This window comes from Clarias gariepinus, chromosome 18 (genome assembly GCF_024256425.1).
Source record: "Clarias gariepinus isolate MV-2021 ecotype Netherlands chromosome 18, CGAR_prim_01v2, whole genome shotgun sequence".
Classification (NCBI taxonomy): domain Eukaryota; kingdom Metazoa; phylum Chordata; class Actinopteri; order Siluriformes; family Clariidae; genus Clarias; species Clarias gariepinus.
Window position 1 is genome coordinate 2,870,736 of NC_071117.1, and position 72,089 is coordinate 2,942,824.

Below are 72,089 nucleotides of genomic sequence, written 5' to 3' on the forward strand. Positions count from 1 at the left end.
TATTTTATACACACAGTCACACAAAAGCATGAACAGCACATTCACCCGAAGCCTATCTCCAATTCAGCCTAAGCATGAACCGGAGCACATTCCACACGTCACACACACACACACCACACACAAACAGGGCCGAAGCCACTTACCCAAACACCCCTTCCCAACACGGTGAACACACCGACATTCCCGCAAGGCATGCTGGTCATCAGCCGCCGCCCCGCCCACGCCACAATATTCAGAAACCTGAGGTTACAGGATACAGGACTGTATCAGGGTGGAGAGACTGGAGTAATATTTGTGCTCTGTTTCTGCACACAGATCTAATCATAACTCTACTATCACAACTGATGATGCATGTCTGATTGACAGATCCATATTGTAGTTGTTGAGACAAAAACAGTAAGCCAGTAAGTAAGCCATTATATTATTATATAATATATAATAGTATATTATACAGTAGTGTAAGTATGAGGATTTGTGTTAGTATTATTAATGGCAGTTATCATTATTAATATTATAAGTATAGTAGTAGTAGTGATACAGTAGATAGGTAGATAACTACCCAGTAGTGTTAATATTCTGATATTTATCACTAACAAAGCAATATTGTATTTCTTTACAGAAAACAAAAAAGATCAACCCCCTTTATTTCAGTTTTTGAACACAGTACTTTTTCTCATTTCAACACAATAATGCAACACATTTATTTCTTAAAACATGACACCCTCAGGACGTCCACCACATCATCACGTCCTTTAATCCGCAGCACTAATCTCATACAATTCCTCTCTAACCTCTCCTCTGTGTGAGAGTCAACCTCAGTGTGCTGCGGTGTGTAGATCTTCTCCCAGAAGAGTAATCTTGTGCACGGATGAAATATGAATATGTCTGGCTCGCCTCATTAGTCGAAATCATTTCTCTAACGCCATCATTAATCAACACGCAGGAGTCAGGGTTTGGTTTGGCGATGAAGAAGAACAAATCTTTCATAAGGACAGAATGCTCATTCCAATCAAATGATCAGTTTCTCTTTCACAGGAGAGACGTGTGCCACGTGTGCCACGTGCAAACCAACTTTTAATTGGAAATGTATAAATGTATTCTGTGCTCAACTGAAGACTGCAGATCCCACAATGCCGCAGCACCGGCAGGATGTCTGTAGAATCCATTAGCTTGGACAGGGCATGACGTGTGGTGTCTGGCAGCGCTTTGCCATCCGACCTGTCTGTTTTGTTGATCCTGCTCACGTCACTACCTGATCGTTTCCAAAGAGGGAGGACGCGTTTCCCTTATCTGAGTTATGGCCCAGTGGTTTTTTGTTTCAACTTCCTTATGACTCCTTAGGAAGAAATGTATTATTCAGGTTGTGGACTTGATCATGGGGAAGAGAGTGTGCTATAGAATAACTGGCAGAAACAGTATTTTATAAAACTACGGCCTACCCACAATGCACTGCTTTTCTGGAGAAAAGAAAGCACTGTTGTCTCTGTGGTGTTGCTGAAGAGGATTTATACGGGGGGCAACTTAACTGCCCCAGCCAGGCTTACTGCTGTCCACTGTGATAGGCGGACAAACAGAGGCCATGTCTCCTTCATTAAGATTCACACACAGGCCACGCCTTCTTCACTGAGCTTTATCCACAGAGGCCACGCCTCCTTTACAGAGATTTACACACAATGACCACGTCTCCTTTACTAAGACACTACGAGATGCCGCATGCAGTAATTCATGAGTGGAGCTCTAGACTTAGATAGAACATCATGGTAGTCTAACATGACATCTCAACCAAAATGCTGAAGTTAAAACCAGTTCGGTCACTTCTGTTATTATTTATTACAACCATGTCCCTGTAAAGATAGGGTGAAGATAGATTTCTGGTTTCAACTTCTCATCTTCCAAGATCAGGAAAGTCACCTCGTTTCACAGAAACGTGACTTACAACCCTGCACAAGCTCCCATGAACACCTACAAAACCCACAGCCATTTTGTTTCTAGACCACACTTTTCCTCTTTATACACCACAGAGCACCTATAGCACACAGCCGCTTACCTGTAACCATAGCAACAACCACAGCTTTGGAAAAAGTAGAAGATAATATACACATAATTGTCAAAGAATAAACCTCTCTCTTTATATACTACTAAAAAAAGGGGACTGCTTTTCAAACATGCATCTTTTTGGGATTTTCTTGCACTATTAAATTAAACCAAACACACACAATTTGTCTTTTTTTGTGCTGTAAATTACATCCCCCTTTTGCCTTTTTTCTGAGGGTGCACAACCTTTTGCATTTGACTGTAATACACCAAATAACTCTAAATAAAGAATAAATCCTCTGTGTTTATATAGCTGCATGATTTCAGGAAAAGGTTGAACTGAGACATTAGTAGGATATAAATTCCATGGTTGTGTAATAATAAAGTTAATCATTAAGAAACTGACTCAGAGTTTAAAGGAAAAAAAGGTGTGTGTGTGTTGCCTATACATGTATAGCAGCTCTAAATCAAACAATATGACTATCAGACAAAAGCCAGATGTGATGTGACACACACACACACACACACACACACATTATCTAATTTACACGTGTCTGCTTCATAGCAGGGGTTTAATGGACAGTTTTATGACCCAGGGCTTCTCTCCTGGTGCTGCTGTTAGCTGTGTGTTCTCAAGTTCAAGTTGGCTTGATTGTCACTTCAACCAAATACAGTTAGTACACAGTGAAACGAAACAACGTTCCTCCAGGATAAAGGTGCTACATGCAACATCAATTTACAACATAAATTAACAGAGAAGTTAAACTAGCTAACTAAGAGGCCTAGTTAGCTGGCTAGCAGAGACAGGACAGAGAGACCTAACATAAATTCCAACAAAAATTAACAAAAACTAACTAACTAAGGAAGACTATCTGCAGGTTTTACAGACAACAAAGTGCACGTGCAAATGTGCAAACGAGCATCAACAAAGTGACAGTGCGACAACCACGACATAACAGAACATAAAATATGGTGTTGAGGTAGTGGGTAAACATAAACATTCCTTAACACAGCAGCAAGAATTAAGGAATTAGTGCAAAAAGTAGTCCAGTAATGATCATTGTGCAAAAGTGATAAACAGTGAAGCATTTACAGGTTGGTGTGTACGATAGTTTGGTGGTGAAGGTCAGTGTGTCTGCGCTTGTGTTGATTAGTCAGTCCAGGCTCAATGTTTTGGTGTAGTTGAGTTAAGCTGAGTGATAATGTTTGTGTACGTTTGTGTATGTTTGTGTGTGTTTATCAGTTCAGTCCGTTTTTGTTGAGGAGACGGATGGCTTGTGGAAAAAAGATGTTGCACAGTCTGGATGTGTGTGCCCGAATGCTTCGGTACCTTTTTCCAGATGCCAGGAGTGTGAAGTGTGTGTGAGAGGGGTGTGTCCGATCAGCCACAATGCTGGTGGCTTTGCGGATGCAGCATGTGGTGTAGATGTCTTCAATAGAGGGGAGAGAGACCCCGATGATCTTCTCCGCTGTCCTCACTATTCGCTGTAGGGTTTTGCGGTCCGATATGGCACAATACCCAAACCAGGCAGTAATGCAGACACTCAGGATTATCTCGATAGTTCCTCTATAGAAGGTGGTCAGGATCGGTGGTGGAAGCTGGGCCTTCCCCAGTCTTCTCAGAAAGAAGAGACACTGTTGGGCTTTCTTGTGTAGGGAGCTGGTGTTGAGGGACCAGCTGAGGTCATTCTCCAGATGGACACCCAGGAATTTGGTTTTTGTGTTTTCGACAATCTCCACAGAGGAGCCGTTGATGCTCAGCGGAGAGTGGTCGCCTCGTGTCCTCCTGAAGTCAACAACCATCTCCTTTGTCTTGTCAACATTCAGAGACAGGTTTTTCTCATACTCAATGTACCAACTAATACAATGGTCTTAATGTACCAACTAATACAGATTAGTGAAACCAGATATTACACAGATCTCACACACACACACGCTCGGTAGCTTGGTGGTTAAGCTGTTGGACTATTTCCTTTACTCTCAACCCTGTAAGAAACTTTCACTGAGATGATAGACGCCTCTCCAGGCAGGGGGTCTCCATCATCACCTGGTGTGTCTAATGGCACGTAGACACACACTAACGCTCTGCAGCAATTGAAAAGACATTATTTAAAGACATAAGTAGTGTTTTTTTAAAGCAAAGCATACCACAACCGAGTGGTAGACATGACTCAATCATAACTTTTCCTTCAATAAGATATAGTGACGTAATGTATTTGCTCTACCAAAAACATTGACTCGAATATTAAAGATTAAACAAACTCCCCAAAACCCTAAAAACTCTTCTGGAAAAAGGCCTTCTTTTTTTCTCAGGGGTCTAAACCTTTTTTTACTGAGCAACTGTGGAGGAACAAAAAACATAAAACCTAAAATCCTTGATGTTAAACCTGTTTCTTTATAAATAAAATGAAATGAAATCCAATCCAAGCGCTGAGCTGAACTTAAGGTTAATGTTCCACTTTGAGGCCCAACAACAGTCATATTAAAGATGAAAGGAAAGTTTAACTGACGGCAAGATACTCATTTTTGGCACTTACTCTTAGCAACTCAATCACAAATTTACAAAACCGTCCTCACAGTGTTGTTTTACTCCTTATAAGCAACAATAATGTAATGGCTAAAGGTGATATATATTATATATATATAGGGCTGGACGATATGAAAAAAAATTTATATCACGATATATTTCTTAATTTTGGTTGATACGATATAATTCCGATATCGATATGGACAAAATTAAAAAGCCTCATGGAAAAACTGCAGAGGACACACAATGGATGTCTGCAAACTGAAGTCTATAATACCTCCAGGCACCTCTTATTAAAATTATATATTTTTTTCTTTAATAAAAACAGTACAAAAAAATAAGGTTAACTTTTTATTTGTATTTAGCATTTACAAACAAGAAATATGAAATAAACTATCAAATAAATAAAACTCTCAGAAGTGTGTGTGTGTGTGTGTGTGTGTGTGTGTGCGAAGCGCCTTTACAGCCCCCCTCCCACCCCCAAGTCCTTTCGGGTAAAGGCGAGTGTGTCTCTGTGTGTGTGCGAAGCGTGCGCACACACTTTTTGGCTTCGCACACACAGACACACACACTCTGCCTTACACACAAACTCCGCTCTGTCGCGAAACACAAGAGGAGAGAAAAAATGGATCTTTACCCCCTATGAGACCTGCTTTTGCCTTATACGCGCGCTGTGCAAACATGCAAACAAACACAAAATTAAATATGTTTCACACACACACACACACACACACACACATGGTCACAGTGTTATAGTAAACAGTACACGCGTGCATGGATGTTGATTATACCAGTAAGAGACGAGCACTAAGACCCAGCAGGGGTGACGATTTGAGAGAAAAACCGTTGGCTCATATATTCAAATGTATATCGAAATATCGAAAATGTGTTTAAAAATCATATCACCGCTATATATATATATAGACCTCTAAGATTGAGAGTTACCCAGAGCATGCCTCCTTCGCTGACACTGTGGTAGTAGTAGCACATGGATAAGACATTGCTGTACTGATCGGAAGGTTGCGAGTTTAATTTCCAGCATCTGTCTTTAGCAAGTCCCTAAACCTGTCTGGATCAGGTGATAAAACAAGATTAATAGTTAAGGATGTGCAATAAATAATATAAATGTAGATTTCTGGGTAGAAAGGCCATGCTCTTATTCAGGTAATGTTTCACTCTGTAGAAAACAAACAACCAAATCTAGACAGTGTGGCGACAGGCTCTTCAGTGCAGGCGCAATGGTGGAGTGCACCCAACAAGGGGACGGGCCTCCAGAACTCACCTGGGCCGGAGGCTCATCACCAACTGCCCCACTCAGTGTCCGCAAGCCCTTTAAGGAGGCCTCCGTGACTTCCCTCAGTGATAAGACTTCAAACTAGACCTGTTTAGTGCTGAACAGGTGGCACGGGAGTGGACAGCGGAGCGGGCACGTGAGTGGACAGCGGAGCGGGCACGTGAGTGGACAGCAGGCGGCTTTGTCCTTAGGGCATGAGTCTCAGAAGCACTCGAGTCTCACCTGCTCTGCACACACCTGTGCGCCGCTGATGGATGAGGATCGACCCACAGATATAGAGCCAGTGATTTGGTTGCACACAGTGTATTCACAAAGTACTATATTTAAAAAAAAAAAAAAAAAAAAGGATAAACAGTAAAATTACTGGCAGCAACGATTTCCAGACAAAATTCGTAAAATTAAGGTAAAATACTCTAGTTATGTTTATTATGTGCAAAAACATTAAATTTACAAAAAAAAATTTATTTAATCTTTTACAGAGAAAGAACTTTATTTAACAGATTTTTCCTAAATTTATATGATTAAACACCTTCATTAATCAACAGCACTAGAGGTTTAGCAGGTAAAAAATGCATTTCCGTTTTTCAAACAGTTTCCTGCTGCTGTGTGTTCAGTGTTTAATCATGTTACTGTAAATTCACTCACATACAGTAAGGGATAAAACACTCCCAGAGCCAGGTGTCTAAACACTCCCAGAACCCGGACACTGCAGCTCGTTTCTGCTGTTTAAACCTGCTTTGGTCCGCGTTTCCTCCTTAAAGTGTCGGAGTGAAACAAACAGACTCGCGGGTCAGTGTGTGAGGTGGACCCGGTACACACGCGCTAATTATTTAAACACGATAGTTTTATATCCTCACCACAGTGACGGTTGGCTGCGCATTCGGCGGGAAAAATTCAAATATTGCGGCACAACCGCGGAAACCCGGACATGCACGCGCACGGTGTTAAATCTCTCCTTCCACACCGGAGTTTAAGTGTCTGTATTAAACACACTTTAGCTGAGCGGTTCGGTGGTTGGAACAAACAAGCTAAATCACACTGAACCCCAGGACTGGCCTGTTGCTAGCTATCGTTAGCTCTGGAGCTCGGCTGTGACAGGATTCAGAACAGTAACTCACACCCTATAAAGTTGTGTGTGCAGGCAGACAGAGTCATTATTACAGTAACTTGTGTTAGCTGTTTACTCACCAGGATTTGTAAGGAATGTTCCAGAATGTTCCAGGTGCTTCATGTCCATTCTCACATCCTCACAGCCTTCTTGTCTCTGATGTTACACCAGACTTCCCATGAGCACTTGCACAGGGCAATTTACTCAATTATTTAATTATTGTTAAAAATAAAGAATATTGAGTTGGAATAATTTATAATTGTAGTTCTTGAAACTAATCAGTACAATTACTCCATTAACAGATATTTTGACTGAAATGGATAATATATATTAAGTTCATGTTAAAAAAAATATAATTCAGTTAATCAAATGCTGATTTCTATTTGTGAAATAAACTTGAAATATGGTGTAAATTAAGACAAAAATAATAGTTGTTTTTTAGGCATTTATTTTGATTTGTCTAACTCAAACAATCATGTATGTGACTTTTAGAGATTAAGGTAACATAACCTGTTTATTGTGAAATTTCCAAGGACACAGAATCATTTCTTAAGAGTATTGTTCTATTTTATCTTTAAAAGAGTGTGAGTCAAACTGTATGTGATCATAAATAATAGAGGAAATAAAAAGTGTGTGTGTGTGTGTGTGTTAGTTTTGGGACTGAGCAGTGAGAAATCTGTGAAGATGTTCAGTCATCCAGGTGAGGTTATGTGGAAGTCGAGTCATCCAGGTAAAACTAAGAAAGTTCAGTTTACATCACTTCCAGTAAGAACAACAGCTATTGGCGCCGCCTCCTCTCTCTCTCTCTCTCTCTCTCTCTCTCTTTCTCTTTCTCTCTCCCTCCCTCTGTGAACCCTGCCACACTGTAGGACTCACTGTAGACATATCACACACACATGCCTTGGCTTGAAGAGAAAAAGGCAGGGGAATGACCGACACAAGCAGACGAGTGGGAATTATCATGACTGGAAGATAAAGAGATTATTTTAAAAGAGAGACAAACCTTCTAAAAAAGAAGGAAAAAAGAAGAGGACTCTATGAAAAAAGGACTGCAGGGGGGAGGTGTAGCTGTGGAACTGACCGAGGAGCTTATTGAATAGATAAGCTCAAGAAAAGAGAAAGAGAAGTATTGGAAAAAAAATGGAGGAGGTTTTACAGTCTGCAGTCTGGAAATAAGGACTTCAGATAAACCAGAGGAGAAAAGGAGCTTCTGGAATCGTTTGATATGGAATTTAAATGTGTGTCCTTGGTTTCATGTGAGTAAAGAATACTATACTGTAGTACTGAATAAAATAATGATATGTGTGTGTGTGTGTGTGTGTGTTTGAGAGAGAGAGAGAGAGAAAGTGTGTATTTATAGTTTTACATGGAATTTGTTAATTTCACAAGCCATCACTATGGGGATTATGTTAGATAAGATTATATTACGCAGTTCTTTCAGTGTTTTATTAATGCAATAATATTAATAATAATAGTAATAATAATAATAATAATAAATTGTTTGTGTCTTATATAGGACAAGTTAAATTCAAAAAGTGTTTAACAATGAAAGTAAAATAAAGTTAATTTTAGTAAAATTAAGTATTCTAGTTTAAGAGGCAGAGAGAAGAACTCTAACATTTAGTGAATCTGATTGGTAAAATTATTATGCAGTATTGCTAAGATGACTACCGAGGCGCGATATGCCCATTGTCATATCGTCCTATCGTCAGCCTGTAAGATCGCCGATACACGATAGTAGTCAAAGCCCAGGGATTCTGCATGCTGTCGCGTTGTATTCAGAGAGTAGTACATATTTTTGTGGTTATTTTTTTCATTTTATGTCTGTTGTTTTATCGATAAATCTGCTCATATCTGCGCACGCGTTTATCAGCCTTTTGATCAAAAAGTTGCACGCGCAACTCACTTTCACTTTGCACAAGGCAGTGTTTATTGTTTAGTGTATATTTAAAGGCGCATAAACACAATAAAACAATAGTTTTCGGCTAACATTATACCTCATTGTAGTTTTTTTGCACACACGCGCGGGTGCGTTACAATAATAATAAGGAAAAATCACAATAATAAATTCGGAGCAGTACTACTAATAATAATTATACTGAATGAAGAAAGCGCCGTCGAAGAAGTATCATCATTGAAGGAGAGAAGAAAATGAAGAATTAATACTTATCAGTATTTACAGTTTGAGCTCGACATGTTTATGAGCTCTGTCGCTTGCTGTCAATGGGTGACTAGGAGAGAGAACACATTTTCGGCTTCAGTAGACACACAATACTTCAGACTGAAACACGACTGCCCCATACAGGTAATGAAGGGCATTTTCACAGCTTGCACATAAACCACATAATCCCAGCATTCTGTAGTTCCACCTCTTACTTTGAGAGGAAAAGAAGACATTGTAGTAATTTTGAACTATGTTACTGTGAATATAAGGACATACTGGATGTTTTGTTAAGCACATGTTAGGGATGCTATAGCTACAGTGAATAGAGGGTAGGATCAATAAATAGGCTGTTTCATTTGTACCCATAAATATTCACTTATTGTAAATATCTGAATGCTGTTAATATTAAGAGAATATAGCGTGATTGTTATGTAAGAAATAAAAGTTTACATCTTTACTTACAGTATGCTTGTTAGGAAGTGCTGATACTGGAGACTCATTAACTCGATCATTACATAAATAAAATCCCCTTACATAGTCATATATCTAATAATAATAATAATAATAATAATGTCAGTTTAATTACTTCTTAGCTTGTAATGTGGTTTTGTAACTTGTTGTAATGAAATATTATTTTTTAGCTGCATTTAGAATCTTTAAAGAAGAATGATTTTCCTTAAAATGGCTTCTCTGCTTTGTCTGATCCTCCTCCTCTTGATCACAGGTGAGCCTTATGTTAATATTCTAACAGTCACACACACTGGAGATGATAAAACATATTAAACCACCTGAATTCATTGAAATGTGGTATTTATACATGTATAAATATGTAGGTCTATAGAAAATGTGTCACTAGTAGCTCTGATGTTAGTTATTGAACAGTTTTGGATGCACCAGAATTGTGTTTATTTCTTGAACCCAGAGTTCCAGAGAGGAGAAGTAAAGCGCTAAGCTACTGTAACTCAGTGTTTTATGGGGCTCAGGATAATGACCTCTAATAACCTCTTTCATGTATTATGTTTCAGGAGCTCTTGGGAATGAATGGAGTGTGACATACAGCCAGGGACATCTCTGTGCTTTAAACAGATCTACAGTGTTTCTGAACGTCTCGTACACACACCCAACACGTCTTACAGTAATGGAGTCATTTTGGTTGATAGACCCAGTTAAGGATACACAAGAGACTGATTTGCGTAATGATTTAGGGTACTCAGGCAGAGTGGCGTATTTAGGAGATGGACAGAAACACGTCTTCCTCAGACTGAGTGACGTGAAGAAAACAGATGAGCACATGTACTGCTTCAGAATCAGAACAAATGAAGAAAAAGAAGCATGGCTTGCTTATCCTGGAGTTACTCTCACTGTTACAGGTAAATAATCTTATTTTCTACATATATCACTCGGCCAGAATCTCTCTTTAGATACAGGAGGGTCAGAGTTTTGTACCAGATTAATAAAGAGCTTATGAAGTACAGATGTTGATATTTATTAAAGTAAAAATAAACAAACACTAAGACCGGGATAACAAAACAGGAATCAGGATCAGGAGGAAAATAACTGGGGGACAAACAGTAATAAATCCAACAGTAAACCAGAACAGCAATAAAATTAAACAGATGCAAGACAAGGACAAAATGAACATGGACGTTTAAATAATAACACTACTTAGGGACACTAAACTGGGACACCTGTGAACACAAGCAAGAAGCATGAGACAAGTTAAAATAAAAGTCCAACAAACACAACAGCGTCCAAAGGGTGCAGTCTTAGTAGTCACCACTAGGAGGAACCCTAAAAGTAACCTGCTACTAAAACAAACCAAACATTGGGTGCCTGAGCCCCCAGAGTTGAAAAGGTTACTAGAACAAAATTGCTTAAAAAAGAAGAGGAGTTTTAAAACTAGACACATCATTTGCTTCAGTTTTCCTGATGTCTCTCTGTGTTTAAGATCTTCAGGTGATCGCTCCTGCAGAAGTGACAGAGGGACAATCAGCCCTTCTGATTTGTAAAACCACCTGCAGTCTGACTGATCCAACATTCATCTGGTACAAAAACAGCCGTGATTTAACCACAACCACCGTCAAAAGCAATGAAGTCCACCTGCAGTCGGTCAGCAGTGAGGATGCAGGCAGTTATAGCTGTGCTGTAAGAGGATATGAACATCTCCCCTCTCCTGCTCACACACTCAGAGTCAGATGTGAGATTTATTTACCTTCTTCTTATATATTTTACAGGAATAAATGTTAAAGTGCTGGTGTAAGTAAATAAAGCAAATACAACATAAGCTATAATCTTAAACTGCCTTCACTGTCTTTGTCATGGTAAGAGATGAAAACTTGTTTGATATAACAAGATCATTAAACGAATCATCAATAAAGACACAGGTAGCTTTAAGCATTAAGGCATAACAAATCTTTTCAGAATCATACACTACCGTTCAAAAGTTTTAGAACACTTGCAAATTTCTTTCTTTTTTTTTTGTTTAGTAAATTATTCTAATAGTTCTTGCAAGAACAGTATTGTCAAGTGCATTCGCAAAATCTGTCAAGCACCATAATAAAACATAATCACTCATAAAGGCCGTCCCAGGAGGGCGAGACCAAAACCTACATCTGCCGCAAACGAGAAGTTCATTTAGAGTTATCAGCCTAAAAAATGACCAATTACCAGCACCTTAGATTAGAGGCGTTATGAAGTCTTTACAGAGCAGATGTAGCAGAAACATCTCAATATCAACTGTTTAAAGGAGATTAATGCATTTTTTTGGACGCCTTCAGCATTCCTTTACAATGTAGAAAGAAATAAAAATTAAGAATCATCATGGAGTTAAAAAGTGTTATAAAACTTTTGAACGGTAGTGTATGTTGACCCTGTAAAGGGAATGATACAAGCAGATACAGACTTAATGACTTAAAGGAGTTCCAGAATTATCACAGTATAAACATTTTCTTGAAATCATACTGTATAGTTGAATGGCAAATAAGTGTGTTTTACATTTAAGAATCATGAACACACACTCACTGCTTATGGCTATTAATTGCTTTACTCACACTTATCATGGAATTCCCTAGATCCTCCTAAGAATGTCTTAGTGTCTATCAGTCCCTCTGGTGAGATATTGGAGGGCAGTTTAGTGACTCTGACCTGCAGTGGTGATGCTAACCCACCTGTGAAGAACTACACCTGGTTTGAGGAGATGATATCAGTAGGAAATGAAAAGACCTTCACCATCTCCAACATCAGCTCTGAGGACAGTGGAGAGTACAAGTGCAAGTGCAGTAATGAAGTCGGACATCAGGACTCTAGCAGTGTAACTCTGAATGTTTTGTGTAAGTTAATGTTGAAGATCTCGCCACAGCCAATAATGGATAAAAATGCCATTGATTTATTCTTAAGTCTTATCCTCATGTCTGTTTTAGATCCTCCAAAAAATATCTCGGTGTCCATTAGTCCCTCTGGTGAGATAGTGGAGAGCAGTTTAGTGACACTGACTTGCAGCAGTGATGCTAACCCACCTGTGGAGAACTACACCTGGTTTAAGGAGAATAAATCCTCAGCTGTAGGATCTGGACAGAGTTACAGAGCTCTACAGAGTGGACAGTACTACTGTGAGGCTCAGAATAAACACGGCTCTAAAAGATCAGCTGCAGTGTCTGTCACTTTAAATGGTGAGAGTAATAATGTAAATGTATAATTCAAAATTCATAAATATTAGATGTGATAAATATTTACCACTGATTCTTTATCACCTCATCGTCCACACAGGCTTCCACAATTTCAGCTTCCACATGTTCACAAAATACTGTAAATATAAGAATATTTGGTGCTTTGCCTTTTAGGACTTTTGGTAGAATGTCAATGTGTTTAGGAAAATATTATGTCCTATATTGCAGAGTTTTATGTCCCTCTGTTTATAGGGACATTTGGTACTACTCTGCAGCATGCACATTTGACTGAGTTAATGAGGATATGGTAGTATATATGAGAACATTTGGTACTAAATTGCAGTAAGCCTTCCATTTTGTGTGATTACATGATGATCTTTCTATGCCCCTTTGTTTATGAGGACATTTGGTACTAGGTCACTGTTTTTATGAGGACATTTGGTACTAGGTCACTGCGTTTATGAGGACATTTGGTACTAGGTCACTGCATTTATAAGGACATTTGGTACGAGGTCACTGCGCTTATGAGAACATTTGGTACTATGTCACTGCATTTATGAGGACATTTGGTACTAGGTCACTGCATTTATGAGGACATTTGGTACTAGGTCACTGCGTTTATGAGGACATCTGGCCTTTAAAAACGAACGTTTTGAGAAAAGGGATCCCGCGACTTGCGGCGACTGCACGCGGCAAGCTGTGAAAATGCCCTTCATTACGGGCAGTCGTGTTTCAGTCTGAAGTATTGTGTGTCTACTGAAGCCGAAAATGTGTTATGACTCTTAGGCACCCATTGACAGCAAGCGACAGAGCTCATAAACGTGTTAAGCTCAAAATTATATGTATTTATTCTTCATTTTCTTCTCTCCTTCAATGATGGTACTTCTTTGACTGCGTTTTCTCCATTCAGAATTATTATTTTTAGTAGTAGTAGTCTTCTTTGTCTTTCGGCTGTTCCCTTTCAGGGGTCGCCACAGCGAATCATCTGCCTCCATCTAACCCTATCCTCTGCATCCTCTTCTCTCACACCAACTAACTTCATGTCCTCTCTCACTGCATCCATAAATCTCCTCTTTGGTCTTCCTCTAGACCTCCTGCCTGGCAGTTCCAACCTCAGCATCCTTCTGCCGATATATTCACAATCTCTCCTCTGAACATGTCCAAACCACCTCAATCTGGCCTCTCTGACTTTATCTCCAAAACATCTAACGTGGGTTGTCCCTCTGATGAACTCATTCTTAATCCTATCCATCCTTGTCACTCCTAAAGAGAACCTCAACATCTTTAGCTCTGCTACCTCCAACTCTGCCTCCTGTCTTTTCTTCAGCGCCATTGTCTCTAAGCCGTAGAGCATTGCTGGTCTCACCACCGTCCTGTACACCTTTCCTTTCATTCTCGCTGATACTCTTTTATCGCACAACACACCTGACACTTTTCTCCACCCATTCCAACCTGCCTGTACCCGCCTCTTCACCTCCTTTCCACACTCTCCGTTGCTCTGGACCGTTGACCCCAAGTACTTAAAATCCTGCACCTTCTTTACCCCTGCTCCCTGTAGCCTCACCGATCCTCCTGGGTCCCTCTCATTTACACACATGTATTCCGTCTTGCTGCGGCTAACCTTCATTCCTCTGCTTTCCAGAGCATACCTCCACCTCTCCAAATTTTCCTCCTGTTCCTTGCTCTCGCTACAGAGCACAATGTCATCTGCAAACATCATAGTCCATGGGGACTCCTGTCTTACCTCATCTGTCATCCTGTCCATCACCAGAGCAAACAAAAAGGGGCTTAGAGCCGATCCTTGATGCAGACCCACCTCCACCTTAAACTCTTCTGTCACACCTAAAGCACATCTTACCACTGTCTTACAGCTCCCCCTCTCCCTCCTTACTGTCTAGCCTAGCATACAAGTCCTCATATGCTCTTTGTTTGGCCTTTGCAACCTCTACCTTCACCTTACTCTGCATCTCCCTATACTCCTGTCTACTCTCTTCAGTCCTCTCAGTGTCCCACTTTTTCTTAGCTAGCCTCTTTCCCTGTATACACTCCTGGACTTCCTCATTCCACCACCAAGTCTCCTTGTCCACTTTCCCCTTACCTGATGATACACCAAGTACCCTCCTACCTGTCTCCCTGATCACATTGGCTGTAGTTGTCCAGTCAACTGAAAACTCCTGACCACCCATAGCCTGTCTCAACTCCTCCCTAAAGACTTCACAACATTCTTCCTTTCTCAGCTTCCACCACTTTGTCCTCTGCTTTGCCTTTGTCCTCTTCGCCTTCCTCACCACAAGGGTTATTTTACACACCACCATTCTGTGTTGTCTGGCTACACTCTCCCCTACCAACACTTTGCAGTCACTGATCTCTTTCAGGTTACAACGTCGACACAAGATGTAGTCGACCTGAGTGCTTCTGCCTCCACTCTTATATGTCACCCTATGTTCCTGCCTCTTCTGGAAGAAAGTATTTACCACTGCCATTTCCATCCTTTTTGCAAAGTCCACCACCATCTGTCCTTCTACATTCCTGTCCTGAAGGCCAAACCTGCCCATCACATTTTTATCACCTCTGTTCCCTTCCCCAACATGTCCATTGAAGTCTGCACCAATCACCACTCTTTCACCTCTGGGGATGCTCTGCATCACTTCATCTAACTCACTCCAGAATTTCTCCTTCTTCTTTAACTCACATCCTACCTGTGGGGCATAACCACTAACAACATTTTAGTAGTAGTAGTAGTTCTCCGAATTTATTATGATTATGATTTTTATTATTATTATAGTAACGCACACGCGCGTGTGATTCGCCTGTCATGCGGAAGACCCGGGTTCGATTCCCAGCCAGTGCTCAAAGTTACGTGGAAAGCTGCAAAAATGCTTCAATTTCATTGGCTATCACTGAGTGTCAGCTATTCACGACTGGCCCCCCGGGGAACGCCTGGCCCCCCTGGCCCACAGCAGCCCACACCATAATACATTGGCTCATTAATGTAGAGATACATTTTTAACACCAGTTACTAGTATAAAAATATAACACAATACAGAAATCAATGCTATTTAAACATATTATTTAAAGTATCACTGAACATATATTGGGTCATATTAGTAAAACAAAGAAAAGAACATCAAGACAAACAACATATACATTTATAAAGACAATATTTTAAAAGGAATGGCAATAAAACTGAACAGGTAAGCTGAAATAAAATCAGTAGCAGCAGTAGCTTACACTAGTAAACTGTAACGGGGGCTTGTGTGGGTTTTAAGGAAGGTTTATAGGCAGAGGTGATCAGTTGGGAAAAGGTCTTTTAATAAAGGAAGACAGAACAAACACTCACATAAGGGTAAATAAGGGACAGCAACACAGGTTCCAAGTGAAACCAAAAGCTAAGCAAAACAGGATCTAAACAGTACAATAACTAAACTAAACAAGAGCTACGCTAAGGCAAGAAGTTAAACCAAGGCAAGGGGTTAAACTAAGACAAGGGGTTAAACAAGACTAAGTGCTAGACATGACTTGGAGACACACATGGCTAGCTGCTAACACATGGCTGTGTTAGCTAGGAGGCTAGGAGATAACCTAACAACCTAGGAACAAAACATGACAGTACATAAACAAAACTTAAACCAAGAACAACACAAACCAGGAGCTAGGGAAAGTGGCATGACACCAAGAACATGGAAGCATAACACCCACTTAATGTAACAGAAGTTAACACAACAGATGCCAGACAAAGGAAACTAAACTGAGAGACTATTTATAACTAATTAGCTTACCTCGGTTCAGGTGTGCTCCCATCGCCTGACCGAGGTGCACTCTGGGAAATTAAGTTCAAGGACAACCAAGGAAACACAGGAAACACAAAAGAAAACAAAATGGAGTCCGGGAGCATGGCGCTCTCTGGTGGCTAACTGTGACATTACCCCCCCTCCAAAGGCGCTACACTGGAGCGCCAAATGGTGGTCCAGGGCACCCTCCCCAAAGTCTGTTGTCGGTCCTCCCGACAGAGAGGCTGCAGCCCGAGTTCCCTGGGCAGGGTGGCAGGGGGGGCAGTGAAGCTGTGTCGTGGGCAGGTCTGGGCGGCGGAGGAAGAGCTGGATCGCCGGGCGGAGACGGAGGAAGAGCTGGATCGCCAGGCGGAAACGAAGGAAGAGCTGGATCGCCGGGCGGAGACGGAGGAAGAGCTGGATCGCCGGGCCGAGACAGAGGAAGAGCTGGATCGCCGGGCGGAGACGAAGGAAGAGCTGGATCGCCAGGCGGAGACAAAGGAATAGCTGGATCGCCGGGCGGAGACGGAGGAAGAGCTGGATCGCCGGGCCGAGACAGAGGAAGAGCTGGATCGCCGGGCGGAGACGAAGGAAGAGCTGGATCACCAGGCGGAGACAAAGGAATAGCTGGATCGCCGGGCGGAGACGGAGGAACAGCTGGATCGTTGCCGAATCCGGTCGGCAGAGCGAGGAGCACAGGATCTGGGTCCTCGCCGAGTTCTGGTTGGCGGAGCGAGGAACACGACGTCATTGAAGAAACAGGGCGGCAGAGCAAGAAGCACTGGAGCTGGGTCGTTGCCGAAGTCGGTCGGCAGAGCGAGGAGCACTGGCGCTGGGTCTTCGACGAATCCGGGTGGCGAAGCGAGGATCGCTGGAGCTGGGTCGTCGCCTAAACCGGGATGGTGGATGCAGTAGCACATCATCCTCGAGGTCAAGCGGCGTAGACGGCAGCACGACGTCGTCGAGCCCAATGAAGCAGGGCAGAGGCAGCAGCACGATGTCGTCGAGGCCGACAAAGCAGGGCAGAGGTGGCAGCACGATGTTGTCGAGGCCGACGAAGCAGGGCAGAGGCGGCAGCTCGACGTCGTTGACAAAGCAGTACTGGGAGGGCAGCTCGACGAGGCTGGGCTGAGACGGTAGTTCGACGTCATGGACGAGGCATGGGAGAGTCAGTCGCTCAAGGTAGCCCTCCGCTGGGCTCTCCTGAAGATTGGAGCCCTCCGCTGGGCTCTCCTGGAGATCGGAGCCCGATAAGGGACAGCAACACGGGGTCCAAGAGAAACCAAAAGCTAAGCAAAACAGGATCTAAACAGTACAATAACTAAACTAAACAAGAGCTACGCTAAGGCAAGGAGTTAAACTAAGGCAAGGAGTTAAACTAAGACAAGGGGTTAAACTAAGACAAGGGGTTAAACTAAGACATGGAGTTAATCCTTTTTTTTATGGCACTGCACATGTAGTCAGATTGTTCCACTGGGATTAAACTGTGCCAGGTGGAGTTATAGCACTTTCAAAATCATACTACACTGATATGAATAACGTTGAATGATGAATGCTTTTTATCACCGTTGTGACTCAATAATAGACAATGCACAGAATATTTTCTAACAGCATGTAAATGATACATTTTGGCAGTATTGTCTTGCATCTTTTGAAATACATAAATAAATAAAAAATCACAATACTGCGAAAATGTCTCATTTTGCTGTCAAACTGTTTATAAGCCTCCTGAGTCTCTGTGAGACTGGTGCTACTGGAAACTGAAAATATTGTAGTTTTATATGTTATTTGTCTTATTATTCTTTCCTTTGTTTTACAAATATAACTTTGTTTTATGTTTTTGTATTGTGTTATTTTTTTATTCTGGTAAGTAGTTTAAAAAACTTATCTCCACTTTATTGAGCCAGTGTATTATGATGTGGGATGTGGTGGGCTGCTGGATCCAGCCTCACTGTCCCTGACCTGTTATAGGCAGAATCTGTGCATTTGAAGCATTTCACAGCATTTACCTCTGAAGCGTTTTCTTATTTTCGCATAACCTTTTCTTCTTCCTCCTTTTCATTCATGGAAATTATTATTAATTTGCTCAGAAAATTTGCTGCATCGAGGAAGGATCAATATCTAAAAATTTTAAGATGCCCACGTATGTGGACAAAGAATACAAAAGTGTATAATCTTTAATAAATTTAGCCTAATACAATATTGTTTCCAATGCTGAAGCAAACATGATTTTGTTTAAGTCTATTCATTGAATACAACGTGACAGCGCACTCCGAGGTGAAGCGCATCCACACAGTTTACATTTACATTTACATTTAGGCATTTGGCAGACGATCTTATCCAGAGCGACTTACAAAAAGTGCTTTAAAAGTTTACATCATTGGATACATACCTACACTGGGTTAACTAGGTTAATAACTAAGTGCCATTAGTCCAACACAACTGGGAAGAGTTTTTTTTTTTTTTTTTGTGTGTGTGTGTGTGTGTGGGGGGGGGGGGGTTAATTCAAGTACTGGAGAAACAGAGAAACTGAGAAAGTCTCAGCTGTACGGACATCTAGAGGAAGTTCATTCCACCACCTAGGTGCCAGAACAGAAAAGAGCCTGGATGAATGTCGCCCTCGATCCCTGAGAGAGGGCGGAATGAGGCGAGCAGTGCTGAAGGATAGGAAGAAACGAGGTGCAGTGCGTGGTGTGATTAGAGCAGAGAGGTAAGTGGGTGCTGGGCCATTTTTAGCTTTGTAGGCAAGCATCAGCATCATTTGAATTTAATGCGGGCAGCTACAGGAAGCCAGTGCAAGGAGCGAAGGAGTGGTGTGGTGTGGGACAACTTGGGAAGGTTAAAAACGAGACGTGCTGCTGCATTCTGGATCAGTTGCAGAGGACGAATCGTGGACAGAGGCAGGCCTGTCAGAAGTGAGTTGCAGTAGTCCAGTCTTGAAATAACAAGGGACTAAACAAGCACCTGAGTAGCCTGTGAAGAAAGAAATGGGCGAATTCTTCTGATATTGTAAAGAAGAAATCTAGAAGAGCGAGTAAGGTTAGCGATGTGTGGGGAAAATGACAGATGATTGTCCACGGTTACCCCAAGATTGTGGGCAGTGGTTGAAGGAGTGATTTGGTTGTTGTCCAGGGATATCACAAGGTCTTGACATGGGGATGAGTCACAAGGGATAAACAACAGTTCTGTTTTACTGAGATTGAGCTTCAGCTGATGAGCAGCCATCCGGGTTGAGATGTCTGCCAGACATGCTGAGATCCGGGTGGAAACCTGAGTGTCAGAGGGAGGAAAGGAGAGAGTAAGTTGGGTGTCATCTGTATAACAATGGTATGAAAGTCCATGCGATGATATGACCTTACCAAGAGACCGGGTATAGAGGGAGAACAGAAGAGGACCAAGTACTGAGCCCTGTGTGGGGCAGATGTAGATCCCCTCCATGTTACCTTATATGACCTATCTTCTAGGTACAGTAAGAAGCAAACCATTGCTACGCTGTTCCACAAATTCCAAGGCTTGTAAAAATAGATAATAGAATCTTGTGGTTCAACGTGTCAAATGCAGCTGACAGGTCCAGGAGGATAAGGACAGATGATAGTTTAGCAGATCTAGCAGCATGGAGCTTCTCAGTGACTGACAGAAGGGCAGTCTCTGTAGAATGTGCCACTTTGAATCCAGATTGGTTGGGATCATTAAGGTTGTTCTGTGAGAGATAAAGAGACATTTGGTTATAAACAGTTCTTTCAAGAATTTTGGAAATAAAAGAGAGAAGTGATACCGGGCGATAATTGTTAACTTCTGATGGGTCCAGGCAGGGTTTCTTGAGGATGGGAATAACCCTTGCCTTCTTAAAAGCAGCAGGAACATGACCAGATGATATGGAATGGTTGATGATGGTTGTGGTGAAGGGAAGGAGGTCTTGTGAGATGGCCTGGAGCATTATGGAAGGGATTGGGTCTAATGAACAGGTGGTGGGGTTAGATGACAAGATGATCTGCTGAACCTCATCAGATGACAGGTTGGAGAATTCTGCTGAGGGAAGGTCCTGCGGTTCTGCCGTAGGAGTTTGGTTGGGAGCGAAGGACTGGCGGATTGCTGCAATCTTCCCATCGTAGAATGTGGCAAAATCGTCAGCAGTCTGGGAGGAAAGGGCAGGAGGAATCGCTGGGTTAAGTAGTAAGGGGGAAATGTAGTTTTTTTGTTGGTGATTAGTTTGTTGGGGGGTTTGGGGGAGTCTCACCCGGGGAGCAATTCAGTGTAAAACCGCCACTGCCTATTCTCCACCCCATCACGTACTTCCCGGACCTCGGACTAAACTCCGCACCTTGCTTTTATAGTGTGAAGCAAGCCCGAGATCATATTAACGTTAATTATCGCCAGCCGGAACGAATAGGCGGCTCCATCCCTTTGCCACCTATTCAGGGAGCCTACGGAGTGAGCGAGTAGCGATAGTAGATTTGGGCGCACACCCATCACAGGCGCACGCTGTGACAGATCATCATAAATTTCTTTAATAGTAAATAATGACCCCCGTTGCGCTGTACCACCACTGGCAAAACCTTATGAAATACAAGTTAAACATTAAACAAATTTACAAAACTTTATGCATGCGGTTAAGCGCTGATTCTACATAGAGTAGGAAAGTAAAGAGGAGCAGTGGCAGACTGGCCATCTGGAGCACTGGGAGTTTTCCCGGTGGGCCGCTGGCCAATGTGGGCCAGCCCAGTCAGTCCGCAAATATATATATATATATATATATATATATATATATATATATATTTTTTTTTTTTTTTAAATGACGGAAACCATAATATTGCATATTTTTTCCGACAAAGAGCGCGTGTTTATGTTACGCGGATGCGGATGTATATTTGTGAAAAAAGGAAAAAACAATAAGACAAACAACATATAAAACTACATATAAAGACAATATTTTCAGTGTCTAGCAGCACCAGTCTCACAGAGACCCAGGAGGCTTATAAACAGTTTGACAGCAAAATGAGACATTTTCGCAGTATTGTGATTGTAATTTTTTTTGAGTCACAAGGGTGCTAAAAACCATTCATCATCCAAAGTTCCCTTTCAAAGGCTACACTCGATGCTGCGTGAAAACGCTATGGAAACATCTTGTCATGTTGCCGGTTGTGAAGCATGTGTGTATCAAACACGCCAAATTTTGGCTTATATAACCTCGGTCGGGTGACGTCATCTGATGAGACGCACCTGCAGGTTATAAATAGGAGTGAACCGGAAACATTCCTCAGATCTTTTGTCTTCACTGACCTTGTTGTGTTTGCGTGTGTGTTTAAACCAGCAAAATAAGAAAGTGTTTAACTCACCGATATGGTAGAGTTTTAAACGAGATGTCCCTCCGTGTGTATAATCCATATCGGAGGGCGATCTCTACACTTTACTGCTTCGATTAAGTGCTACGCGCGCGCCTCGCATTCCGAGCCGCCGCGCATTCCTGGGGCTTAAACACGTGCATCCGGCAGAGCAGTGAGAGACGGATTTAAAACTCCTTTCTTTCGCGTTCTCATCGGATCGGGAAATCCCTCTGTCCGCTCGCAAGCGCGCGCCACGCTTCTTGTGAATGGGCAAGGATAAACATCCTCTCTTGCTTTCGCGGAGATGATAATAGCTCTAAGCACTTAAAAATAATATAAAAAAAAAAAAAAAAACATAGACGGCAGGTTCTGTCGGGTGGCCGGGGGCGGAGCCTCAACGACGCTCTCTCCCCTTTTCTTAGCAATCTCCACATAAGTTAACCCTTTCATGGAGTAAGCTGTATTCATCCCGTGTTTTCCTGCCATCAACTTATTTATTTATTTAAATATAATTGAGGTAGAAACGCGGAGTTATATGATGACACCCAGATAGAAGAGACGCTTCCAGGCTATCTCTCTTCTGGGACATCATCCTTCCTGAAAAGCTATTACTTCCTTTCAAGCTGTGTAGACTTTTTATCTTCCCTGGAGGGAAAAGCTTTTCAGACAGCAGGTCAGGTTGGTGCTCCATTGCACACCATGGCGGTTTTGCACGCCTACCAGACTGACCTGCTGAGAGACTTGAGTACTGGCGGGGCTCTGCAAGGTAAGGCGTATTGGATTTACGCTGGGCCACAGACTTGTCTCTTCGTGCAACAAAGCAGACGGCTCGTGCTATCGGCCGTTTTATGGCTGCTATGGTCTCCGCGGAGAGGCACTTGTGGTTGAATCTCAGGGGCATTAAGGAAAAGGATCGTGTATTCCTTCTCGATGCCCCATCTCGCCTCCCGGCCTACTTGGCGATGTCGTTAACTCGGTCGCCACTAGGTTCATGAGGCGGAGTTATATAACAAGCCTTTGGGAAATTCCTTCCCCGCCTTGCTCAAGAGTCGGGACTGTCGGCCACCCAGTCTCGACCGGGTCTGACTGTTGCAAGGCATGAAACACAAGAAGAGATCCGCCTCAAAAGAGGTCAGACTGGAATATTGTCTTCACAAAGAAGCCCTGAGGTTCAACAGGATCGTGGGGGGTGGCCCCCCAATGGGGAGAGGCACGCAGAATTCCTTTTAAAGAATGAAGTGTTCTCCCTGGCACCCCCAGGAGGTTGGTGTTCTTGCTCCGCCACCACTGGTGTTTCGGGCAACTCCAGTCTCCAATAAAATTGTTAGTTCTTCGGGTTTTTCCTGCCGTGTTTCAGGATGCCGAACATCTAACATCCCCCCCGTTTAACCAAGCCGCTGAGCTTTGCCCCTTTCTGAGAAACTGGCAGCGTGGAAGCTACTGCCAAGTATATCTCCTTGGGCACTAAGCACTGTACAGAGAAACTACAGGATTCAGTTCTCACATCACCCTCCGTGTTTCAATGGCGTGGTCTCCACCTCCACGAAACCGGAAAGTGCAAGAGGAACGGGGGGCTGAGTCCAATTTTTTAGATTTTGCGGGCCTTACCGCTATCTAAAAATAAATCAATGGAAATATTGCCACAACACAGGAGGTTCCTGAGGTTCGCTTTCGGGGGCGAAGCTTACCAGTATGGGGTCCTTCCATTTGGTCTAGCTTATTCACCCGCACATACACAAAATACATGGATGTATTTTTGGCTCTTACGACTCCAGAGCATCCGTATTGAATTACATGACTGGCCGGCCCAGTCTCAGTAGCTAGCGCTTCGACATCAGCATGTCGTTCTAGCTAATCTTTGTTTCCTAGGATTGAGATCCAATGCCATGAAAGCATGCTCTTTCCTGTTTAGAGGACAACATTTTTGGGTGTCACATGGAATTTGAGCGTAAGCGGGCACAGCTGTCTCCCGCTCGTGTCGAATCCATTCTCAACACCATCAAGGAAATCAAGCTAGACCAGAAAGTGACCATCACTTTCAGAGATCTTAGCTCTCATGGCAGCTGTATCCACGGTGACACCTTTGGACCTTCTGCACATGAGAGCATTTCAGTTGTGGCTAAGAACCAGGGGATTTTACTCTAGGGCCAATCCCCAATAAGGGCTACGCGCCAGGCGCTTCGTACCCTTCCTATGTGGTTCAGACCCCGGTTTCTGACTCTGGGTCCCACTCTAAGTTCGTCTTGTCGTCGCAGATGCTAACAACAGACGCTTCCCTCATGGGCTGGGGTGCGGTCTTAAATGACCGTCCAGCCCAAGGGAGCTGGAGAGGCCATCTTTTTGCGCGGCACTCAATTGCCTCAAAATCATGGCTCTATTTCAGGCCCTAAAGCACTTCCTCCAGCAGTTGAGACTACCATGTCCTAGTGCGGGTGGACAACACTATGGCAGTCTCGTATATCAATCGCCAGGGCGGTCTGTGCTCGCGCCGCTAAATAGCTAGCGCACCAGATTCCTGTCCCTCGGGTGATTTACACTCTTGGAAAATTTCATGTAGCGTAGGTGGACCTCTTTGCCTCGCAAGATCAGCAAATGTCCCCTTTACTACTCTCTGACTCTAAGTCAAGCTGGTCTTCCAGCTAGCGTAATTAAGACTATTCTAAGTGGTGTTACCTCTCTAAGAGGATCGGACAACTATTGCCCTCTCCTATGAGGCGCGTGGGCTCACTTCGCCTCTAGGAATCAGGGCTCATTCAACCAGGGGAATCGCCTCATCAATTGCATTAGCAAGAGGTATTCCCTTGCAGCAAGTATGTGACACGGAGGGTTGGTCCTCTCCACACACATTTGCCAACATGCATCCTATTGTTTTTAAGCCTTCTGTCCTCCGCCTTTACAGCTTCGGAGCAGGAGAGACATCACTTACTGTGTTCAGTACGTGCTCTTCAGATTTACATCCACCGCATTAGCCAGTGGCGTAAGTCAGAGCAGCTTTTACATGTTTGAAGCCGCAAGCTGCGTGAGAGATGCTATTGCCCTCTCCTATGAGGCGCGTGGGTTCACTTCGCCTCTAGGAATCAGGGTTCATTCAACCACGGGAATCGCCTCATCAATTGCACTAGCAAGAGGTATTCCTTTGCAGCAAGTCTGTGATGCGGAGAGTTGGTCCTCTCCGCACACATTTGCCAATATGCATCCTATTGTTTTAAAGCCTTCTGTCCTCCGCCTTTACAGCTTCGGAGCAGGAGAGACATCACTTACTGTGTCCAGTACGTGCTCTTCAGATTTACGTCCACCGCATTAACCAGTGGCGTAAGTCAGAGCAGCTTTTACATGTTTTGAAGCCGCAAGCTGCGTGAGGGATGCTATTGCCCTCTCCTATGAGGCGCGTGGGTTCACTTCGCCTCTAGGAATCAGGGTTCATTCAACCAGGGGAATCGCCTCATCAATTGCACTAGCAAGAGGTATTCCTTTGCAGCAAGTCTGTGATGCGGAGAGTTGGTCCTCTCCGCACACATTTGCCAATATGCATCCTATTGTTTTGAAGCCTTCTGTCCTCCGCCTTTACAGCTTCGGAGCAGGAGAGACTTCACTTACTGTGTCCAGTACGTGCTCTTCAGATTTACATCCACCGCATTAGCCAGTGGCGTAAGTCAGGGCAGTTTTTACATGTTTTGAAGCCGCAAGCTACGTGAGAGATGCTATTGCCCTCTCCTATGAGGCGCGTGGGTTCACTTCGCCTCTAGGAATCAGGGTTCATTCAACCAGGGGAATCGCCTCATTAATTGCACTAGCAAGAGGTATTCCTTTGCAGCAAGTCTGTAATGCGGAGGGTTGGTCCTCTCCGCACACATTTGCCAATATGCATCCTATTGTTCTGAAGCCTTCTGTCCTCCGCCTTTACAGCTTTGGAGCAGGAAAGACTTCACCTACTGTGTCCAGTACGTGCTCTTTAGATTTACGTCCACCGCATCAGCTAGTGGCATAAGTCAAAGCAGCTTTTACATGGTCTGGGGCCGCAACGGGGGGTGGCCCCCAGTACACTGGGCTATTGCCCTCTCCTATGAGGCGCGTGGGCTCACTTCGCCTCTAGGAATCAGGGCTCATTCAACCAGGGGGATCGCCTCATCTATTGCACTGGCAAGAAGTATTCCCCTGCAGCAAGTGTGTGACATGGAGGGTTGTCCTTTCCGCACACATTTGTTAGATTTTATAATCTGGATGATCATGCCACTCCGGGCTCACAGGCCCTTGAGTCAGCTTCCCAGATATAGTTCTGAGACCCTTTTGGCCTTGTGCGCACACGCTACACAACCTTGGGGTCCAGACACTTGCAGTGCGGCGGCGTTGGTATTCTCGTTCCCATAGCGTTTTCACGCAGCATCGAGTGTAGCCTTTGAAAGGGAACGTCTCGGGTTACTTTGCTGTAACCCTGTTCCCTGAAAAGGCGGGAACGAGATGCTGCGTCCCAATGCCGCACTGCCTACGTGACCGGACGTCCGTTCAGACAAATCAATCTGAGGAATGTTTCCGGTTCACTCCTATTTATAACCTGCAGGTGCGTCTCATCAGATGACGTCACCCGACCGAGGTTATATAAGCCAAAATTTGGCGTGTTTGATACACACATGCTTCACAACCGGCAACATGACAAGATGTTTCCATAGCGTTTTCACGCAGCATCTCGTTCCCGCCTTTTCAGGGAACAGGGTTACAGCAAAGTAACCCGAGACGTTATTCATATCAGTGTAAAGTTAGTGTGATTTTGAAAGTGCTATAACTCCACCTGGCACAGTTTCATCTCAGTGGAATAATCTGACTGCATGTGAAGCGCCATGAAAAAGTATTTGCCCCTTCCTAATTTTTTTCTTTGCATATTTGTCACACTTGTATAGGTGGAATTTCACCTAAACACTTTATGAGGAAAAGACAAATTGGCCTTTTTTGTGAGTTATCATGAACATTTTGCATTTCGGGGGTATCATCTTGATGTATTGTAAGACAAAAAAACAATTGTAAAACCAATGCAATTTATGCTATCATAAGGAAAATATTAATTTCTTCCATTCCAAGGATAAAAACGGTAACAATGTCAACTTTAGAATCTAGAATCCAGAAGATTAAATTTACACAAATTTAAAAAGAGGCCTGATAGTCTTTAGAAGAGCCTCAGATTCAAGAGGTTTTTAAAGTGTGGAGAGGTTACAGTTCCTCTGATTGTATAGGTGAGAACAGCTGATTCACACTTGGGGAGAGTGAATAATTTGCATTTGATTGTTGTCTGGCATTGTAAAGCTTACAGAGTTACACTGAAAGAACAATAGGATTAATAGGAATAGGAGGCACTAAAGAGGAGGATTTTAATTTTGACTATAAAAAAATTAACCTGCGTCTATTTTTAAGCGTGCCAGCTGCCACTTTTTAGTTAAAAGTTTTCAATACAAATCTTATAATGCCCACATGACATGACGGAATTAGGCACGGCTGGTGAGCTCTCCTTGCCAATGATCCCGGGCTTGCACCCTGCGCTATAAAATATGAGTACGACGGCCATCCGCGGACAGCAGCTCCTGTCCCTGGGCCACGTTCCATTTGCCCCGCTTGCATGCCGCCCTTCCGCTTGTTGTGCGCGCGTCTCACTCACACCGCATAGTAAAATCCACTGTAAACCAACAAACCAGAGTATTTTATAGCGCGGGTTGCAAGCCCGGGATCATTAGCAAGGAGAGCTTTTCTTCACCATTCGTGCCTAATTCAGCGGCCCCGCTTCTTCGCATATCTGAAGTGGAGGCCGCCTAACTAGTGAGTAAGGAGCGATATTGATTTGGGCGCACGCCGTGACAGGCTAAAAAAACTATTGTCCTCAAAAATGCAACAGATAAGGACTCAGATTAATGTGCAAAAACTATATAATAAAACTATATAACACTACATAGCCCTTATAAGACTCAACTTTTATTTAAGCGCACTCACAATAACGAAAAAACGTTGTGATTTTGTAAATGTTTGAAAGCAAATAAGGTGCGCTCTTCTGTATTGTTTTTGGTGAACTTGAGCGCGTCAGAAAATGAACACAAGCATTTTTTAAAATGGTTTTTAAAACGCGTTCATAATCATTAGTCTACTTCTGTCGGTGCGCCGAATCGAAGTCCTGAGCCCAAACCTCATTTAAATTAAATTAACAAATATTATAAGTAAAAAAAACAATAGCCCACGTTTAGAAACTTTTTTTTCGACATGAGTTGGCCCGGTGTTATGCGCAGAGCGCCGGGAGATTTCCTGAAGCTCCGAAATCGCTGGGGCATTTATTCTAAATAGATGCTATCTTTAATAACTGATAAAGGTTTTGAGCTGTATACACACACATTTTTGAGGAGTTAAAAATGACCTAATAAGTCAGAGCAGAAGTGAAAGTACTTTACAAAAGACAAACTGCTTTATTTCAGTCATGAATTCACAATCACATCACATTCCAGCTATTATTTCCAGCCGTGGTTAAATAATGGATGAAATAATTATTAAATGCTGGACACAAACAGCAAATATGATGATTATTATAAAATGCCAGAAGAACTTTTGTGTTCATTAAATAATATTTACTTAAAAAATAGTATTTATAAATATTATAAATATTATTATTATTAAAATAATATTTACTTAAAAAAAAATATATATATAATAAAAAAACATTTTAGGAAAAAATATATATATTGTTCATTCATGTCTTCTGATGATGTCGACACATTTTTACGTTTTAAATGAGATATGTTGGCATATTCACGAATCAGGACATTCGCATAGTTAAGACTATCAGATAGCCTACTATCAGGAAATTAAATTAATTTCAACACCATGTAAACCATGTCTTTTACTGTTTTGTCCCTGTTAAAAGATTACAAAAAATATATAAGAAACTTATTAGGAATTTTAAAGCACGAATTTGGGCATCTCATTTCATCATTATGAAAATAATATGAAGCACATATACACACATTTATCATGAAAGATCTGTTGTAAAGCAAAATAAAATTCATGTTTGCTTCAGCATTGGGAACAATATTGTTTTAGACTAAGTAATTATACACAGTTCTTCGTTGTACAGTACTTGGTCCGGCTTTTAGATAAAGTCCTTCCATGCGCCATCTGGCAGATATTCAGTGAAGCACAACACATTTAATGAAGTTCCCGAATGTTGCATACGGCAAGTCGCGGCACGCTGCACGCTAAATTGCGGCATCTCGCAGGAGAACACACGCAATCTTAATGGCCACATCTCTAGGTCACTGCGTTTGTGAGGACATTTGGTACTAGGTCACTGCGTTTATGAGGTCATTTGGTACTAGGTCACTGCGTTTATGAGGTCATTTGGTACTAGGTCACTCGTTTATGAGGTCATTTGGTACCAGGTCACTGCGTTTATGAGGACATTTGTTACAATGTCAATGTGTTTATAAGGAAATTTGGCACTATGAATCCTGAGTTTATGAGGACAATTAGCTTATTGTTGCTGTGTTTAGAAGACAAATATTTCTATGTCATTGCTCAGGAGCACATTAGGGACCTCATTATTCTTCTTAAGAGAAAATTTGTATCTTTGTTACTAAGTGTTGGAGGACGTTCTGTACTACGTCTCTTGAGTTTATTAGGATATTTGCTTTTTTGTTGCTGCGTTTATAAGGAAAAGCATTCTTACTGTATGTCACTCTGCTTATGAGCATTTTGGTACAACATTACTACGCTTATGAGGACTGGATTTGAGGACATTGTGTGAAATTTCAATGTTCACTTGTTTTTGCTTTTGACTGACCAACAGATACAGCAGTTTAAGTGTGTTTATATGTAACAAGGGCTGCATTGTTCACTCTAACCAATATTGTCTAGGACTCTTTTGGAATGTGTGTGTGTGTGTGTGTGTGTGTGTATAATCATCTTATTATGGGGATTGGCATCTGTTCCAGTATGCTGGAAAGTAAATACACATTGGGGACTAAAATGAAAGTCTAAAATGAAAGTCTACAGGAAGACAGTATTTTGGCTTATTAGACACAGGCTTTGGTCTTTGAGTAAAAGTCCCCACTGTGTTTACAAGAACACACAAGTGCTGCAGTGCAATAGTGTGTGTTTGAGACTAGGTTTTTATTTCACAATCAATTGCCAAATGTGGGTCATGTAATGAAAAGACACATTCAAGTGTGTGTGTTCACACACACACATCTTACTTCCTGTGCACTGTGGCCTCAGATGTGTTCCCTGCATGCTGAGGCTTGAGAGAGGTTGAGGGACTCAAATATTTGAATACGACTTGCCATTTTGCTGAGCAATAAATTGTGGATGTTGAAGTGAGATTTAAAAAATAAGGGCAGGGTTTTTCACGCACATGCATGCAACGCCCCAGAGCGCCATACACCTCACACGCACACTTACCCTGCATGGCTCAGGTTCTGTATACTATATTGGGAGAAAGAAAATGACAAAATCTGCAATTAGTTTAATCATACACAAAACACTGCATCACTTATATTCACGGCAACATTCAAGGGATAACACACTGATCAACGTATGACAGCTGTACAGTCAAACATAACGACCGACGTTAGGGATGAAACAAACAACAACAACAACAACAACAATAGAAATAATAATAAATAGAGAAAGCACAGTCAAGGGAGAATGATTATTGGGACAACCCAAATAAAAATTTAAAATAAAATGCAGAATTATTACATATTAATTATTAATAAATATGAAAAGTGATAATATTGAATAAAAAAAAGTTGTGCCCTCTGCAGGACAGGTGGACATGCATTTTAGAATAGAGTTTAAGGCAATAGTTTATTTATTTATTTTTAAATATGATCGTTTATAATATTAGTATTAGTATTTCAGTCGGACAGTAATTTGCAGACGGTCCGTAACTCGTGCAGTAGGCGAGGTGCTTTCACCGGACTTTGTTAGCGAATCTCTGGAGGCCGGAGCTCGAATATCCAACGTCACACCAACTTCAGCGCGGTGGGTTTCTAAATTAAATTTAAATGTAAATTATTGTGTCCTATTATATGATGTCGTCCTCGATAATGATTATAATAAATACATAAATCATTTTTCAAGTTAATTTATTTCACGCTCCAGCGATATACATTTACATTTACATTTAGGCATTTGGCAGACGCTCTTATCAGAGCGACTTACAAAAAGTGCTTTAATGTTTACATCATTGGATACATACTTACACTGGGTTAACTAGGTTAATAACTAATGATATAATGACTAATAATTTTTCATTCCCTTTTCCACTAAAGTAAAGATCCGTTGTTCACTAGTTCCCTACAGCGCTACAGTTCGCTACTCTGGAGAGTTTGTGTATGTATGTGCACGCATCTCATAGTTGTGTGTGCGCGCAATTTATACGTAGTTGTTTTATGCAGTTAGTAGTATATACTGTATGTGTGACGGTTTCATATAAGTGTAGGCAAGTGTTTCATGTGTGTGTGTGCATGAGTGAAGTTTGATTTAAGCCCTATACGGCTTAAATCAAACTTTAATCATAAGTTTTCTCTTGTTTCTCTGAGACACTTTCCTCCTTGATGTTCTCAACCCTCAGTCCTGCACAGACCAATCAAACACTGTTTCAAAGTTGAAATCGAGTGAATGTGCAAATGGTACCGCAGATAGTCGGCAATCATAAAAAAAAACTGTTTCACGGTATACGTTTTATAACAATAAATAGTTTAGGTAATAAAAATAATACTTTTTAAAATGTAATTTTTTTTTTACTTTGATTTTGCTTTATTCTGGTTTCTAAAATTAATAAATTAAAATAAAAAATTTAAGTTTAACTTGCGTTCTGCAATTCTAGCTTAAACAACTAACAATAATTAACCTCACTTGACATGTTTGCTCATAACAGCTTTTTGCCTAACAAACAAACACCTACAGTGTGTGTGTGTGTGTATTTGTGTACACATGTGAGTGTCTTTACTTTGTGAGTGCATGAACATGTGTGTGTGTAGGAGGTGTTTACCATGTGTACATGTATGTTTTGTGTGTAACTGTGAGTATGTGCTTACGCTTTCTGTGTACATATTGATGACTACGTGTTGGTGTGTTTGTGTGTGTGTGTTCACTGCAGATGTTAATAAGTGTGATTTAATGCCCCCTGTGTGTGGACCTCATGGTGTGTGCATCAACACAAATGGCAGTTTCGTCTGCTCATGTTCCACTGGTTTCCGTAACCAAGGCCAGAGCAACACCACTTGTGAAGGTGAGACAGTTAGGATCATCACTGACGAACAGCGCTAAAACTGTGAGGCCAAAGCTTTAAAAACTGAGATCCACTAAGACCCACACTCATCCCAAAGCTCTGTACAATAATGAACCAGACTCTGAACCTATAAACCTGTAGCAATTCTCTGAACACGTACAGTACACCTAGACTGAAACACTGTGCTTCACCTGGACACCTAGACCAAGGGTCTGCAACCAGAAATTAAAGAATTAGACCACAACCAGGACACTAAACACTGTGTCCCTCTGAATTTTAGCATTGGGACCATGTCATCTGAGTCCCATCTTGAGAGCCAGAGCCAAACTCTGAACACTGAGATCTATTTCCTGGACCAAGTCTCAAACTAAGAGGTTGAGCACTGATACCCTGACCCAGACTCTCAAGAGACAGACCATTACATGGGACATTTTAAATGACTCTAGACTCTGGTTTACACCCAGATTAAGATGTTAAGGACTGAGTACCAGATCGAGACCTAGATGAATAGTAAATACTGAACAATGAAACTATTAAATGCTGACCAATATTAAAGACCAAATTCTAGACTTTTAGAAGTCATGTCCTAACATAATACAAGACAGTCTTGTACTTCAATTGGTACTGAGATGCAGAAATAATCATAGCTTAAGATGCTGGGAAGAGGATATTTTTCCAAAAAAAAGACACAGGCTGACAGAGACCAATATAAAGACTGAATAATGAGTCCCAAGCCAAGAAGTCAAGAGCCACAATCTGAGAGCAAAGGTCTTAATCTGAGAATGGATTCTGGGGCAAGATCCTTAACAATTAACACCATGACTGAGCCACTGAGATCTGCACCAGAACATAACTCTGACTATAGAGAATAAAACCCTTTTTTTAGGATCTTGGTCTTAGACCAAGATCCTTAGCAATCAGCACCAAGACCAAACCACTGGAAACTGTCCCCAGAGTAACCCAGAGTCCCCAGTCCTCACAACTGCATGATCGCTATAATAATAATGCTTAATAAAAACAAGTGTGGATAATTTTTAATTGAACACTTTATCCATGCACCAATGCAGCAGTATGTCCTAACATAAATATCACCTTTGTGTCTTAGACATCGATGAATGCTATGGAGATCAACATGTTTGTGGTCAAGGCGGCAACTGTTCCAACAGTGAAGGGAGTTACTTATGCCAGTGCACGTCTGGTTACAGTAACTATGGAAACAATCAGGCTAAATGCACAGGTAAGAGAGTGAATGCCTCGTGAAGTAACATCCACAGCTGTATCTCAGTCTTTGTGTAACAAAACCATCTAATAAAGTATGTTATTGTGTTTGTAGAGTTGAAATGTTACAACACATCTAAAAATGTAAGTCTACTAATTTTACATTAATCAATATATAATAAGGAGGAACATTTAAAACATCATTGCAACATGTTGTCTGGTTACATGAGCAGGTAGGAACAGTGATGGATGGTTTGTTGGATCTGTTCACCACAAGTTGTGGGTCATTAAGTGGTTCATCGATGGAACGGCGCTCAGGAGAAACCTTACTTCAGGTACAATCTTGTACACACACTCAAACATAAATACAAACACCAGTAATGTTTATTTTAATCCTAGTAATTCACATTAGCTGTGTATATGATCTTAGTAGAGAACCCATCTATAGTGTGATTTTTTAGAAGTTCCATCACATTACATCACATGGACATCACATGGTCCAAACTTCTTCTGAGAGTATCACATGATCCAAACCTATCCACCAGCAGGAGATTTACTGCATGTGTGATGTCACTTTTTAGTGATCCAAACCTATGTGTGAAATCATCACATGGTCCAAACCTTTGAATTCTGTTATTCGAAAGCTGTGGTGTCCCATCACCAGGGGGCCCAAACTCACAAGTCATGTTAGTACTTTGCCAAACATAATTTGTGACATCTTTAGGATGTTCAAACCCACCTGTGATATTAGCGTTAGTCTATCCATTGTGTTACATTTCAGAGGGTCCAAAGTCACACCGGAAAGTAAGCTCTTGGTGAGAAGGTCCACAGTCTTGTGTGACATAATAAGAAGGTCCAAACTCTTTTGTGACATAATTAGATGGTCTAAACATTTGTTTGACATCATGATAATGTCCAAGCCCAGCTGTGATATCAATCAAGTCATTAAATGTTCAAAAACTGAATGTCAGTTTATCAGGTGGTCCAACCTCATCAAAAAGTCCAAACCTCCAGATGATGTAATTCGATGTCAAACTGAATACTAATGATACATTATTAAATTATCCAAAATAACAAGTTGGATTTTTTAAGTTGTGCTACAATATATAACATTTCTGTCAGGTATACACACACACACACACACACACACACTTTTGCATTCTTATGCACTAAATGTCAATGTGATCCTGGTGCATGTGTGTGTTTCCCCAGAACCTGCTGAATGTGACAGGTGGTGTGTTATCAGGTGGGAACCTGAACTCGAGCTCGACTCTGAGTGTGTTTTTTGGAGCAGTGGAGAACACGATGAGGCTCATCGCACCTCAGCTCAACAAAAACACAACCAGGATGGACAACGAGGACACTGGTATACACACACACACACACGCACACACACACACGCACACAGACAAACCGAAGTGTAAATCATGTGCTAATGTTGATTTTCAGAGGCGTGGCTTACAGTCAGAAAGGATCTGACTCCGCCCACTGGATCTGTCACACTGGTCACAGACAATGTGCAGCTTAACACGAGCTGGGAAACTGCAGTGGGTGCAAATTATCCAGGTATACACACACACACACACACACACACACACACACAAAGACACACAAAGACACACTATTTGGAACTAATTTATAATTATTTGTTAATTTGTTCAGGTTTTGCATATGTGGCGTTGGTCAGTTACAAAAGTCTAAACTCCACCAAAGTGTCGCCTCCAGTCAAAACGGGCGCTGAGACGTCGCACATAAACACCACCTACCTGCTCAACTCTGAAGTGGTGACAGCGCTCATCAGTAACACGGACACACACTCTCTGCCTGAGCCTGTCACTCTCACCTTCCGACACAAAAATGTAACACACTTTAACACAACATGCATGTGTGAGATAAAATGTTTTAAAACCACTTTATTAACATTTTCTGTACTGACTCCGCTGTAGGAGAGAGAAGTCTCCAAGGGCTTGAACTACAGCTGTGTGTATTGGGCTGGAGATGAAGGTGGAGGGACGTGGTCAGGAGACGGGTGTGTGAAGGCCGTGTTTAACTCCACTCACGCCGTGTGCAAGTGGGAACACCTGAGCAGCTTCGCTGTCCTTATGGCCCTGTATCCCATTGAGGTAGAGATTTATATGGATTCAGATCCAGAAAAGCTTACTAATGTATATTGTTACAACGACGTATTAACCTCTCTCTCTCTCTCTCTCTCTCTCTCTCTCTTTAGGACACGTTTGAGTTGGTATGGATCACTAGGGTTGGTCTCACCATCTCCATTATCTGTTTATTCTTTTGTATCCTGACATTCTTGCTCTGTCGCTCCATCCATGGAACCCGTACAACCATACACCTCCATCTGTGTGTGTGCCTCTTCATCGCCAACATCATCTTCCTCTTCTTCATAACCAGCACAGAGAACAAGGTTTGTGTGTGAGTGAATAAAGGAAAACATCTGTCCTTTCAAGAAGGTTTTAAAAATCACTTTGGTTTGTCTTTACCTTGTGAAGGTCGGTTGTGCATCGGTCGCAGCACTTCTTCACTTCTTCTACCTGGCTGCGTTCTGCTTCATGCTGCTGGAGGGAGTGCAGCTCTACCGCATGCTGGTTCTGGTTTTCCACATCACGCTCCATCCAATGTACCTGTACGCTGTGGGATATGGCATTCCTCTTGTCATTGTCGTCATCTCAGCCATCGCCTTCTTATCAGGCTACGGCACCGAGCGCCAGTAAGTGTGTGTGGGATTAAAAGGAGTATTTATGCCAGTAACTGGTGCACAGGGTAGGGCTGAATTCATGGCAGCCACAATCAAATAAATAGCAATGTAAAGCTTTAAGATCTAAGATCTATTTATTTATTTTTAATTTTATGTGTGTATATGTGTGTGCAGCTGCTGGCTCTCTCTCGAACAAGGCTTCATCTGGAGTTTCTTTGCACCAGTCTGCATCATCGTCCTCCTCAACAGCTTCTTCTTTGTAATAACAGTTTGGAAACTGGTCAGGAAATTCTCCAGCCTCAACCCGGATGTCTCTAAACTAAAACGCATTAGGTATATTAATCTGGGTGTATGTATGTGTGTATATGTGTGTTCACCAAATCAACACGATGATATAACTGTTACAATTTTCTCTCTCGCTCCCCTCCTTCTTTTGCTCTTCCTCACAGGGGGTTCGTCCTGACAGCTGTAGCTCAGCTGTGTGTGTTGGGAGGGATGTGGATTTTTGGTTGTTTCCTCTTCCAGGAGCAGGGCACTTTGGTGATGGCGTATCTCTTCACTCTGTTTAACAGCCTTCAGGGGGCGCTCATCTTCATCATGCACTGCTTAATGAGCAAACAGGTGAGGCACACCATTTACGGTTCCTTGTCTGTGACTAAATAATGCTACACCCACAGGACACCGACATATAAGTAAACCTTTATTGTCACTAACACTGACTGTAACCTTAACCTGCAACTCATTTACACTAACCTTCATCACAGTAACACCAACGTAACCATAGGCATGTCTTGCCTTAACCTCAGTAACATTACCTATAAACTCACAAAATGTCACCTTTACCTCTGTGTCCTCATTTTCTTAAAATTCTACCTCATTAACTTCAATTTGCGATCTAATCATAACCTAATTGACATTAACCTCAGTAGCGTCAATCTCAGAAACTCTAACCCCAACCCAAGTAAAACCTCAAAACCATAAATTCAACTTCTATAGGGTCAACCACAGTAACCTCATATTCAGTATTTAATCAAAACCTTAATAACCTCAACCTTACACCCTAAAAAATGCTGGGTTAAAAACAACCCAATCTGGGTTGTTTTTAACCCAGCTGCTGGGTAAATATTGGACTAACTACAGGCTGGGTTAATTTAACCCAGCAAAATGGGTTATTTTTTTAACCCAGCAAAATGGGTTAAATATTCAACCCAAATGCTGGGTCATATTTAACTATAATGCTGGGTTAATTCTACCACATAAATTGGTTAAATGTTCCACCCAGATGTTGGTTCATTTTAACTGGAATGTTGAGTTAATTCTACCTCACAAATAGGTTATTATTATTTTCATGTTTTACAGTGAATCTGTAAAAAAAAAAAAAAAAAAAAAAAAACTACGCACGTCTATTAAACAGTTAAATTATTTTGATATACTGGTTTATTACAAAAAAAAAACTTAAAAGTTTTGCAAACCATACATATATGCAATAAACAACATCCTATTAAATGTTCATAGAAAAAAACGTTTATTTTTCAAAAGCACAAGAACAGATAATCAACAGCGACATCATTACTATACTATTACTCACAAGGGCAGAATGGAGTAATAACACAAATAGGCTGAGGCAGCTTCTACAGAGCAGGATCTCTCTGTGACATTAGATATCTTTTCTGCAGAACAAAACTATCCAGCCCTGGTTCCGTTTTAACATACAAACACTGTCTATGACTTTTCAAGTAGGCCTCGCTATTTCATAGCAACATTACAAAAAGTCCTATACAGGAGCACACTGCTTTGGATAGTTAATGTCAAAAATATAAAATGCCTTGAAGCACACATCAACCGCCCCAAGTAGTGTGCATTGCTCCACAGCCTGTCCCACCAGAATGACGAATGCCTGACTCTCCCAACGTCAGGATATAGGGTACGGCCTTGACACTTCAGCCTGCTGGAGGTATTCCACCATGTTGGTGCCAACCTTAGAAATAAATCAAAGAAAGTAAAAAATTTGTTGAATAACAAAGATTAAACTGAATAAGACTATCAATTTAATATGTAATATATATATATATTTTTTTTTAGTCAGACTAGTTGATCTTGTGATCTGCATTAATTTTAAGCTAATTACCGAGGAAATGCATTGTCATATCTGGGGTCACAATCACTCAAATATTAATACTTCCATCTAGTAGTTATCTGTACAGCTGACTGATAGTTAATTTAGTCTGAGTCACAAGCAACTTTAGTTAAAGAGGGCTACCTGGTTATCTTACATGCAGCAGTCATATTTGCATACTACTTGCCAAAGGGGGAAAGGTGTAAAATATTGTTATAACTCGGGAGAAACGCGGGCGACTTTTGACCGCGGAGTAAATTACTAGCTGGTAAAAAACAGTAGGGTTAGCAGGTGTGTATATTTGTGAGAGGGTCAGTGTTTTGTAACACCCCAGCATTTTATTGTCTCAAACAGTGAGATTAATAAAGTTCTAATGTTTATGTGGTTGCTAACGCTAGCAACCTAACTAAATGCTAGTGTCATGCTAATACTATAGTTACAGTTTCTTCACCCTGTAAACATTCTACAGAGAAAGATAAAAAGCTCAGACATCTTATCCGTTTCCTTCACACACAGCTGGGGTTCTTTGGCTAACTATAGCAGCTACTGTCAGCTAAATTATCTTACCTCAGACCAGCCTGAAAGTTTAAGTGTAACCTTAACACGGTAACAGTAATAAATGTTATATATAGTAATAATATTTCAGTCATATGTGACTTAGGTGAGTGAACATGTGTATACAGACCTTGTATTTAACGTCATTTTCCCTTAAATGAACCGTCATCAGCGGTGTGGGAGCTCAAGAGAGACACGAAGCTCTGACTGACAGCCGCGGAATACACCGGTGAACCTTGGGGGAGGGGCCAATCAAACTTCAACCCAGCAGCTGGGTTACACAAAAACTACCCAACTCTCTGTAAATAACCCAGAAAAACAGAGAAAACCCAGCGCTTGGGTAGAAAAAACAACCCAGCGTTTTTTAGAGTGTAGAAACTCTGAACTCGAATTTAGTTATCTGACCCTCATCTTAATATCCTCAACCTTACAAGAAACTGTAACCACAACCTCAACAATGTCATCCTCAGAAGCTCTGGCCTCAATCTCAATAACCTCCAATTCAAGTTTGAGAAGAGGAATCCAAATCATTACATGTGATCTAAGTAAGCTTACCCTTAGCTCCCTCAACCTCAAAAGCCTCAACTTCAGTATCCTCAAATTCATTAATTTCAATCCCAATCTCAGCCTCAGAAACTCAAACCTCAATCTCAGGATCCTCAAATTCTCTAACGTTAAACATAACCTCACAATCTTCAACCTTATTTACTTAAGTAACCTCAACCTTATTAATTGAAACCTTATGCTCAAATCTTGACTTCAGTCACCCAAACTTTATCCTCCACCCCATTAACCAGTTATCTGTTGCTTCTTTCAGGTGAGAGAGGAATACAGGAAACTTTACGGCAGAGTGTGCAAGTCAGAAAAGAAGAAATATTCCGATGACAGCACCAATCAGTCCAGCAGCAGTCGGGTATGGGTCTGTTGTGTGCACCAAATTACAAAAACAGTTTTGCATTACACTTAGAATTAAAGGATTGTTCTCCATGGCCACATTAATGATATTTAAATTTGACCTTTTTTTCAGCGGCCTCTGAAGAGTATTCAAAGCACAGGAGAATCACAGATATGAAGCCGGACACAATTTCTAGTTTCATATGACCTTTTCACAACAGGAGGAAGATACATAAGAGCTATGGAACTATGGGAACTGACCTACAAATGCTTATTTCTTCCATTCAGCTAATAGGAACCTACCTACAGATAAGTGGAACAAATCCATAGAAGTGTATTCAGCGAACTACAATGGCTGTAAAAAGAGAGACTGTTTAGGTTTCTGTTTTGGCTAATTATGGAAAACATTCTTAACTTATGTCCATGGCTAATAAGAAAGACTTAAGCTGGTTTAAAATGTACTTTAGAGTCACAGAGAAAAATTCAACAGAGTCAAGCAGTTAAGTTCTTTACAAAAAAATCTATATTTTTTTAAAAATCAAGTAGAATATTTTGAAATGTATTTAACTTTTCATAACTTATGTTACTAGATAGCTATGATCCAAAAGTGTAGGGAAGACTCAAGCCTGTGCTTCTCCTCTCCATGTCCTGTTGGGAAGTTTTACATGTATAAGTAGTGTGATTATAAAATCTGCAATTTCCATTTTTAAAACTGTTTTGCTTAAAGATTTCCAATGTCAGGCCATTCTTCATCAGGATGGTCCAGTCATAAATGGTTCATAACATTTATCACAGGTGCAGTACGGTCTAACTGCAGTCAGTATAATGCAAGGCTAATCATCATGCATAAGATCCATTTAAATATTAAGCTAAATCAAACATATTACATTTTTACTTTAATGGATTCCATGGATTCATGGGTACTTAGACTCTGCTGAATTTACAAAGACACTGATTAATTTATTATAATTTCTTTTTTAATCAGAGAGCACTTTTATTCTTTTTTCATATTTGTACATTTTATGAATGTAAATGATTATAAAATATAAAATTCTTCATATCTTTTGAAACATATATCAATAAATATTTTTGTACATTGTTTTCCTGCTTTGTTGCGCCATGTTGTTCAGAATCCATCTTGCACTCTTAAATAAGCTTAGGTCGAGACAAGCCTGTGATTTGGTATTAATGCCTTCTTCAGTCTTAATAAAACACACTTTATAGCAATTTTCACTGTTCAGTGTTTGTTTTTCTCTTTAGGTTTTATGCATGCTAGTAAAAGTCGTAGCATTGTGAAGGGTGTGTTGGTGTGTATCATCCACTTGAGGAGGCTACATGTAAGTCGGTTGTGTCAGTGTAGTAAATAAATGACACGCAGGATGGGATACGTATAGTTTGTTTTCACTTTTATACCACAAGTACTGAAAAACTGTTTTTTTAAATGTTTTGTTTAATTCCTGTTTCTAAAAACTGTAACCACTCTGAATATATTTTCCATACCAGCACATTTCCAAGTGTTCTCCAATAACTTTTTTTTACAACTTTTATAAATTAAGAAACATACTTTTAAACATATTTACAGTTACAGTTAATCAGTTAGATGAAGTGGAGTTAGATAAAGTGATGCAAAGCATTCCCACAGGTAAGAGAGTGGTGACTGGTGCAGATTTTATTAGACATGTTCAGGATACACAGAAGGACAGATGGGTGGACATTGCAAAGAGTATGGAACTGGCAGTAGTTAATACTTTTTTCCAGAAGAGGCAGGAACATAGGGTGACATATAAGAACGGAGGCAGAAGCACTTAGGTGGACTACATCTTATGTCAACGTTGTAAACTGAGAAAGATCAATAACTGCAAAATATGGGTAGGAAACACAGGATGGTGGTGTGTAAAATGGCCATGGTGGAGAGAAAGGTAAAGAGGACAAAGGCAGAGTAGAGGACAAAGTAGTGAAAGTTGAAAAGGGAAGAATGTTGTATAGTTTTCATGGAGTATTGATACAGGCTCTTGGTGGTCAGGAGGTGTTTTCAGTTGACTGGACAACTACAGCTAAGGTGATGACATACCTGTGAAGGTATGGAAGTCTTTAGAAGAGGTGGCAGTAGAGTTTCTGACTAGTCTGTTTGAGGAATGAAGGTTAGCTGTAGCAAGACAGAATACATGTGTATGAATTAGAAGAACCCAAGTGGAATGGTGAGGCTACAGGTAGCAGAAGTAAAGAAGGTGCAGGACTTTAAGTACTTAAGGTCAACAGTCCAGAGCACTGGAGAGTGTGGAAAGGAGGTGAATAGGTGGGTACAGGCAGGTTGGAATGGGTGGAAAGAAATGTGTCAGTCTGTCACGTACTAACTCGGGATGAACAGAAGACTTAGCGATAGCTGTTAGCCCTTTGTAGCGTGGATGGTAAACCCAAATGCGTTCAGGTGTGCTATGTGATAAAAGAGTTTCTGTGAGTATGGAAAAAAAAAGGTGTTCAGGACAGTGGTAAGACCAGTAATGCTCTACGGCTTAGAGACAGTGGCACTAAAGAAAAGACAAGAGGCAGAGTTGGAGGTAGCAGGGATGAAGATGTTGAGATTCTCTTTGGGAGTGACAAGGATGGATAGGATTAGGAATTAGTTCATCAGATGGACAACCAATGTGAGATCTTTTGGAGATAAAGTCAGAGAGGACAGATTGAGGTGGTTTGGACATGTTCAGAGGAGAGATTGTGAATATACGGTAAAAGGATGCTGAGGCTGGAACTGCCAGGCAGGAGGTATAAAAGCGGACCAAAGAGAAGATTTATGGATGCAATGAGAGAGGACATGAAGTTAGTTGGTGTAAGAGAAAAGAATGCAGAGGATAGGGTTAGATGAAGGTGGATGATTTACTGTGGCAAATCCTGAAAACGAAACAGCCAAAGAACAAAGAAGACAGTTACAGTACAGTTGGTCTCTTATCAGCCTCTTATTAATTACCATATTAGTTAAATGTAGGCCAGTATTTTCTTTTTTAAAATAAATTATCAAATTAGGGAAGGGCTTTTATTTACTTATTTTGGAATTCAGAGTTACACATTACGCATTTTAAACAGCAGTATATCACTCTACACCGCTTCATAGCAGTTAGGTGAGATGGAGAGACACAAGGAGATGTCAAGATGGTGCCGGTGAGGTCGGCTGCCACGACTGCACGAGGTCACGACTTCTCCAACCTACTTTTCCTTGTTTTTATATTTTAAAGTAATTTCTCTTATCTTTAAACCGGCAAACTCATCACCATTAAGTACATTAAGTACGATAGAGACGCTCTTGTTTCCATTAGAATACATTGTACTCAAAATGCAATGTAATCAAAATGCAATGTACACAATGTTCCCGGCCCAGTGGGAAATGAGCTGGCGTCAGGAACAGGCTGAGAGCACAACGTCCAGTCACTGGAGAACAGGGTCGATGACCTCAGGGCCAGGGTAAAGTTTCAGAGAGACATTTGGGACTGCAACCTCCTCTGCTTCACAGAGACATGGCTGAACCCAGCGGTGCCGGACCACGCCATCCCGTCGGTCGAGTTCTTCTCGGTTCACCGCATGGACAAGACACGGGACTCGGGGAATTTAAGGGAAGGCGGTATGTGTTTAATGGTGAACAACAGCTGGTGCAACAGCATGAACATTGTTCCTCTTACACGCTCCTGCACACCAAACCTGGAACTACTGTCCATCATATGTCGTCCTTTTTATCTACCTCGGGAGTTCACATCAGTCATAGTCAGCGCCGTTTATATTCCACCACAAGCGGACACGAACACTGCCTTATGCGAGCGGCATTAGGCACTCACACAGCACCAGATACATGACCGGGATGCATCTGGGTTGCACTCATTAAGGCGGGGGACTTTAACTGTGCCAACTTCAAACGCGCAGCGCCGAATTTTATCAACACATCACCTGCCCCACCGGGGGCGAAAGTACACTGGATCATTGCTATACAACGGTCAAGAACGGCTACAAGGCACAATCTCGTCCACAGTTTGATAAATCTGACCATGCCGCCATCTTCCTCATGCCAAAATACAAACAAAGGCTGAAACAGGAAGTTCCGGTTCAGAGGGAGGTCGCACGCTGGACGGACTAATCGGTGGCCACGTTACAGGACGCACTTGATGAATCAGACTGGGACATGTCCCGAAACAGCCCCAATGACATCAGCGTGTTTACAGAAGCGGTTGTGGGATTCATCAGGAAACTAGAGGATAATACCGTGGAGAAAAAGACTGAGCCATACAATGAAGGAATTAGAACTGGTTGGGAATCAGAACGTTTCCCAACCAGATGCTGTGGGTGGATAAAACCATCTGCAACGCTCTGAGATCTTGCACCACTGCCTACAACATGGGACTTGTGTCCGGGAACATGGAATCGCCCAAGGCTGCATCGTATAACGTGCGGAAGGCGGTGAAGGAGGCAAAGCAGCGCTACGGGAAGAAACTAGAGTCACAGCTCCAACAGAGTGACTCTAGAAGCCTGTGGCAGGGACTAAGGACAATAACGGACTATAAAGCCAACATACGGTATGACAAACGCGGACGTGATTCTGGCAGATGAGCTAAACACTTTGTACGCTCGCTTTGAGGCTGCAGCAAAAAATGCTAGCGATGCTAATGCTAGCGATGCTAATGCTAGCAGTGCTAACGGCTACAGACAGGACGACACTGCCAGCACCGGAAGTGCGCTCATCATCAATGAGCATGACGTGAGGAAGGCCTTCATGAGAGTGAACATTAGGAAAGCAGCAGGACCAGACGGCATCTCAGGTCCTATCCTCAGAGCCTGCGCAGACCAGCTAGCACCTGTGTTCACAGAGATATTTAACATTCCTTTATCTCAGTCGGTGATCCCCACATGCTTCAATATCTCTTTATCTGAGTCAGTGATCCCCACATGCTTCAAAGAGTCCATCATTGTTCCTGTCCCGAAGAAACCTCATCCTGCTTTCCTTAACGATTATTGCCCTGTAGCCCACACCTCAGTAGTGATGAAGTGCTTTGTGCGGCTGGTCAATCATCTCTTTACTACCGGGCACACTGGACCTACTACATTTTGCATACCGCCCGAACCGTTCCACAGACGATGCAATCTCACATCCCCTTCACACATCACTTACTTACCTGGACACTCGGAAAGGGAATTATGTTAAAATGCTTTTCATCGACTACAGCTTTGCATTTAATACCATAATTCCCTCCACACTCGCCACCAAGCTGGAGCACCTGGGACTCAGCTCATCACTGTCTTAGTGGATCTCCAACTTCCTAACTGGCAGACCACAGGCAGTAAGGATGGGCAGACATGGCTCAGCCTCCCTCACTCTCAGCACTGGAGCCCCCCAGGGTTGTGTTCTGGGCCCCCTGCTGTACTCATTGTACACCTATGACTGCATAGCCACTACGAACTTCACTACCATCATTAAGTTTGCTGACGACACTGTCGTGGTGGGCCTGATCTCTTAGGGTTGTCTTCGGCAGTGGTAGACAGTGAAGTAAACATGTTGCGGTTAGTTTAGCTGTTTTATTTAATCAATCTTAACATATATAATTAGCAAATAAACTAGGGGCCAAAATTTGTTCTGCTGGACCCAGTTTATGGTAAAGTGAGACTCTTGTATATGTTCTAATGTTAGTTTCTATCTGCTGAGCCATTTGCAGGGCAACTGAATATACATTATTGTATATCTTACACAGAAAATTGTTTACACTGTTCAAACATACATATGTAACCTACATTAGGTATTTATTTTAAAAGATTTATATTGTGAAAAAAGGAAAATTTGGAAATTTGTGTTTCTTATTCCTTAATTTGCTATTTTGTAAAAATAATTAGTTTTATTCATTTATTTTATTAAATATATATAATAAATTTTATTATTTGGAAATGTCGCAATTTGTAGATTATTTTATAATTTTGTCTGACTGCTTACATAAACTCTAAAAATGATTCAGACATTATGATGAAACAGTTACTCAGTACTTGAGTAACTTTTCATCGAATACTTTCTCACTCTTACTTGAGTAATGTTTTGGATGACTACTTTTTACTTTTACTTGAGTAAATTTTTCGGCTACTCTACCCACCTCTGATTTGGACTTACTGTGTTTGAAGTATTTATTTATATAATAAATATTATATATTATATATTAATATTATATATTAATATTATAATATATATTATATAAAAAATACTGTTTGTAATTATGTTTGAAAATCGTGAGTTTCTTACTTTTAAAAGGTGTAAAAAAAAAAAAAAAGAAAGTGTTACAGAAGGATGGGGGTTACTTCTATATTCAGGCCAATACTTGAATCTAATAAGACAACAACAAAATGCAATTTGTCACATTATCTAAAAATCTTTCCAATATGTCAACTCCTCCAGTCTGAAGATGGTAGAAAACCTTAAAATTCTGACACTGTATACTCTTTCCATATGCTGTATGTTACAAAAACAATTTCTTCAAGGAAACTGTACAGGCTCCAGTGCTACATAAACCTGTGATACTGCTAGAGAAACTGACTGATAAAGAAAACTAATCAACACTTTCCAACCAATCAGAAACTAGAGTCTGACACCGTTGTGGGATGTGTTTTACTTGCTAGGCTACTGTGGTTATTTTAAACCTCTTTAACTAAAGTGTGCAGTCACAAACAGGTTAATAACTTACAGTTTAAACTTAAATATAACTATCATATTTGTAAGCCACTACCTTGGTCCATGTATCCATCTATTTCTGGTAAATTACAATTTGCATGATTTGAAATATCTTTAATATTTTCCAACCCCATTTAGTAACAGAACTATTGGTGTCTTCATGATTTACTGAACGTTAGTAAGAAAGAGTGTAGGGTAGGGATGTGCTATGGTTTTAGTCTGTAAAGCCGTCTCCCACTCTCCTGAACTGGACACATGGCGGTAAAAAAAAAAAAAAAAAGAAAAAAAAAATCCCAAGTTGTGATGCTCACCTCAGCCACTCCCATAGTCCAGTAGGTGCTGTGTGTCACCTCAAAGACACAAAAATGTCAACATACTGTAAGTGGATGAGTTCTGACACCAGGATGTTGGAGTAGGGATGAAACCATTCAGTTACATCACAAAAGGGATAAAATGTACTTAAAAGTGTCTAATTTCTCATACAAAAGGATTGTCTTGGAGCACATTGAAGGTATATACATTCTTTTACTGGTGTAACTAGTGTGAACTGTCTTACTGGTTTAGACAGCGGGCACTGATTCATAGACACAAGAAGAAGAGTCTCTGGCCATGATCCACACACACTGCAACATCTCCTATCTTACACTCCTTTTGCTAAGCAGATCATGCAGCTGAACATCCAGGGAGTACAAAATGAGATAAAAGTGTCAACAAAAATGCAAAGGAAAGTAAGCAAAGAGTCAGATTAAAGATACAAAAAGGCATAAAAGAGGTTGATGTCTGTGTGTTCCCCAGGATAATTAGTTGGTGTTTTACATTTAGCAACAGGTGACAAGTTTCATGTAATAGTGATTATGCTGTGTGTCTGCAGACATGAACATTTCTGACAGATGGAAAGATTTTTAGTGAGATATTGCTGAGAAGAAAAAAAATTCTCAGTGAATATGTAACTGTATGATTTCAGTATGACATTAGTGTCAGGATCATTGAAACCACCTTGGCTTTCCTCATGTCTAGAAGAACACTCTAAGATTTACTTTTTAAAAAAGTTTGGGTACAAGTGGGGTCCATTAACATGTTCGAATAGAGCACAACTGAATACATTTTGTACTCTTTTAGCAGATTTATTAACAACTCCCAGAGCCCAGTGTTCACCTGCAAGGTATGCACGCTGTGGCTGAGCCCAGGATTCCATAAATCCCACACTGTACGTGCCATACTTTTCTAGTCAGAAGATGTCCAAATGTTAGGTGTTTTAATATTTGGGTTGAGGAGAATTTGTCACGACGAAAGGAAGTGACGAATCCAGGCCTGGATTCGTCCCTTCCTTTCGTCGTGACAAATTCTCCAGGTGCAGGTGGAGAAGCAAGGTTTAAGGGCTCAAGTTAAGAAAGAATCCGTCTGAGTTGCGATCAATGAGATTCACAGCACTGGGGCGTGGTCGACAAAGAGAAAGTGCGATATCAAAGCCATAAGATCCATCATCGAGAGCATTGAGCAAAAGTGAGACAGAGTCATAGTCAGGAGGGTGAAAATGCAATTTCAATAGCCGTGAGTTTGTGGCAAGATTACTGGATCAAAAAATGACAAGACATGTAAATTGGCTACATTTATACACATAGTTTATGCATAACTGTGCTATAATTTGCTCCTGCTAAAATAACAGACATGTAAGAAAACACAGCTCATGTTACAATACAGCAATGAACAATCACTGAAGTAGTCTATCTGTTGCTCTGCATCTTTAATTTACTTTACATTTTAGTTTTTTTCCATTTCAGAAAGATAATTTCAGCTGAATATCTTATAAACATATTACAGTGGAACCTCAGATTACGAGTAACGTGGTTTACGAGTGTTCCGCAAAACCAACAAAGATTTTTAATAAATTTAACTTGAAAAACGAGCATTGTCTTGGTTTACGAGCACCGAGTATCATGTTTCACGCATGCACTTTTTGTTTTGACGTCGAGCATCACAACTGAGCCAACGGTTTTTATCTCTTTTGCTGGGTCTTAGTGCTCGTCTCTTACTGGTATAATCAACATCTGTGCACGCGTGTACTGTTTTCTATAACACTATGACTACATGTGTGTGTGAAACATATTTTATTATGTGTTCGGAAGCGCGTGTGTACAGCGCGTGTACTGTTTCTTATAACACACGTGTATGCGCGTGAGTAAGGCAAAAAAAAATCTCAATACAGAGGTTAAAAATCTATTTTCTTCCTCATCGCGGTGTGCGCTCACGCGAGCGTAATTAGACACTGTGCCGGCTGTGTGTGTGTGTGTGTGTGTGTGTGTGTGAAACCCTCATTCATAAACACACTCGCGCGCGCAGAAATGAAGGCAAGAGACACACACTCTGCTCTCCAGAGAAACTCTGTCGCAAATCTTTACAGAGGTGAGGTGCTGGGTCATTTGTTTATTTGTTTTACTTTACAGCAGTGATTGTTAGTTTGCGCTCACACGAGTGTCATTAGCAATGTTTATGAAAACTCATACAATTCATACAAAATACAAAATACAAAGTACAATTCAAAAGTAATAGACAAATAATACAAAAGTCAAAAGATAAAGTAAAACAAATCAACCTGCACCTTTGAAAACAATCGTAGCTGGTGTGTGGAGGAGGAGGGGGTTATATTGAAGGATAAGGTTTACACGCTCACACACACACGCTCACACACACAACGGAATCTCTGTTGGTGCAGTTGGAATCTTTTTTTTGTGAGACAACTTTTTTCTCTATGGAACCTTTCTAATGACACTTGCTTTTGCCTTATTTTGAGGATTTTGTGATGTTGCATCATCATTAAACAAATTAATCTCCCACACTGCTTCAGCCTTTAAAACATTTTTTCTTCACAAGGGCCATTGTTAAAGGGCTAAGATCTTCAGTGGAGTATGGCTGAGAGGAAAAAAGCATGGGTACATTTTCTCAGTAAATTTACCATTGTATGATTGCAGTCTGACATTAGTATCAGGATCACTGAAAATCACCTTTGCTTCCTCCAGATCCAGACAAACACACACTTTCTTAATCTTGGGTGCTAGTGGAGACCAAGAACATGTACCGTTAATACGAGATATGAGGAAAGGACAGCTGGATAGATTTTGCAGTTGTTTAGCAGATTCATTAACAACTCCCAGAGCCCAGTGTTCACAAGTTTCCACGTCCACCTGCCAGGCGTGTCTGCCTGAGCTGAACCTTTCTGAACCCAGGATGCAGCAAAACCGTTTATCTGGAGAGTTCAATAAGTCTCCACCTGTACATACCATGCTTGTCAAATCTGAAGATACCTCAAGGCTAGGTGTTTTGGAGTTTGGGTCCAGAATTACTGGATCTGAAAAAAAAAAAATACACAGCCGAAGAATCCAGCCCATCACCTGAATGTAACTAAGCAAATAGTTAATAGACTTCTAATGAATAATTACTGCAGTGATTAATATGCTGCCCAGTCTCAAAAAGCTTGGTCTAAGTCACAGGTCATGGATCCTCCAACAGGACAATTCACAGATAAAAATACACAGATAAAAACATCCAGGTTTCCTTTCAAAAGCTACACTCGATGCTGCGTGAAAACGCTATAGTTACATCTTTTTTTTGTGTCGCCGGTTGTGAGGCATGTGTAATCAAACACGCCAAATCTTGGCATATATAACCTCGGTCAGGTGACGTCATCTGATGAAGTGCACCTGCAGGTTATAAATAGGAGTGAACCGGAAACATTCCTCAGATCTTTTTGTCTTTAAGACATATTGTGTATTGCGTGTGTGTGCAAACTAAAAACAAAAGAGTGTTTGACTCACCAATAAGAGTATCAAATGAAATGTGTACCTCTGTGTAATAAAATCCTATCGTACAACAATAGGGAGACTCGTGGGAGACAAACAACTCGTGATGGAGTCTCCCCTCCTTTCTCTTGCACTCCCACCCAATCGGAAAGTTTCTCCGTCCGCCTCGCAAGCGCACCTTGGCGCTTCTTGTGATTGCAGTAGTAGACAGTAGTTCCCTCAGAACCATACTCTATTGATGACAGAGAGTTTGAGGAGCTACTTGAAGTAATGACACGCGCAGTCGAGCGGTTGCATATTGACTGGCCGCAGGAGCAAGCTTTGCCCAAACGCTTTCAATTAGACAACAGATTTTCGTCGGGTGGTCAGGGGGCAGATCCTCAACGACGCTCTCGCCCTTTCTTTGCTGACCTCCACAGCGAGTTAACTCGCTCATGGACCAAGCCTTATTTATCCCGTGTTTTTGTGCCATTGACTTTGATTTATTCAAATTTTGTTGATGTGGAAGTGCGGGGTTATACAGTACGATGATGCCTCAGATAGAAAAGACGCTTGCAGACTATCTCTCTCCTGGGACATCATCTTCCCCGAAAAAAGTCAACACTTCCCTCCAAGCCATGTAGACATTCATCTTGTTGGGAAAAGCCTTTCAGGCAGCAGGTCAGGCTGGTGCTTCTCTGCACACTATGGCGGTCTTGCAGGCATACCAGGCTGATCTGTTAAAAGATCTGAGCACTGGCGGCACTTTTGATGATAGGGCGGTTTTAGAATTATTCCGTGCCACAGACCTGTCTCTCTGTGCAACCAAGCAGACGGCCCGTGCTGTCGGCCGTTATATGGCTTCCCTGGTTTCTGCAGAGAGGCACCTGTGGCTAAACCTTAAAGGGGTCATCCAGTCCCATTTTTCATTAAATGTTAATATGATTTTTTGGGGTCCTAATGAAAAGTTTGTAATATACTTTAATAAAAAATTCTCAATGGTTGTGTAAAAAAAACACTACTTTTACCTGGTAAAAACTAGCTCTGTTCTCAGCAACCTGTTTCAGTACATGCTCCTTTAAATGCTTATGATTTCTGCTGAGCCCGCCCCCCAGTTCTGTGGGGCGTGTCTTCACAACGCACGTGGGGTATAGCCACGGGAGTGTAGTCCAGTGCGGGCAATGCTTTGGACTGCATTACCCACAACGCAGTGCCCACAACGCAGTGCGGGCAATGCTTTGTGGGTAATACAGTTCAAACTGGAAAACACTGGAATATAGAGGCTTAGCCTGTTTCCCTAAGTTATTTTTTGGTTTTATTTAAGTACGGTACCCACCCAGAAGTTTGTAATATTGCCTGACAAGGCAGAAATTAAAAGAATGGACATGCATCGACTCGATTTGTCTTTCTCATCACTGCATGGGAATGAATTAATGGGCTGTTACGCTGCAGCGAGCAACAACAACAAAAGCGGAGAAGCTTACTGAGAAAGATACGAACGCGATGTGTTTACTGATGTGTTTACATGACTTCTTAATCTTTGACAGAAATAATTATAAACCATCTAACGTTACAAAGGTAAGCATAATATAGTTTTCCGACTACGTACACAGTTTGCAACTAGAAAATCACCTTAATGCATTGTTTACTATAGACGTGCGATTAGGAATTATATAGAGACGGATGTACATAGAGAAGACGACATAACCATGTTCTATGAGAGTGTAAGTTAACTTGCACTCCGCATTTATCATGATTATTAGAAAAGGCGATCTGCAAAGATTCATAGAAAAAGAAATTACATTCACCTCCTGGTGAAGATGAACCAGAAACACGAAGCATTAGTACAGATCCACTTTTTAGGAGCTGCTTCCTAGCAAAACCTGCTTTATATTGACCCTTGTTTATAAAGCAGTCTGGTGAAAAATGATCAGCGCAAACATGAACGCATTTAGGTATCGGCGGGGACGTTAGCTTCAAAAACAAAATTAAGCCACTGCGTCCTTAGCAGCTCAGATGTCGGTAGTGAATGACGACTGCTGTGTTCGCTATTACACCTAACAACTGTACACCACACTCGTTTAGGCGACATTTTGCTCCAGCGGCAAAAAACAATGGCCGACAGCTTCGGCGAGGGTACATCAACAGGGTTTGCACCTCTTATTGATAGCGCCCCTTTGGCCAACCAGAGTATGGTTCTCGGACCTAATATCGGGCGATTCTGGTAAGAAGGGGTCTTCTGTCTCAGGCGCAGGGGATTTCATCCCCGGCTCGAGCTCTGGAACCTTCACGTCTGGCCCCTAAGGGGGACCAATTAACAGATGCCGGTCTTATATCCAGTGTCATCGAAACTATTTTAAGTGCTAGGGCTCCCTCCACTAGAAGAACGTATGCCCTCAAAAGGAATTTATTTGAAAATTGGTGCATGGCAAAACATGTAGACCCAGTCCACTGCCGATTTGTTTCAATGCTGGAGTTTCTGCAAGAAAAGTTGTCCTTGGGCTTATGCCCTAGTACTCTCAGAACATACGTAGCCGCTATTTCGGCTTGCCATGTTCTGACTGATGGGGTTTCTGTTGGTAAGCACCTTTTACAGTGGTTAATCAATCGGACTGTAGGTCCTACCGTCGCCGCGCTCGGCGGTACCGTTTGGCTTTGTGCGTTTGCTGGCTTTTACCGTTGAGTGGCGCTATATAACTACAGGCTGACGCCTCATGCCTTAGTTCATTCTCTGCTGGATTAATGAGACACAGAGTTTTAGAACTGCACGTAGTAGCGGATAAAATCAAGTAAAACATTGTAGTTAAACAAATTTATAATCACAGAACTAAAATGACGATACAAATGTAGAATTTTAATTAAATTAAATCTTATTAGGATCAAATTTAAACAAAATAAATGTTAACACAGTGAGCCTTTAAATTTTATCACGTGTAATTAGAAAAGACGCGTGTAGGGTTTTGTGTCGTCTTATATCTTGTGTTCTTTAAATTTATAGTAGATTTAATAACTAAAATAAATGACCATAAAAATTATAACATTGTCAGGATGTTCTACTGCGTCAGCTGATGTCGGTCATTCAGCCCCGCTTGTGTTTGTGCGTTATTATAAGAATGAAATGCAGTAGACTGTTATGATCTGTAACGGGTTCGACCCATGTTGCACGGGCGGCACCATAAAGCATGGACACGAGGCAAGGTCTTACGGGAAAAGGGTAATTTATTTAGGTAAAATGGGGAAGGAAAGTGTTGAAGGAGGGAGAATGGAAAGAATGGGATAAAGATTGTGCATGTGCAGTTCCGGGGGCTGTGCCACACTGGCATGCGGGCACACAGCTGACGATAAGTGTTGGTGCGCGGAGTGGCAGAACTGAGCACGCGGAGGCAGCGCTCCTGCACGCTCCCTCGTGACGGCGCTTCTCCCGCTGTCGATGGCCGGCGCAAGTTCTCGCTGACGCAAAAACCTAACCACACTTTTCCTCTTCGGCAGCGGGGCTGCGAGGGCGGGCACGGTGCGGGAGTGAAGGTGCCGCGGGAGCTCGCGCAGCTCTTTCTCGCGCTGTCCTCAGCGCAGAGATCAAAGAAGGAAATTCTAGTGTCCTTGTTTAAAGTCCCCGGGGCGCGTCACATCACCCCACTGACATGCTTCTTTCATATTCTCCATTACATCACGTACTTCCCAGACCTCAGACAAACCTCCGCGCCTTGCTTTTATAATGCGGAGCAAGCCCGAGATCATATTAACGTTAATTATCGCCAGCCGGCACAAATAGGCGGCTCCCGTCCCCTTTGCTGCCTATTCAGGGAGCCTACGGAGTGAGGGAGTAGTTATAGTAGATTTGGGCATACACCCATCACACGCCGTGGCAGATCATCATAATTGTCCTAAACTTGTATTTCATAAGGTTTTCCGAGCGGTGGTACAGCGCAACAGGGGTCATTATTTACTATTAAACATTAAACGAATTTACAAAACTTAATGCGTGCGATCAAGCGCTGATTCTACGTAGGAAAGTAAAGATGTAAATGGAGATTTGGAGTTTTTTTTCTCCCTTAATAACGTTAACCTTCATTTAAAAACTGCATTTTGTGTTCAATTATGTTATCTTTGACTAATAGTTAACAGTTTTTGATGAGCAGAAACATTTAAGTGTGACAAACATGCAAAAGAATAAGAAATCAGGAAGGGGCAAATAGTTTTTCACACCACTGTATATGAGCTTCATGAAAATAAAATGTAGGTGTTTCATGGTGAAATTGCTGTACATGTTCTTGCAAGGTAAAGCTGTTGGTAAACACATGAAAAAAGGCCTTGGGAATATTTTTTTCTTTTACAAATTAAAAAACTAAATAGCAATTTTCATAAAATAATATTGCTCACCTTTGAAAGAGATGAAATGTGGAATTATTATAAATTTTTTGGTGATCTTTGTATCGGCTATCTAATGTGAACATGTAAGCAAGATATTAATGTCCTCAAAAATCAGTTGCCATGAACAAGAATCTCCCAACTAACAATTTTATTTGACTTTTATTTGATTCACTTTAAAGGCACACAGTGAGGGGTTAGCACTGTCGCCTTACACCTCCAGGGTCTGGGTTTGATTCCCGACTGGGCTTGATTTCTGTCTCTGTGTGCATGGATTCTGCATGTCCTCAGGGTACTTTGGTTTCGTCCCACAGTCTAAAGACATGCAGATTGGGCTAATTGGCATTTCCAAATTGTCCGTAGTGTGTGTGGCCTTCAATGGATTGGCACTTTGTCCAGGGTGTACCTTGCCTCATGCCGTAAGTCTGCTGGCTCCAGGCCCCTGACACCCTAAATATAGGATTATATAAATTCAAATAAATTCCGATGCTCCCTGATTTCTGATTTACATGCTAATAAACATATTGTAATTTGAAAAAGCATTTATTGCTGTACATCTTACTTACTGAACATAGCAACCAAGCCTAGTCAACCATAAAGATGCCCAGCATGATTAAATTTGCCTAAAATTAGCAGAGTATTATTCTGCATAAAATTAACCCAGGAGCAAATCACAATTGAAAACTTAAAAGAATGCATGGCACTTTCAGTTGATAACCATCTATGCTCAAACAATTGTGTCAGATAATAAATAATCTATACATAATCACAATCAGCATTCACTTTTATCAACTGTTAAAGAAAATGTTTTCATTTTGACTGACCAACTATAATTAACATTTTTTATCAATGAGAAATCAGGGTGGGACATCAGATTTTAGAATGCAATGCGCTTCTCCGATTTTGACTGATGGAAGCTACTTGACAATCTATGAGATGATAAATGTTGTGGTGGTGTTGGCATGAATGTGTGGATGTTAATCTGTCTAAGCAGAGTGTACAGAAACAAGAGGTGTTGGACAAAACAAAAGACTCTCTTAAGCAGGCATGTGCACACATAGAGATCAAAGGGGGCTTGAGCACCTGCCCTTTTTATTCCTGGAGAGAAAGTGCCCTTTTTTCTGGGGTGCTTTTTTTTTATTATTTTTTTTTTAAATAATATATATTTCAGTTTGCGCACAGCTTCCCTGTCAAACAAATATATTTATTGAAGAATAGTATATCTAAATATCAGGTCAGGAGTTCTAAAGCGAACAAAAATGTTTTTAAAACATGCACATTGTGGAATGGTTTCCTTTGCTGCTCTATAAACCTAGTAAATACTAAGGAGACCATGGTTTCTGTGTGAACTGATTATTTTGTAGACATCTTTTGAAAATTAAACAATTGCATGAGTTTGAGGAAGATACAATTAACTTTTTTAATTATTTTTTTAAAAAGGAAGTCAGTGTTGCATTAATATATAATACTTTTTTGTTTAAAAAATTAGAAAACAGTACAACGTGCGGGTCAGGTGTCTTATAGGCCTCAGGTTCAAATCCCACAACCACCAAGTTGCCACCTTGAGGCCTTAACCAGTGAAGGTGCATGTCACCAGTTTATGCTCTGAAACTGCATTAAATACACAAATTATTAGATGTACATGTAGACTATGGGAAAGTGAGTGAAAATGTGGGCAGGGTGGGGTCATGCAACACTTGTAAACAATGTTTTAAAAAAATTATTATTATGTAATTGATTTACAGTACAAGTTTTACAGAAAATTACTGGATACATCATTTTAAGACAATAATTTCATATCTGACTGCATTACAGTAAAATACATGTTTTATTGAAACTAATACAGTTGTGGAAAAGCTATTCTTCAGACAGTCACTAGAGAGAGACAAAAACTTTATTGGGATATATATATATATATTTTTTTTTTTACATGTGACTTATTTAAAAAAACTTTAAATGTGACTGAGGAGGAACATAAAAGCACATCTTTTGTAAATTTACAAAATATTTTTCAACTGATAATGCAGTGTCACTGTAAATCTGCAAATTTGACAGCACATGGCTATATATAACATAGAAATACCTTATTATGCTTCATTTATTTTGCGTTTATACAGTTATTGTGAATTATTACGAAACTTGACGAAAATTTTAGTAAACTTGGTTTATTCTGTCAGTTTTTTTACTCACATTGGTGTGCTAGATATAATATTAGTAAAACTAGAGCTTACTAGAGCAACACTGGAATAGTAACAGTGCTGGGAATTCGCTGCTCATGCTCAGTTAACAGTTTATAGCAGAACAGGGCATGTATTTTCTACACAACTGTCCAGAGCTTCCGGGTCTGTTTTGGTGTCGGTGGATGTTCGTTAGACTGACTGTGGTATCTCAAACTGTTAATCACCTGATCAACCTCTAACCATCTATTCATCACAAAAAAACTCCTAAAACATTTATCATAAGGAGAAATATATTCTAAGAATATCAATATGACTCATTAAAAATATCAATATCAAAGCTTGTAAATGGCATTAAAGTCACTGTTTCTGAAAACTGTTAGTGAAGATTTTTTTATTCCATTTTTCACATGGATTATAAGAAACCTGTACTACAGTCTGCCACTGGAGGGCCTCAGCGACCATTTGAGTTTTGAATAAATGTGCAGTTTTGCATGAGAGTCCATTCTTATTGCTCATCATTTACAGCCAAACGCAAACAAGAGGAAATGTACAGTATATTAATTCATTTTCTATAAGACATATAAATATTACCAAAAATAGTAATCGATTCCATGAGATTATATAACCTTTATGTACTTTACAGATCTTAGAATGTGAAAAGTGTCAAAAGGTTGGGAAACTTTTAGCTTCCGATCAGAAACTGGAATGTATTCAGGTCCCACTTCCCATAATGCACAAATTATACGTGAATACATACATACATACATACACACACACACACCAACGGTGGCCAAAAGTATTGAGACAAAAGTGAAGCTTTAATGATATTCAATTTTTTTTTTAATAAAATCAAGCAGTGGCTGGGTAGTATGGGGTGGGGCAGCCACCGATGGTGGGGCTCAAATCTGGATCCTCAGATCCCCACTCAACACCCTAGAGCCTTAGCCGCTTGAGCCACCACACCCCATATAATGTTTTATATATAGTAGTAGTAATACGCATAATACTTTTTTATTTCTTTCTAGGTGTCTAATGTCTGAGAACTAGTGGTAACTGACTTATTTGCACCCTTACCAAAAACTGCAGATGGCTTTCAGTATATTCTGACAGCCTTGGACTACTTCTCAAAGTGGGTTGAGGCATTCCCATTAAAAAACAAAACTGCATATATACAGACATGGCTGCCCTAAAAGAATACTGAGTGATCAGGGGAGAGAAATATCAACCATGCACTTAGTAAACTGCTGTGGATTAAAAGAAGTGTCACAGCAGCCCCCAAACTAACGGCCTCAATGAAAAGACCAATAATGACATTAAATGGTAAACTTTACGAATGATAGAGTTATCTGGCACTTTCAAAATAAAAAAAAAAAAGTAGGGCATTATTTATATTTCAGAGCCCTCAAGAAGCTTGTAAATAATCAGCAGAATGACTGGGACACATATGCAACACTCTTTTTCCTTAGATCGAAGGTGCACACCATAACAAAGCACTCTCCATTTCTTTTAATGTATGGTAGAGAGGCTGTGGTTCCCGTAGACATGACGGTAAGTCCTTCCGGGATTTATACTTGCTTTGTCACAATACTCTTTTGAATTATGTCATTCACATTTAACTTGAATATGAAAAAAAAACATCCACCTTATTTACATGCAGTTGTTATCTATCATATATAGTTTTTGGAACTGTAGCTTCCCAACATAATTCTTCCTGGAGAGTCTGCATACTCAGACTTTGTTCAATCTAAAAACAAGAAAGTGGAGGCTCATAAAGAAACAGTAGAAGAAAATCTTAAAAAGTCAAAGGAAAAACATAAGCTGGCATATGACAAAAAGGATCAGAAGAAGTACCAACATGTGATAAATGGTGTTGGTGATGAGGCTCTTCTGCTGAACACGAGAAAGTCTGAAAGAAAAGTAAAGAGAATTGAACCAGATTTCTTTGGTCCATATAATATTGAGCCAATTTTCGGCAAATTGGTTAAATTGCAAAACCAAGAAGAGCATATAACATTTAAAACTGTACAAAAGAAGCATGGACAATAACAGATCAGAAAGTTCTGCACCATGTCAAGCAGCTGAACACAGTATCTGTTCCAGCAAGCCTCCCACCTTATCCACTACAAGTCCTCAGCAGACTTTAAAGAAAGCAAATTCTTGGACAGCATGATGGCAGCGCAATAACTTAAAAGGCCTTCTGTAATTGTGTTTGCCACAAAAATACACCGAGTACTGAATACTCCAATAAGGTAAAAGCAGTGACAGAAGCCATAAAGCCTCTATCTGCACTGACAGAAAATCCAAAAAAATGCTGTGAAGAATAAGGTGTTGTACTTCTGACCCGTTGGTCACTTTTTACCAATTTGCCTATTCCACAAGTTCGTTATTTACATAAGGTTATTTGGCAAATTTGGCAAGTGGTTTCCACACATACAGTATTAACCTGTTGGTCACAAGTATTTTTTACTGTATTACTCTTGGATAGAATTAAAGGATGCATTTAAATAATAATAATCTTTATTATATAGAATTACACATTGTACATTGTTAGCTGTATCTTTTGGTTTTAATGAACTATTTTGAAATATTTTAAATGTTAATATTTTCCTTAAACAATACCTGGATCTGTAACGTCACGGGAATTGCGACAGACAAACCCATGGACAACTACTCCAGTCAGGCAGGCCACCCTCACACGCAGATGCTAGGCATGACACCTGGATGCATGTCTATATAGGCCCCCAACGCAAAGCATTAGGTGTGCGGACATTTAGGGAGCACCAGGGTGTGGAGCGTTGCTCTGGTATAGGAAAACTAAAAAAAGAAAAAGAGAAAAAAACTTAAAAAAGTAAAAATAGAAAAGAAAACTGAAAAGAAAAGAAAAAGAGAAAAGAAAATTGAAAAGAAAAAGAAAAGTGAAAGGAAAAACAGAAAAAAAACTGAAAAAAATAAAAAGAGAAAAAAACAACTAAAAAGAAAAGAAAAAGAGGAAAAGAAAATTGAAAAGAAAAAGAAAATTGAAAGGAAAAACAGAAAAAAAACTGAAAAAAATAAAAAGAGAAAAAAACAACTAAAAAGAAAAGAAAAAGAGGAAAAGAAAATTGTAAAAGTAAACAGAGAAAAAAAAAACTAAAAATAAAGAGAAAAGAAAACTAAAGGAGAAAAGAAAACAGATAAGAAAAAATAAACTGAAAATGAAAAGAGAAAACTAAAGGTCAATAAGAAGGATTAACCCTGTCTGGAGAGGGCAGGAGTCTTACTTACATATTTTATGTTTGCTCTTTGTTCCCTTAGAAGTTTTGTGTTTAATTATTAGTCCCACATTATCTCTAAACGGGAAAAGCCTCTCGTAAGTGTGCACAATCACTCCCACAGCTCACACACAACCTTCCCTCCAAAGCCCTGCATCAGGGCTCTGTAAAAAAAAAAAAAGGAAAGTTGAGAGCGCTAGCATCCCGCCACATCAAAACAGAATGTCCGCACCTCACCAAGAGCCCACGGACTTGGGGAAGTTCATTCAGGAGGCGCTCTTATTAGGGTTTATCTGGCCTTTTACTTCTTTTTTTTTTTTTTTTTAAAGATGGGGATCTCCAACCCTTTATTGATTATCGTGGCCTAAATGCCGTGACCATAAAAGACTGATACCTCCTGCCTTTAATGGACTCGGCCTTCGAATTCCTGCAAAAAGCAGTTTTTTTACAAAATTGGACCTTCGCAGCGCATATAACCTTTGGTCTCACTAATGCACCCGCTGTTTTTCAGAGGTTTATAAATGAGGTGCTCCAGGAGACGATAAACCGTTTTACGTTTGTTTACCTAAATGATATCATAATTTTTCGTTTTAGTTTTTAGTTTGGAGGAGCATACTGTTCACGTGCGGCAAGTCCTGGAGCTTCTCCTGCAGCACAACTTGTGTGTCAAGCAGGAGAAGTCCCAATTCCACGTGACCACCACTTCCTTTTTGGGCTTTGTAGTGTCCTGTGGACACCTGCGCATGGATCCAGCCAAGATAAAAGCAGTGGCACAATGGCCATGGCCTACCTTGCTTTGTGCCGTTCAGCATTTTTTGGGGTTCCCTTTCAAAGGCTACACTCGATGCTGCGTGAAAACGCTATGGGAACATCTTGTCATGTTGCCGGTTGTGAAGCATGTGTGTACCAAACACGCCCAATTTTTGGCTTTTATAACCTCGGTCAGGTGACGTCATCTGATAGGATGCACCTGCAGGTTATAAATAGGAGTGAACCGGAAACATTCCTCAGATTCTTGTCTTCACCTAGTTGTGAGCATGTGTGTCTAACCAGCAAAAATGAGTGTTTAACTCACTGATAATGGCAGAGTTTAAACGAGATGTCCCTCCGTGTGTATAATCCATATCGGAAGGCGATCTCTACACTTTACTGCTTCGATTAAGTGCTACGCGCGCGCCTCGCATTGAGAAGCCTCGAGCCGCCGCGCATTCCTGGGGCTTAAACTCAGGCATCCGGCAGAGCAGTGAGAGACGGACTTAAAAACTCCTTTCTTTCGCGTTCTCATCGAATCGGGAAATCCCTCTGTCCGCTCGCAAGCGCGCGCTGCGCTTCTTGTGAATGGGCAAGGATAAACATCCTCTCTTGCTTCCGTGGAGATGGTAATAGCCTCTAAGCACTTAAAAAATAAATAAATAAAAACATAGACAGCAGGTTCTGTCGGGTGGCCGGGGGCGGAGCCTCAACGACGCTCTCTCCCCTTAGCAATCTCCATATGAGTTAACCCTTTCATGGAGTAAGCTGTATTCATCCCGTGTTTTTCTGCCATCAACTTATTTATTTATTTAAATATAATTAAGGTAGAAACGCGGAGTTATATGATGACACCCAGATAGAAGAGACGCTTCCAGGCTATCTCTCTTCTGGGACATCATCCTTCCTGAAAAGCTATTACTTCCTTTCAAGCTGTGTAGACTTTTTATCTTCCCTGGAGGGAAAAGCTTTTCAGGCAGCAGGTCAGGTTGGCGCATTGCACACCATGGTGGTTTTGCACGCCTACCAGGCTGACCTGCTGAGAGACTTGAGTACTGGTGGGGCTCTGCAAGGTAAGGCGTATTGGATTTACGCCGGGCCACAGACTTGTCTCTTCCTTTTTGCAACAAAGCAGACGGCTCGTGCTATCGGCTGTTTTATGGCTGCTATGGTCTCCGCGGAGAGGCACTTGTGGTTGAATCTCAGGGGCATTAAGGAGTAGGATCGTGTATTCCTCCTTGATGCCCCATATCGCCTCCCGGCCTACTTGGCGATGTCGTTAACTCGGTCGCCACTAGGTTCATGAGGCGAAGTTATATAACAAGCCTTCGGGAAATTCCTTCCCCGCCTTGCTCAAGAGTCGGGACTGTCGGCCACCCAGTCTCGACCGGGCCTGACTGTTGCGAGGCGTGAAACACACAAGGAGAGTGTTTTTGAGCTGGGCACCCCTCGCAAGATTGGGGTGCGTCACGCAATCCACCTCAAAAAAGGTCAGACTGGCATATTGTCTACACAAAGAAGCCCTGAGGTTCATGTGCCCAGGACCATGGGGGGTGGCCCCCCAATGGGGAGAGGTATGCAGAATTCCTTTTAAAGGATGAAGTGTTCTCCCTGGCACTCCCAGGAGGTTGGTGTTCTTGTTCCGCCACCACTCGTGTTTCGGGCAACTCCAGTCTCCAATAAAATGTTAGTTCTTCGGGTTTTTCCTGCCGTGTTTCAGGATGCCGAACATCTAACATCCCCCCCGTTTAACCAAGCCGCTGAGCTTTGCCCCTTTCTGAGAAACCGGCAGCGTGGAAGCTACTGCCAAGTATATCTCCTTGGGTACTAAGCACTGTACAGAGAAACTACAGGATTCAGTTCTCACATCACCCTTCGCGTTTTAATGGCGTGGTCTCCACTTCCATGAAACCGGAAAGTGCAAGAGGAACAGGGGGCTGCGTCCAATTTTTTAGATTTTGCGGGCTTTACCGCTATCTAAAAATAAATCAGTGGAAATATTGCCACAACACAGGAGGTTCCTGAGGTTCGCTTTCGGGGGCGAAGCTTACCAGTATCGGGTCCTTCCATTTGGTCTAGCTTTTTCACCCGCACATACACAAAATACATGGATGTAGTTCTGGCTCTTACGACTCCAGAGCATCCGTATTGAATTACATGACTGGCTGGCCCAGTCTCAGTAGCTAGCGCTTCGACATCAGCATGTCGTTCTAGCTAATCATTGTTTTCTAGGATTGAGATCCAATGCCATGAAAGCATGCTCTTTCCTGTTTAGAGGACAACATTTTTGGGTGTCACATGGAATTTGAGCGTAGGCGGGCACAGCTGTCTCCCGCTCGTGTCGAATCCATTCTCAACACCGTCAAGGAAATCAAGCTAGACCAGAAAGTGACCTTCACTTTCAGAGATCTTAGCTCTCATTGCAGCTGTATCCACGGTGACACCTTTGGACCTTCTGCACATGAGAGCATTTCAGTTGTGGCTAAGAACCAGGAGATTTTACTCTAGGGCCAATCCCCAATAAGGGCTACGCGCCAGATGCTTCGTACCCTTCCTATGTGGTTCAGAACCCGGTTTTTGACTCTGGGTCCCACTCTAAATTCGTCTTGTCGTCACAGATGCTAACGACAGACACTTTCCTCATGGGCTGGGGTGCGGTCTTAAATGTCCTTTCAGCCCAAGGGAGCTGGAGAGGCCATCTTTTTGCGCGGCACATCAATTGCCTCAAAATCATGGCTCTATTTCAGGCCCTAAAGCACTTCCTCCAGCAGTTGAGAATACCATGTCCTAGTGCGGGTGGACAACACTATGGCAGTCTCATATATTAATCGCCAGGGCGGACTGTGCTCACGCTGCTAAATAGCTAGCGCACCAGATTCCTGTCCCTCAGGGCGATTTACATTCTGGGAAAATTTCATGTAGCGGAGGTGGACCTCTTTGCCTCGCAAGATCAGCAAATGTCCCCTTTACTACTCTCTGACTCTAAGTCAAGCTGGTCTTCCAGCCAGCGTAATTAAGACTAAGTACTATGATTGCCTTCCCTAAAATAGAATGTATTTGAAAGTTGGTGCATGACGAAGCAGGTAGACCCAGTCCACTGCCGAATTGTTTCAGTGCTGGAGTTTCTGCAGAAAAAATTTGTCCTCTGGCTTGTGCCCCTTGTTGAACCACTAGAGTCAGCGCCTCAGGTTTCTGACCCTTAAGATGGTTTTTCTAAATGGTGTTACCTCTCTAAGAGGATCGGACATCCCTATTGTTTTTGAAGCCTTCTGTCCTCCGCCTTTACAGCTTCGGAGCAGGAGAGACTTCACTTACTGTGTCCAGTACGTGCTCTTCAGATTTACGTCCACCGCATTAGCCAGTGGCGTAAGTCAGAGCAGCTTTTACATGTTTTAAAGCCGCAAGCTGCGTGAGAGATGCTATTGCCCTCTCCTATGAGGCGCGTGGGCTCACTCCGCCTCTAGGAATCAGGGTTCATTCAACCAGGGGAATCGCCTCATCAATTACACTAGCAAGAGGTATTCCCTTGCAGCAAGTCTGTGACGCGGAGGGTTGGTCCTCTCCGCACACATTTTCCAATATGTATCCTATTGTTTTGAAGCCTTCTGTCCTCCGCCTTTACAGCTTCGGAGCAGGAAAGACTTTACTTACTTTGTCCAGTACGTGCTCTTTAGATTTACGTCTACCGCATCAGCTAGTGGCGTAAGTCAGAGCAGCTTTTACATGGTCTGGGGCCGCAACGGGGGGTGGCCCCCACTACATTGGACTATTGCCCTCTCCTATGAGGCGCGTGGGCTCACTTCGCCTCTAGGAATCAGGGCTCATTCAACCAGGGGGATCGCCTCATCTATTGCACCAGCAAGAGGTATTCCCCTGCAGCAAGTGTGTGCCACGGAGGGTTGTCCTCTCCGCACACATTTATTACATTTATAGTTTGGATGTTCATGCTACTTCAGGCCCACGGGTCCTCGAGTCAGCTACCCAGACATAGTTCTGAGACCTTCTCGGCCTTGTGCGCACATGCTACACAACCTTGGATTCCAGACACTTGCAGTGCGGCGGCGTTGGTACTCTCGTTCCCATAGCGTTTTCACGCAGCATCGAGTGTAGCCTTTGAAAGGAAACATCTCGGGTTACTTTGCTGTAACCCTGTTCCCTGAAAAGGCGGGAACGAGATGCTGCGTCCCAATGCCGCACTGCCTATGTGACCGGACGTCCGTTCAGACAAATCAATCTGAGGAATGTTTCCGGTTCACTCCTATTTATAACCTGCAGGTGCGTCCTATCAGATGACGTCACCTGACCGAGGTTATAAAAGCCAAAAATTTGGCGTGTTTGGTACACACATGCTTTACAACCGGCAACATGACAAGATGTTCCCATAGCGTTTTCATGCAGCATCTCGTTCCCGCCTTTTCAGGGAACAGGGTTACAGCAAAGTAACCTGAGACGTTTGCCAACTTCTTTCATCGTTTCGTTAGAAACTTTACAACTCTGGCAGCCCCATTTAGCACCATCACCAAAAAAGACCAGAGGAGATTTAAATGGATGACCGAGGCCCAATGCGCCTTAGATACCATCAAGGCCAAGCTAACCACTGCACCGGTCCTACAATTGCCCAACGAGGAGGCACCATTGATAGTGGAGGTGGACACATCCGATGTAGGCATAGGGGTGGTCCTTTTCCAATGATCAAAGGCGGATAATCGCGAACTCCTGGCCATAAAATTAGCTTTAGAGGAGTGAAAGCACTGGTTGAAAGGGGCCACACACCAGGTTCTTATCTGGACAGACCACAAGAACCTGGCATATTTACAGTCGGCCAAGTGCCTCAACCCACGGCAGGCCAGATTTATCAGTGTTATCATATAGACCTGGCTCTAAGAACCTGAAGTCTAATGCATTGTCACGGCAAAAGGTAAAGGGAAAAGAGAAAATTAAAGGTCAACAAGAAGGATTAACCCTGTTTGGAAGGGACAGGAGACTTAGTTATATATTTTATGTTTGCTCTTTGTTCCATTAGAAGTTTTGTGTTTACTTAATAATTCCACGTTATCTCTGAACCTGTAAGTGTGCATAATCACTCCCACAGCTCACACACAAACAACCTTCCCTCCAAAGCCCTGCATCAGGGCTCTATAAAAAAATAAAGGAAAGTCGGGTGCGCTAACATAATGCGCTATCCCGCCACATCATAACAGGATCATCCCAAGATTTAAGCACAAGCGATCTCACAAAGTTTCTAAATTCATGTACAGTACAGTGGGAGCCACGTCAAACAGCCACCTGGAGCATGACAAGACCATGACAGGACCATGCACGATCCATGCACGGAATGTGATCCGGGCGATGACGCAGTTAACGATGCCCTGCCCCATAAACGCCCCCATGCGCTTTCTAAAAAGGGTTGCAATGCTGTATAATCCTGCCAGATGGAGCATTCACTGTTTTAGTTAACTGCAGTGTCCAAGCAGCCGTATAATATATTCAATAGATAACATAAATTATGTTAACATAGTTTCATAAATAGATGATGTTGTAAAAATGAGAGGGAAAAACGATCAATAAAACAAATTTAAATCACCTAATACACAACCCATGATGTTTATGCTATTTTTTAATTATTAATTAATAAAACTACTTATATATTTTTCACGACATCCTTAACAATCCTTAAAGACACAGTAACATCTATAATTTATCTATACCGGTCGTTGTAGGTACGGAATACAAGTGCAGGCTACAGTATGTACAGTATTTTACATTACGGTGTATTTTATCTATTTCCGATTAATACACTGGTAAATTATATTTTGCTGCAAAGTAAAGCTTAAAATTTAACTTTTGCTTGGGTTTGTTTTTGTTATATTTTTTATGTTTTTTCGCTGATGTTTTTTTCGCTAATAGTCAAAAATTGGCATAAAAAATCGATTAATGGCGCATAATATCTGGAACAAATATCTGTCCATACGGATCAGTATGTCTTTAGTCATTTAAGGCAAGGCAAGGCAAGTTTATTTGTATAGCACATTTCATACACAGTGGTAATTCAAAGTGCTTTACATAGAATAAAATAAAATAAACATGAAATAAAATAAAAGATAATAGCAATAAGATATTTTAACAAAAACTTTTACATTTCATTTAAAATAAAAATAAATGCAGTTTGCAACAAAACTTTAAACTAATTAAAATGTAATTTAAAAAAATAAATAAATAAAAGACTAATTAAAACTAATAAAAACATGATTTAAAATAAAAATAAAACAGTAAAAAAAAAAATTTTAAACATAAAATAGTACAGTCAGTTCGGACGTAGCACAGTACTCATTGAATAAATGCACAGCTGAACAGATCAGTTTTGAGTCTAGATTTAAATGTGACAAATGTTTTAGCACATCTGATCTATTCTGGAAGCTGGTTCCAGCTGCGGGCAGCATAATGGCTAAAGGCGGACTCCCCTTGTTTTGTGTGAACCCTTGGTATTTCTAACTGACTCTATCCTAAGGATCTGAGCGGTCTGTTAGGGTTATATTTAGTGAACATATCTGTAATGTATTTAGGTCCTAGGCCATTAAGTGACTTATAAACAAGTAAAAGTACTTTAAAATCTATCCTAAATGTTACAGGAAGCCAGTGTAAGGACCTGAGGACTGGTGTGATGTGCTCAGATTTTCTGGTTTTAGTCAGAATCCTGGCAGCAGCATTCTGGATGAGCTGCAGCTGTCTAATGGTCTTCTTGGGAAGGCCGGTGAGGAGACCATTACAATAATCCACCCTGCTGGTGAAAAAGGCATGGACTAGTTTTTCCAAGTCTTGATTTGAGACAAAACATCTAATTCTTGCAATGTTTTTGAGATGATAGTATGCTGATTTAGTTACTGCTTTGACATGACTACTGAAACTAAGGTCTGTCTCCAGAATCACCCCAAGATTCTTGACTTAATTTTTTGTTATCTGACCCCTAAAGTGAAGGTATGCATTCACCTTCAGAGCTTCATCTTTGTTTCCAAATGCAATGACTTCAGTTTTCTCCTTGTTTAATTGAAGGAAATTCTGGCACATCCAACTGGTAATTTCATCAATGCATTTGCAGAGGGAGTCTATGGGGCTAAAATCATTTGGAGATAAGGCTAGGTAAAGCTGGGTATCATCAGCGTAGCTGTGATAGGCAATTTGGTTCTTTCTCATTATCTGACTTAGAGGGAGCATATATAGGCTAAACAGGAGCGGTGCAAGAATTGAGCCTTGTGGGACTCCGCATGTCATGGACGTCCACTTGGACTTGTGCTCTCCTATACTTACATAATAACCTCTCCCTTCTAAGTATGACCTGAACAATTTGAGTACCATCCCAGAAAGCCCGACCCAGTTTTCCAGTCTTTCTATTAATATGTTATGATCGACTGTGTCAAACGCAGCGCTGAGATCTAGCAGTACCAACACTGATATTTTGCCGGAGTCAGAATTTAAACAAATATCATTTATTATCTTTAGGAGCGCTGTCTCTGTAACGTGATGCGCTCGGAAACCAGATTGAAAACTGTCTAGGTATTCATTTGAGTTTAAATGGTTGTTCACCTGATGAAAGACAACCTTTTCAATAATCTTACCTGTAAAAGGAAGATTTGATATTGGTTTGTAGTTATTTAATACGGAGTTATCAAGATTATTCTTTTTTAGAAGTGGCTTAACAACTGCAGTTTTCAGAGAGTTTGGAAAAGTCCCAGAAAGAAGTGAGGTGTTCACCATTTCTAATAAATCTGTTTCCAAACAGTTTAACACACTTTAAAAAAAAGATGTAGGAAGAGTGTCAAGGTCGCAGGTTGACGATTTGAGGTGCTGTACGGTTTCTTTCAAGATTTTGCTATCAATTGCTTGATAGACAGACATAGTAACTGTTTTGTGAGGTTGTGTTTGAGTTTTTCTAATCTCTGCACAACTTGATGTGTTAATAGCCCTCCTAATATTACTGATTTTCTCAGAGAAAAAGAAAGCAAACTCATTGCATTTGCTGTCAGAGAGCATTTCAATAGGAATCTGACTTGGTGGGTTTGTCAGTCTCTCAACAGTAGCAAAAAGAGTGCGTGTGTTGTTTATATTGCTGTTTATAATGTTTGAGAAGAAGGTCTGTCTAGCTTTGGCTAGTTCCACACTGAAAGCACGAAGGCTGTACTTATAGATGCTATAGTGGATTTCAAGTTTCGTCTTCCGCCACATCCGCTCAGCTTTTCAACATTGTCTTTTCATAGTGTGGCGTGGGCGGGGCGGCGGCTGACGACCAGCATGCCTTGCGGGGATGTCGGTGTGTGTTCACCGTGATGGGGAAAGGTGTTTGGGTTAGTGGCTTCGGCCCTGTTGTGTGTGAGGGTGTGTGACGTGTGAAATGTGCTCCAGTTCAAGCTAGTGCTGAATTGGATGTAGACTCCTGAGTGAAGGTGCTGCTCATGCCTTACATGCTGTGTGCTTAATAAAGTACTCCCAGCCATTGCATTGGGTAGCAAATAAGCTCACTCGTCTCTCCAGCATTCTTCCCGGCGTAAAAACGCTACATTGGTGTCAGAAGTGGGATGGAGAATAACGGGTTCGAGCGCACAACGGAGGACCTTCAGAAAATCCAAGCGGGCCACCGAGTAGCGGAGCGACTACTCGCGCAGAAAAAGCGCTTCCTTGACGGAGCTAGCGCGAGCACACCACGTCAACCAACGCGGAGCGAGAAGAAGAAAATCCCGGCGCTGGATCTCGGGGCGGAGGCTGGCGCTGCGCAAGCGCCGGAGCAAGATACAGCTCCGTGCGCCGTTAGCCAGCAAAGCGACCTGCCGATGCGCGAGGCCGAGCGCGCTGAGCCCATACCGGCGGTACATCGCGGCGAAAGAGCCGAGCGACCGCCCGCAGCTCAGTGGCGCTCCGTTTGTGAACCTAGCCGGGGACAGGGCTACCCGTCGTGGCTAGGCAGCGAGCAACTCTCCGACGTTTCGCGGCGAGGCCGAGGCACGGGACAGCGTAAACCAGCAGCCGCTAGACTAGCGCCGGGAGGACGCGTGGTAAGCCGCGCTGGGCTTTACATTGACTGTGTGCTGGACGGCGTCTTACTGCGGGCGCTCGTGGACACCGGCTCCACTGTTTCGCTGCTGCGCTCTGGAGTACTGGGGCAAAGCAAGCGCGTTCGCCGACGGCCTGATCCTGCCTTCAGCATCCGCACCGTTGCTGGGGGCTACGTCAAGGTACGGGCGTGTCGCACAGCGCGAGTCCAGGTGGGTGGACGGACTTATTCCCACGGGTTCGTTGTGGGGAGTGTTGAGGAGGACTGCATTTTGGGGTTGGACATTTTGGGTAGATGGGGTGCGGTGCTGAACTTGTCCAGCGGAACTCTGCGTGGTAACTTCGGGGTAGCCAGGTTGCTCGGACCCAAACCACAGCCGGACAGGTTAGCAGCACACACCCGGGGGGCGGAACTTCCGGTAGCAGACCGAGCGGGAAACCCTCGGTGCTGCGAGCGAGTGGAGCGCCGTGACGACGTAGAGCCCTCGTCGCCGAACATTGTCCCCGTGCAGTCCTCCAGGCTCTCCAGTGGTGATCAGCCGTCCGAGCCAGCGTGCAGCCGCGTTACTGCGTCACCCGCAGTCGCTCCGCCGGTCTTACAGAACTGTGAACCGCTCATCGCCAGGCAGAAGGGCCCCCCCCCAGCGCTCGTGGGCACCGCTGCAAGACTTTCGGGTGGGGGCACCCATGGAGCGAATGGGCGTGGACTCTCACAGCCAGGGGCGAGATTTTGCTGCTGGCGAGCAGGTGTGGGTGTGTTCCTCCGGAAGGAGAAGGAGGAGGCCCCCGGCCGGGCGTGTGTCTCACTGGGTGGGCCCCTGTACGGTAATATCTCGGCTCTCCGATGTCATCTACCGGGTGCGGTTGGCGGGGCGGGCACGAGTTTTGCTCCACCGGGACCGTCTTGCGCCTTGCCAGCCGCACGCCGGGGAAACATTGAACTCTGTGAAGGCCGGACCGCCTCAGGACTACGTTCGCGTTCATCCCTCACCTGCCAAAGGACGCCGGCGTTCCCACCGCCAGCACCGACCGCCTCCACGCCTCCGAAACGGAGTTCGTCATGGTGACCAGGGACGGTCACAGCTGGCGTGGGGGCAGTGTGGCGTGGGGGGGGCGGCGGCTGACGACCAGCATGCCTTGCGGGGATGTCGGTGTGTGTTCACCGTGATGGGGAAAGGTGTTTGGGTTAGTGGCTTCGGCTCTGTTGTGTGTGAGGGTGTGTGACGTGTGAAATGTGCTCCAGTTCAAGCTAGTGCTGAATTGGATGTAGGCTCCTGAGTGAAGGTGCTGCTCATGCCTTACATGCTGTGTGCTTAATAAAGTACTCCCAGCCATTGCATTGGGTAGCAAATAAGCTCACTCGTCTCTCCAGCATTCTTCCCGGCGTAAAAACGCTACAATATTCTGAACTGCTGTTGATTTTCTCCATGGTGATTTCTGTCTGCCCGCCTTTCGGACCTTTTCTGGAGCAATATCGTCAATAACATTCTTGACGTCAATAACATTCTTGAGTTAAAGGAATCAAGGAAAAGATCAACAGAGTCTGCAGAAATGCTTGGTGTTAAAGATATAGCCTTCATAAATAGTGCACTTGTGTTCTCATTAATGCATCTTTTTCTGATAGACACAGATCTAGATTCGGTGGTAACAGAGATCAATATATCAAAGAAAATACAGAAATGATCAGATAGTGCTACGTCCTTTATAATAATGGATGAGATATTTAGACCCTTACTGATGAGTAAGTCTAGAGTGTGTCCACGATTATGTGTGGGCCCGTGCACATGCTGAATCAGGTCAAAAGTGTTTGAAACACTTATCATTTCTTTTGTTAACCAGCATAACGTTTCCCCATCAAAGATCTGATAGAACATTAATCACTTATCACAACTGTAAATAGATGCGGCAGTAGGGACAGATTAAATCCATTTAACATTCACACTTAAAAACAATACTAACAGAACTAAACAGTTCCAGAGGATTGGCACCTGTTACCGCAGGACAGGGATCACCTACAGTATACTACTGTATTTTTCACTGCTTATATATTTTTGCCATAGTTTCATTTATTTTTACACGATTTCATGTGTTATTTGTATGTGTATGTGTGTGTGCGAGAGAGAGTGAGAGAGAGTGAACGCCTGCGCAAGAGAGGGCTTATATTGTGATTTATCCAAGGTTACTAAAGCCTGGCTTACCACTACTACTAAAAAATTATTTTTATGTAACCCATGGGTCACAATCACGAAATCAGCCAACGCTGTAAATAGATGACGACAAATTATATACTCTGAAACGTTCATTTGAACATTTAAAAATATATACAAAAAACATAAATATAAAAACAATCAACTATTATTGTTAAAGTTAAGGGTTAAGTTTACGGGGCTT

General features: G+C 41.8%; 1 protein-coding gene and 1 long non-coding RNA gene across 4 annotated transcripts; one reads left to right on the top strand and one right to left on the bottom strand.

Annotated features, from left to right (window-relative positions):
• The first annotated feature begins 7,834 nt into the window (after positions 1–7,834).
• On the top strand, positions 7,835–40,091 carry LOC128506581 (adhesion G protein-coupled receptor E5-like). Of its 3 annotated transcripts, none has more exons than XM_053477103.1 (20): positions 7,835–8,219; positions 9,769–9,851; positions 10,153–10,497; positions 11,076–11,324; positions 12,199–12,456; positions 12,547–12,795; positions 32,016–32,147; positions 33,253–33,384; positions 33,481–33,509; positions 33,599–33,700; positions 34,578–34,731; positions 34,815–34,931; positions 35,028–35,224; positions 35,312–35,488; positions 35,593–35,787; positions 35,873–36,090; positions 36,253–36,411; positions 36,528–36,699; positions 39,567–39,662; positions 39,777–40,091. In XM_053477103.1, the coding sequence occupies exons 2-20, from the start codon at positions 9,794–9,796 to the stop codon at positions 39,819–39,821; spliced, it is 3,084 nt and encodes a 1,027-aa protein (XP_053333078.1). In that variant the 5' UTR covers positions 7,835–8,219; positions 9,769–9,793; the 3' UTR covers positions 39,822–40,091. The 3 variants fall into 3 exon arrangements, with proteins under 3 accessions (XP_053333078.1, XP_053333079.1, XP_053333080.1); XM_053477104.1 differs by having other exon boundaries at positions 9,779–9,851; XM_053477105.1 differs by lacking the exons at positions 12,199–12,456; positions 12,547–12,795 and having other exon boundaries at positions 39,777–40,090.
• On the bottom strand, positions 37,584–38,961 carry LOC128506585 (uncharacterized). The gene is made up of 2 exons (XR_008355737.1): positions 38,880–38,961; positions 37,584–38,056 (listed from the first exon to the last, which is right to left on the bottom strand). It is a non-coding gene; the product is annotated as an uncharacterized LOC128506585 (long non-coding RNA).
• Positions 40,092–72,089: the final 31,998 nt, after the last annotated feature.

What these genes read in the sequence shown, in the direction of transcription:
- LOC128506581 (XM_053477103.1), top strand. Translation starts at nt 9,794, where the DNA reads ATGATTTTCCTTAAAATGGCTTCTCTGCTTTGTCTGATCCTCCTCCTC. An exon ending in TAACCAGCACAGAGAACAAG is followed by an intron (nt 35,788 to 35,872) that starts GTTTGTGTGTGA and finishes TACCTTGTGAAG; the next exon opens with GTCGGTTGTGCATCGGTCGC. An exon ending in GGCTACGGCACCGAGCGCCA is followed by an intron (nt 36,091 to 36,252) that starts GTAAGTGTGTGT and finishes ATGTGTGTGCAG; the next exon opens with CTGCTGGCTCTCTCTCGAAC.